The 72,089-nt window shown below is 31.4% G+C and overlaps 4 protein-coding genes across 12 annotated transcripts; 2 read left to right on the plus strand and 2 right to left on the minus strand.

The window, feature by feature from the left end:
• Positions 1-6,194: 6,194 nt before the first annotated feature.
• Positions 6,195-10,692, plus strand: LOC137824245 (protein NRT1/ PTR FAMILY 8.1-like). Of its 4 annotated transcripts, none has more exons than XM_068629790.1 (5): positions 6,195-6,330; positions 7,363-7,533; positions 7,673-7,890; positions 8,537-9,087; positions 9,656-10,692. In XM_068629790.1, exons 2-5 carry the CDS (start codon positions 7,428-7,430, stop codon positions 10,479-10,481), a joined length of 1,701 nt encoding a protein of 566 aa, XP_068485891.1. In that variant the 5' UTR covers positions 6,195-6,330; positions 7,363-7,427; the 3' UTR covers positions 10,482-10,692. The 4 variants fall into 4 exon arrangements, with proteins under 4 accessions (XP_068485891.1, XP_068485892.1, XP_068485894.1 ...); XM_068629791.1 differs by lacking the exon at positions 6,195-6,330 and adding an exon at positions 6,333-7,181; XM_068629793.1 differs by lacking the exon at positions 6,195-6,330 and adding an exon at positions 6,830-7,017.
• An 11,429-nt stretch (positions 10,693-22,121) lies between these two features.
• Positions 22,122-26,400, minus strand: LOC137824169 (pentatricopeptide repeat-containing protein At3g09060). 4 transcript variants are annotated; one of them, XM_068629650.1, is made up of 3 exons: positions 23,983-26,400; positions 23,285-23,403; positions 22,122-23,192 (listed from the first exon to the last, which is right to left on the minus strand). In XM_068629650.1, exon 1 carries the CDS (start codon positions 26,361-26,363, stop codon positions 24,270-24,272), a length of 2,094 nt encoding a protein of 697 aa, XP_068485751.1. In that variant the 5' UTR covers positions 26,364-26,400; the 3' UTR covers positions 22,122-23,192; positions 23,285-23,403; positions 23,983-24,269. The 4 variants fall into 4 exon arrangements, with proteins under 4 accessions (XP_068485751.1, XP_068485752.1, XP_068485749.1 ...); XM_068629651.1 differs by having other exon boundaries at positions 23,308-23,403; positions 23,983-26,398; XM_068629648.1 differs by having other exon boundaries at positions 23,308-23,403; positions 23,917-26,398.
• Positions 22,511-23,751, plus strand: LOC137824170 (uncharacterized). The gene is made up of 2 exons (XM_068629652.1): positions 22,511-22,834; positions 23,030-23,751. The coding sequence occupies exons 1-2, from the start codon at positions 22,511-22,513 to the stop codon at positions 23,471-23,473; spliced, it is 768 nt and encodes a 255-aa protein (XP_068485753.1). The 3' UTR covers positions 23,474-23,751.
• Positions 26,401-41,853: 15,453 nt separating the features above from the next.
• LOC137825702 (AT-rich interactive domain-containing protein 2-like) lies at positions 41,854-51,449 on the minus strand. 3 transcript variants are annotated; one of them, XM_068631440.1, is made up of 5 exons: positions 51,173-51,449; positions 48,113-48,243; positions 45,250-46,234; positions 44,744-44,795; positions 41,854-42,096 (listed from the first exon to the last, which is right to left on the minus strand). In XM_068631440.1, the coding sequence occupies exons 2-4, from the start codon at positions 48,155-48,157 to the stop codon at positions 44,764-44,766; spliced, it is 1,062 nt and encodes a 353-aa protein (XP_068487541.1). In that variant the 5' UTR covers positions 48,158-48,243; positions 51,173-51,449; the 3' UTR covers positions 41,854-42,096; positions 44,744-44,763. The 3 variants fall into 3 exon arrangements, with proteins under 3 accessions (XP_068487541.1, XP_068487540.1, XP_068487542.1); XM_068631439.1 differs by lacking the exon at positions 41,854-42,096 and having other exon boundaries at positions 44,593-44,795; XM_068631441.1 differs by lacking the exons at positions 41,854-42,096; positions 48,113-48,243 and having other exon boundaries at positions 44,593-44,795; positions 51,173-51,448.
• Positions 51,450-72,089: the final 20,640 nt, after the last annotated feature.

Consider the following 72,089-nt stretch of genomic DNA (forward strand, 5'->3'; position numbering starts at 1 on the left):
TATGTGACATAAAATTAGTTTATTAATATAACAAAATATTTTTATAAAGAAACAGTTGAGATAAACCCTTTTACAAAATTGATCGATTTAATGTTTTGGGTTAATATAATTTTTAAATTTACGAGTACATTTCTTAAAAAATTATTAAATAAAAACTAATTTAAAAAAAAAATTAATTATTATATTAAGTAAATTAAATACTAAAAAATAATTGATATCTAAATTACTTGGCTCGTCTCTTATTATTTAAAATATTAATTAAATAATTTTATTATAAAAACAAAAATTATAAGAAAGAAAATATAATATTATGAAGTATTCCATGTCTGAAGGATACACATTTTTTTTCTCTAATATCCAATATCAAGAAATAAATTATAATTATATAAATATAAATATAAAATAAAAGCATCAAAGAACAATTGAATAAAAGTCAAATAATTATAGAAAAAAAGTAAAGATGATTAAATGTACTACCTAAACATAAGTTATGAAACTAATAACCAAATAAAAGTTCATATATATTTTTTAATTTGCTAACAATTTAAATGTGGTTTAGTAATTTAAATAAAGACAAGAACTAGAATGAGTATTGAGACGAGTATGGAGACGGGACAAGACATGACAAATATGTATATACTCATCTCTATCTCGATACTCAATCTAAATAATTATTCATACACATATTTGTGCCTAATCCATATAAACTTTTTCCATCAAAATCAGAACAAGTTCAAACAATATCATAGAAAGTTCATTTGTCATTTGTTATCACTATAGGAATGAATTCACTACAAGAAAATCATTAAATAGAAACTAATTTTAGAGACAAAAAATAATTAGTTACTATATTGACTAAATTAGAAACAATTTTAGAGACTAATTTTTTTTTTGGTTTCTAAATTAGTTTCTATTATTGTTAAATGATTTTTAAATTAGTATCTAATTAGCTACCAAGGTTTTTGCTACCAAATTTAGAATCTAAATAATTGATAGTTAAAACCTTAGTAGCTAATTAGATACCAATTTAGAAACTATTTAACAATAAAAAAAATTTAATCTCTAAAATGGTTTCTAAGTTAGTCACCGTAACAACTAATTATTATTTTTTTCTTTAAACTTGATTTCTATTTCATGATTTTTTTTTTGAAGTTGCTCCATCTTTCTTAATAAAATTTCATATTTAGTAGTATATATATTTAGAGAGAGAGATGATTGTGATCATCGTAGTAACCTTTGCATCTAAAAAGTAATAACTAAAGTTGACAGTATGAGAATAAATAAATTTATAAACAAAACATAAAAAGAAGAATGGGCAACTTTATAATGCGTGGTAAATTTGGGTATTCTTTGTCGATTACTAAACTAAGCATATGGATATGATATTTTTTCTTGGAGTTCATGATGTAGCAATGTTGAAAGTAATTAGACATGCATCTAGATGGTGATTATTAATGGGTAAACATATGATTAAGGCGAAGGAAAAAGAAGATGGTTACTTATGTGGGATGCTTAGATCACAAAATATAGTCTAGTTGAGAAATAGCCTTCAGAAAGCAGATTCTATGAAATGTACACATCATTAATTGTTCAAACCAATAATCTAATAAGTTTTGGGACGTAATAGTTCTGTCACTCCTTTTCCATCTCATTCTCTATCTCTCTTTGGGTATGTAACAGACAAACACAAATGTGACACATTGGTTTTCTGAGTAATTAGTAAAGTTAAAGAAAGATGATAATTATTAATTTAGGTTTATGGTAAACTAGTTAGAAATTAGTCTACCTCGTGCAATTGGTTGCTGACACCAAGATGGTAGAAGCTGCTTTTAATCTTTTAATATCTAAGATTGATTGCAGATAAAGTCTAAACCAAAGAAATGAAAAGATGGAGCATCTCTTCTTCTTCTTTTTCGTAATTTATAATCCATTCTATTTTGTCACTCTGTACTCCATTGTACATGTTGCTTTTCTATAATGGGTTTGTTTCAAAATTAAAAATTGAGGATAGGGGGGATTGCATTTCAGTTCTAGAGAAGGAAATGTTTCTGAACTAAAAGAATTTAGATTTTGTTTGAATACCAAGTTAAAAGAGTTTTTGTTTTAATTCTCTTAAAATATCTATATTTTTAAGCAAAATATATATACTACAACAAAATTATGAAATAGAAATCAATTTTAGAGAAAAAAAAATACTTAATTGTTATAATAACTAAATTAAAAATCATTTTATAAATTAAAAATAATTTTGATTTTTAAATTAGTTTATATTATTATTAAATAGTTTTTAAATTGATATCTAATTAATTACTAAAGTTTTTCTACCAAATTTAAAATCTAAATAATTAGTGATTAATACTATAGTAATTAATTAAATACCAAATTAAAAACTATTTAACAATAATATAAATTAATTTAGAAACCAAAAATTATTTTAGTCAATTTCTATTTCATAATTTTCTATATATAATATTTCTATGTTTTTTCCAAGTTCTCCACCAAAGCAGTACCAGAGGGTGCAAAACTAACATTCTGAATTAAAATAAAAGTTTTACAGGAAGATGTGATAATAAAATTAATATTTCAGTAAAAAAATTTAGTACTTTCTTTTTCATTTATACAGAAGTTATATAATTATTTCTAATAATACCTTTTACTATTAAATAAAGTTTAGTCAATTCTAAGAATTATATAAGAGAATTTTGAATCTTCAGTATTAATTTATTTTTCCGTACCAAACCCCCTTTTTCTTTATAATTTCATTTTATAATTTTTTTTTTTACATTTATGGGTAAATTTTATAAAACAAATTACTAAAACAAAAGATCACTTATGTAAGTCGCGTTTTAAAATACAAATTTGAATAAAAAATTATCTTTTAAAATGTGACTTATAATAAACATAAATAGTCTTTGAAGATATGATTATCTTTTATCTTTTTACAAACTAAGAATAGAAGTAGTGTAAGAAAAAGAATGTCTCTTTGGAGTGGGACTTCACTTGCTAGGTCAAACTTTAAACCCGATTTTAGTATTATTTAAAAGTAAAATAAATGTATTTAAAATATTGATTTGAATTTAAAATATCTTATTTTTTAAAAAGGATATTTATTTTAATAATTCTTAAAATTAGGGGAAAAAAGTCTATTAAAATTGTTTGTTATAATATGTGTAAACAAACTTATTTTTTTAAAGAAATTGTTTTTTTTTATTTTCTTATTTGCATCTCTTTTTCTTTGTCTCTCTCTATCCTCGTAAGATTCATCTGACCTCCTTTTCCAAATTTGATCACTTTTCAATATAGTTTGAGAGTCAAGTATTGTTTTCAGTGCAACAATTTTCAAACGCAACTTTAAAATGTCAAACAATTTCTTACATGAACAAAAATCTTATTAAAAAAGAAGAAAAGTTTAGATAAGGGAAACTAATATAGTCAAGTCTTAGTAGTACATTTAAAGGTATAGTCTTTTGTTGTAAAAAATCCTGTAGTGAGTTTGAAGCTTTAGGGTCGCATACTTCAATAATTTGAAGAATGTATAGGACTTTAGTTGCACTTTGGTAAGTGCTTTAGTTGCTTGTAAAATTGAAAAACTTCTTTTGCATTTGCATCTAATGATCCTTTAATACCAATTATAAAATAATGAATGAAAAAAAAAGACAACCAAGAGAGAAGGTGAATTGGTTTAAAAAATTGACCTAAAGAAATTTTAAAATTTTTTTCTTAAAACTATTGATGAAGGTAGTTAAGTGTAGGAATCAATGACTACCAAGAACTAAAAGAATTCAAGATAATATGAGCAATGTAAAAAAGAAAGATACGAACATTTTATTTTGGTTTGATTTCACCCAATTTACATCTAATTAACCCAACAAACCTTATATGAATTTTTCACTAATAATATTGTATTATCCAATTATAAATACTCTCTTATGTAATTAGAACAATAAATACAAATCACTCTTTTTCAAGAAAATTTACAAAGCTAATGGAAACACTCAATTACCTACAAGCACACCAAACATCAATGCAAAGTTATGAATACAAATTACAAAAAGAAAAGAAAATTATCACTTAAAACTATTAAAAAATATCTAACATGATCATCCTTTTTGATGCATCTTGAGCACTTTTTTTTCAAACAAAATGTAATGACTCTCAGAATATATATATATATATATATATATATATATATATATTAAATGAGTTTTGATGTAACTTTTCAAAAGAATGAATTTTATATATTACAATCAATTATTATCAATCATAATTGATTATTTGTGAAATAAGTGAAAGTAATATTTTACTAACATAATCTATTATATGCTTAACATAATTATGTTCAGAAAGATATAAAAAATAGTTTTTCAATGTAAATACGTTCAATATTATTCTAGAGATTGATTAATACTTTACACTTGATCATACCAAGATATTCATCAATGGAGAGAAAAGCCATCAATGCAAACATGATCAAAATCACCATAAAATCAAACTCTACCATCAAAGTATTTTTAGGATTTATTTTTAAATGAGAGTATTTTTAAGAGTAAACTTATTCACATATTGTTCTAATCATCCACTTTTTTTCTTACAAATACCTTTCCATGTATCTTCACAAGATTTTGCCAATATACTCAGAAACTTAACATAACATTTTACACTAAAATAGGAATTTCAAAATAAATAGGGAGTTTGAAGATGAAAAAGAATGGTGGAAAAATCATGTCTCCCTGATCACCTTAATTTAACATGTAGGTATTAGGAAAACTGCCTAATTTAAGCAGTAGGCCCAAATAAAGAAGTAGAAGGCCCAATTGACCCAAATTCTATGGGGCCAACAAATAGAATTGATAAAAACATCAAATTCACTACATCAATTACTACTACTACTTTTTTTTATAAGCATACAAATCACTACCACTAAACCATTAAACGCAGTTATCAAACTAGAATTGCTAATTGACTAATTCTATTATTATATATGAATTCTTTCCTAATTTAAATCTGAAATTAAAATATATTATTTTGATTTGTAGTGACTGACTTTTGAAATAATATATTTGATTGAATTAGTTTTGTATATTTTTGAAAAAATGTTTATACACTAATGTAAATATGCTGATCACATCAAAAGATGTAATATAAGGTACATTTATTAAAATTTTACGCTGACTAATTTAAAAGTCTTGTTTATTATAATTTCTTATTGCTTTACAGTACTGATAGTGTATAAAAATACAACATTTATATTTACTATGTATTTCAACCTTTTAAATTTATTTACCACTTATTAAAAAGAATAGATAAAAAAAAATCGTCTACCAAATTTAGATTCAATTGTATGAGACCATCTTTAAATTTAAACTAAAGCTAATTAATGTATACAAAAAGAATTTTTTTTTAATGTAGTGAGAAACTAAATCTATATAGATTTTTTAATGTGAAATACGCCTTTTAATAGACATAATCAGTGCGAACTTATAAATAAGTTGTACTTAAAAACATGATTTCATTTTACAGAAAATTGTGTTTATAAATACAATTTCTATTTTTTTAAAATCTAATCTGATGTTCTAGCACAACTTCAATTATTATTATTATTATTATTATTACCAAATTGAATTGGTATGAAACATATTTCAATTTAACTGAACCAGTATTTCTTTAGACGATTTCAGGGTTATTACAATGATAATAATTTTAATATTAGCATTAATAATGTTAATATAATTAAATAAAATAATTTAATTATTTTTATAATGATAATAATAAATAATTTTTAAAAAATTATACAGTAAGGTAAAAGTCCCAAACCTTGATAGTTTTACGAAGAACAAGTTGTTTAAGTAAAATTTTTGTTTGATGCAGTCTATTTCCGCTCGTAATTGACACATATAAATATATATAAAAAAAATTGTATATAAATAATTGTTTGACTTCTTTCTTAAGGCAATTGAATCCAATGACTCAGACACATATAAATATAAATATACGATAAAATAAAAAAAGGAAAAAAAATAAAAGTTAATAAAAGCGTGTAAATGACCTCTTTTTCCAACATGATATCTCTCCCTTTGCTCAATATGCGTCCTTATTCATGCATACGTATAAACGCTTACCTAAATACTGATAAAAATGAAAATGTAGTTAACAATAATGAAGTTTACAAGACACACGAGACCACAAAATTGAACATTATTGGAAAAAGCGTGACGAGTTTTGACGCAAATAATTTCACGATACGTAAACACTTTTGTTTGTGTGATATATATTTAGCACTGGTTTCTAGTGTTGAAGGTATTTTGCAGTACACGGCCACTCTCTACAAAGGTATTTCCAAAGTTCTTAATAACATTCCTTACTTTTTACGCACTTCCATGCATTCTTCCCATCTTCTTCTCTTTCTTTCTTTTGGTTTTCACTTTGATGGGTCTCTTAATTCTCCTAAGTTTTAACTAATATTCATTATTGGTTTCTCTATGGATATTCAAATGTTATTGTATTGTGTAGTAAGAGAAAGCTCACATAGTTTTTTTAGTTGTTTATATTCTTCTATCAGAATTGTAATCTTGCTTTCATAATTTATACTGATCTCTGCAATATAAATTTGTGTTGTATTATGTATTCAAACTCTTTCTGATTGAAGAGTAGTTAGGCCTGTAAGTAACTCCATCTAATGGAGTTTTAATTTTTCAATGGATGTTATTATTTTCGTCTTAAGCATGGTCCACAAATTTACCATTCACGTTACTCAGTTTTATTTTTTTGCTTTAAACTGTGTTATTTGACCTTTTCTGCTTTATAGTCTTCAGTTTTTTCCATCATATCCATTGAATTTTAGTGTCATTTGGTAGTGTGAAACTCTTTCTTCACTCCTGGAAAAAGAGGAGGGGGATAAAATTGTAGCCAAATCTCAATTTTACAAACTTTTGTGCTATTATAGAGATTTCTTTTTTCTGTGAGTGTTTAGCTTTTTCTTATATTGAGAAAGTGGAATATGCATTCCGCTTATAATGGGTGGGTGGTATTTATGGTTTCTGTTTGGTGTTGTTATAATGCGGTAGACTTTTAGGGTGATTGTGATATCATTACGCGCGTGCTGCAAAAAGGACAAAAACAATCAATTTGTGTTCTCCTCAACCAATGTGAAGCTATTTGTTGTGGAAGTTTCAAATTAAGGGGTCGACTTTTATCTATATTATCTATATCAGATTCTAATATTCTGTCAGTGTTCCTGTTTCTATTATTTCCAAATAGCCCAGTTGGCCAATTCAGTTCACAATTTTGTCTTCTTGTTTTTATGGTGATAATTATCTCTTCACTTCTCTCAGGAAGCCAAGAAATTGATTTTATTTTCTGCAGGTTATGAACCTTTGAAGGGATAACAGAGAAAAAAGAACCAGCCAATAGGAAATTGGATTGATACTATGGCAGAAGATGACATATACACACAAGATGGGACAATTACCATCTCCAAGAAACCTGCCAACAAGAAAAAGACTGGAAATTGGAAAGCTTGCTATTTTATTCTTGGTATTGATTTCATTTTGTTAATTTTTATCTTAGAAACTATGTTGTCTTAAGGTGCATAAACTCTGAAATTTAGTTTATGCTTGTACTAAAACTTGAAGATCCTAAGATGCTGAATTTTAATTGAACCATTTTGTGGCAGGAAATGAATGTTGTGAGAGATTAGCATACTATGGTATGAGTACAAACCTGGTGAACTATCTTCAGGAACGTTTCAACCAGGGAAATGTAACTGCTGCAAATAATGTCACAACCTGGTCGGGAACGTGCTACCTCACACCATTGATTGGAGCCTTTCTAGCTGATTCATACTTAGGAAGATATTGGACAATTGCCAGTTTCTCAGTTATCTATGTCATTGTAAGTTCAGAAAATTTGTTTTTCTTGTTTGAGCCCCATAAAAAGTCATTTAGTTTTCACTCTTCTGTGTTCTTGTTTCTTGAATTCCATTTATGTTGCTTTCAAGTTTCAACTCAATTGAGAAAACAATATCTTCACTTTCACTACGATTTGAGAACAATGATATCAAATAATTTTATCTTTAACCTTCATTCTATCTTTAACACATTAATCCTTTGAAATTTGCAAGTGATTTAAACTTTTGTTATGTGCCTTTCAGAACCATATTGTATTATGAATAATAGACATTTTGTTACTTATTCTGGTTCATGCAATTAAACTACAAACCTATTGATTTGACTAATAACTCATCGATCTAGTACTTGACCGAGTTAACAATTGGGCCGGTTTTTAAAACATTGCTTCCAACTCAATTGAGAGAACATGTTCATTTTCACATGATTTGAGAACAACATGATATCAATAGTTTTATCTTTTAACATTCATTCTATCTTTCAGCACATTGCATTCATTCCATCTGAATTTCAACTTTTGTTCTATTTAAACTGCCTTTCAGAGTCCTTTTATGCAGAAAAAAAGAGGATAAAATAGCACAGCAAGCAATGATGAATAAGCTTTTGTTAATGCATGTTTATTTACTATGCAGGGGATGATACTTCTAACACTGTCTGCTTCTGCCCCTGGAATAAAGCCATCGTGTGATGCTAATGGTTGCCATCCAACATCAGCCCAAACTTCAGCTTGCTTCATAGCACTCTATCTGGTTGCTCTTGGAACTGGTGGTATCAAACCATGTGTCTCAGCTTTTGGTGCAGACCAATTTGATGATTCCGACAAGAAAGAGACAATAAGGAAGAGCTCTTTCTTCAACTGGTTTTACTTCTCCATTAACATCGGTGCACTTGTTGCTTCTTCGGTATTAGTTTGGATACAAATAAATGTTGGCTGGGGATGGGGTTTTGGAGTTCCTGCTGTTGCAATGGTTATTGCAATTATATTTTTCTTTGGTGGTAGTAGACTCTACAGACTTCAAATACCTGGAGGCAGTCCCCTTACAAGGATTTGTCAAGTCATAGTTGCAGTCTTGAGGAAAATCAGTCTTCAAGTGCCAGATGATAAGTCTCTTCTTCATGAGACAGTAGATGTGGAATCTGTCATCAAAGGGAGCCGCAAGCTGGATCACACAAACCGCTTCAAGTGAGTTATAAAAGAAACTTCCAAATCTACTTCATATAAATTTTCATTAGTCATGAAATGAAATATTATTTTCTCGGTTTTTTAGGCACAGTCTTTACATACTATTCTAATTTTGAGTGTAGGATAGAGGCATTTATATTATAGCTAATAAAGAGAGTACTTTCCTGATAATTAAGAACTTTAAGTGTAACTTGAGGATAATTTTAGATCTGGTCCAAGAGTAACTATGGTTGTAGAAACTTTATTGAAACCCTTAAATTCAGAATATGGTAAAGTAGCCCGTCAACAACTTGTGTGTGAGACTATATATTATCAGTGGTCCAATAGTGATCCAATAGCGGGTGGCCTGATAAGTCCAACAAATTCTCGTTAGGAAATACTCGAAATGACTTTAGCATAAGAAGTGTACTTTAAGTCTAACTCAATCTTATAAAACCGGTTTATAAGGTTTACTTACCTACTATGAAATGTTCTTATTTTTAGTGAATGTGGGATCTACTGATCTCTTCAAGTTTGATTTATATTCTTGTGTATTTTCTGAAGACAATATGTTGATGATTCCATCTAGGTGTTTGGATAAGGCAGCGGTAGAGACCCAATCTGACCATACCACAAGATTGCCAAATCCTTGGAGGCTTTGCACTGTGACACAAGTTGAGGAAGTAAAATCAATTATCTCTTTACTCCCAGTTTGGGCATCATTGATTGCCTTTTCAACTGTATACGGACAAATGGGCACCATGTTCGTTCTACAAGGCAACACAATGGACCAGCACGTTGGCCCTCACTTCAAAATCCCATCAGCATCCCTCACCATTTTCGACACACTAAGTGTCATCTTCTGGGCTCCGTTTTATGATCGCATCATTGTTCCATATGCAAGCAGGTTCACTGGCCACAAACATGGGTTCACGCAACTCCAAAGAATTGGAATTGGCCTTGTCATCTCCACCATAGCCATGGTTGTTGCTGGCATTCTAGAAGTTGTTCGCCTTGACATAATCAGAAAAAACAACTACTATGATTTTCAGACCATCCCCTTGTCAATCTTCTGGCAAGTGCCCCAGTATTTTCTTGTTGGATGTGCTGAAGTTTTCACCAACATTGGTTCCTTACAGTTCTTCTATAGTGAGGCACCAGATGCCATGAGAAGCTTTGGCATGGCTCTCTCACTTACAACTAATGCCGTGGGAAGTTATGTTAGCACACTGCTTGTCACCATTGTTACTAAGATCACCACAAGACATGGTAGTGTTGGTTGGATCCCTGACAATCTCAATAGAGGCCATCTTGACTACTTTTACTGGCTTTTGACCATTCTTAGCTTTCTCAATTTCATTGTGTTCCTTTGGATTGCAAAGAGATACAGCTACAAGAAGGTGGCTGCAAAATAGCTTGGGGTTCGACAGCTCTCTTTGCTGAACACTCTTTTTACTACTTCTTATCTTTCTTCAACAATTATTGTATACATGTTATTTGGAGTGTTTTGGTATGTTCAACATAGTTCTATTAGTTTTTTGGATTCTAATTTCCTTTTAACTTAAGTGTACATGCTTGTGATTTGATCCAAAATCTTTTGTGCCAATCCATTGGGTTTGTTCTTGATGCTTCTGGGTTACCATTTCTTACAATTAATACCTTATTTTTAAAAAAGTATTAAAAATGATAAAATAAATATTGCATTGATAGGACAAAATATGATTTATTTGACTTATTAACTCATGGATTAAAAAGTTACTTAAATTTTGATTTGGCTATCTTTTCAACTCTCATAAATTACATAATATATAAAATAATGTAATGATGTAAGTTCTAAGCATTAATTTCTTCATATTTATTTCGAATTTTGTGCTGTGTGTTTAGAATTTTGACTTACCTATATATGTTATATATTTTCTCTAACACTTTTTTTTCTATCACATCGTATAATCTTCTACATTACATTCTTCACTTTCCCTCTCTAGATCTAGATGTCTTTTAGAGTATATGAATAAAGTATTATACTATTTAAATATTATATAAATTATATTGTCTTTCTCTAAACTTAATATTTCTTCAATTTATTTTGCTATTTTTCATTAAATCCCCCACAATTTCTTAGTTATAAAATGAAAAATCATTTCAAGATTTCAATTGAAATTAATTAACTGAAGACTTTAGTGAATTTTAGAGAAAAAAAGTAAAATCTAACTTTTTATTCACTTTAAAGTTTTTTCTTTAAAATCGGATTAATCATTAAATCAGTCACGATACTGATTCAATGTTTACTGGTCGAACCAACCATTGAGAAATGATTGACCTATTATTAATAAAGCAATAGAAATAATTAAATAATATAAAAATAACATTAGAAAAATATAACATCACAATTTAATAATACTAAAAATTAAAATAACATGCTTTATAAGTTTTTTTACTTTCAAAATACGCTTAAAAATTTAATATATTTTAATATTTAAGTGTAAGTTTCAACCATATATATTACTAAGTGAACTTTAAGCCTAACTCAACCCCATAAAACCGACTCAATGAGGTGAGGTTTGCACCCACTTATATACTATGAAAGACTCTAATCTCTAGTCGACGTGAGATCTCCAATACACAATAATATTTTTTAAAATAACAAGTTTCTTTATAAAATGAGAAATGTTTTACGTCTTTTGTTTCAAAAAATTGAAATAACTTTAAATTTTTTAAAAAATGGTTGATATTCGGTTTTTCGACTTTTGGATTGCTTCAATTGAAGGTTAGTTTGTAATTTTAATGGATTAAACATTATTCATTGTATTATAAAATAGAACAGATAAGAGAACAAAGATGAACAAAAGAGTAAAAGGAAGACAAAGGATATAAGAGTGGATATATCTTCAATTGTGTATTGAATCAGAACACACAGTCTCAATATATACAAGTTGTACACTCATTCTACGTCTAGCCCAATAAAGAAATAATCAATCAATAAATACTAGAATCATAACAGACAAAAACAAAATAAAGGTTATTCACCTCTATAAAGAGAAACAACTAATAATTAGAAAATACACACAATTAATATTAGGATCCTTTTATAACTCTGGTATCCATATCCTTTAATAATATGGATACCAGAGTTATAGAAAGTTTATCTTGCATCTTAGTAAAACCAATTATTTTCAAGGAGTTTTTGTCTTGAATGTGACAGCCATTAGAGTCAAAGGTAAGAACACAAGATAATTTATCAATCAATTTTGCTACTCAGAGAAGATTAAAATTGAAGTAAGGAATGTACAAAACATTGTCTATGACATGATTTTGATTGAGAAAAACACTTCCAGAATAATTGGCAATGACTTGATTTCCATTTGGTAATTTGACATAAATAGGATTAATTTGATGATATGAAGTGAAATAAGTTAAGGATGAACAAATGTGATCAGTAGCACCACTATCAATAATCCAAGAACTGAAGGAAGAAATAAAATTATTACCAGTTTGATTGGAAGGAATAACAAAGACTTGATTAGAAACATTGTCACTAAATTTGGTATGTTGTAAAAGAGCTAACAATGTTTGATACTACTCAGGAGTAAAACCAGTTTGTTGAGACTCCACTTTTGACTTTGAACCTTCATGATTATGCTCATTATTAATAAAATCTGTATTCTGAAAAACTACATTAGTATGACTTTGATCATGGTTCATATTTTTAAACTTGAAATGAGGTGGAAAGCCATGCTTTTTATAGCATGTATCAATGGTATGCCCTGTCTTTCCACAATGACTGCAATTTTTGGGAGTATATCCTCTTCCATAGCTTCCTCTTCCGTATCCAACACTTCTGCCATAGGTTGTAACATTGTTTTTATAACCTCCTTTGCTAGTAACAATCATTGCCTTGGATTGATTACCAAATATTTGTCTCTCTTGTTGTGTAACAAGAGAGAAACTCTATTCAAGGATGGCAAAGGGTCCATCAATAGAATTTGAGTTCTCACAGTCGAATAATTATCATTTAGCCCCTTAGAAGTTTGATAATTTGGTCTTATGCTTTATATTTAGAAACATTCACAAGAGCATTGCAGGTACATTTAGAGGCACATGAACAAGTAGATAGCGGGCGAAAAAGATCAAGTTCATCCCAAAGAATTTTTAATTGAGTGAAATAGTTTGTAACAGTCAACTCACCTTGTTTAAAAGAAGAAATCATCTCCTGGATATCAGAAATACGCATCATGTCTCCTTGTGAGAACCTTTCCTTTAAATCATTCCATATGTCAAAGGCATTGTCCATACAGATGATGCTCTGTGCAATGCATTGAGAAACAACCTTGAGAATCCAGGAAACAACCAACATATTGGCTCTCTGCCATGTTGGAAACAATGAGTTGGTACTATTGGGAGCTTCTATAGTTCCATCTATGAAACCTATTTTGTTCTTTGAAATTAGGCTCATTTGAAACGAACGAGACCAATAATGATAATTTGGCCCCTCAAGAATAATAAAGACAATAAGAAAGGAATGATTATATGATGAACTAACATGATAAGGTGAACTAAGATCTTGTGAGGGATCAACAACTTAACCCATGCATAAATGTAGCAACCAGAGCTCTGATACCATATTACAAAGTGGACTTCAAGTCTAACTCAACCCCATAAAACCAACTCATGGGGTGAGGTTTGCACCCACTTATATACAATGAAATATTCTCATCTCTAGTCGATGTGGGATCTCCAACACACACCCCTCACGCCGAGAGTGACAGCTCGTGCGTGGGAGAACATATTATGGGTGGTCCGATAACGGACCGATAGCGAGTGACACTATAGGCCAATAAACACTCGCTAGGATAGGCTTTAAATGGCTCTGATACCATATTATAAAATAGAACAGATATAAACAAAAGAGAACAAAGATGAACAAAAGAGTAAAAGGAAGACAAAGGATATGAGAATGAATATATCTTCAATTGTGTATTGAATCAGAACAAATAGTCTGAATATATACAAGCTGCATACTCATTCTAGGTTTAACCAAAGAAAGAAATAATCAATCAATAAATACTAGAATCATAACAAACAAAAACAAAATAAATGTTATTCACCTCTATAAAGATAAACAACTAATAATTAGAAAATACACAATTAATATTAGGATCCTTCTATAACTCTGGTATCCATATCCTTTAATACATTGATTCTTTTTTCCGATTTAAGTGGTCAGTCTGAATCCAGTTTTGACAACATACCTTTAAAGTGGCAAAATTTGAGAAAGAGAGAGTGTGTGGGAGGAGGAAGAGGGATATAAAAAGAGGATGAGTGAGGGAGAATGTTATGGTTGAAAGTTTGGATAGTTTGCAATGGATATTATATTCAAATGCTAATAGTTTCATTGTGAAATGTTAGTATTATGAGTAGGTTGCATAATAAAACTTTTTTCTTTCATAAACATAGGACAATGGTTTTCAAGATTGAATATACTTTAACACCAATAAAAAAAATTAGATTGAGTGGTGTTTGTCTTGAAGTTAAACCATTTCAACAATTCAACCAATGAACTTCACAAATTAATTGAAGAAAAAAAATATACCATGAACCACAATTTTGTTACATATACTTTTGTAAAAAAATTACTAGATCTAAGATATACTTATTGTAACAGCGTGAAATGAAACAATCATAGACCCCCAACACACGGTCCTTTTTTTTCTTTCTTCTTTCTCTCTCTATCTCTCTAACTTTCTCCCTTCTCTCTTCATTTCTCACTTCATACATCATCTATTTTAGAATCTGATTACACCATGTTGTAACTGAGGAGTTAAGGAACATTTCTACCCGATCAGATTTCCGAACAAACTAAGTTCATTTTTACTTTAAAGATCCCTTATTCTTTATTTTTCTCTATGATTTAATCATCAATCTTAGTGAGGTCAGTTGAGAAGAGTGTTCCTATCAACTTATTCTACTATATAGTGAATTTCTATTATGTTTGGATAACTTGCATTAGACCCTTAAATCTTGAAGCTTATCCAGACTGAGATGATAAAATTCTAAAAGTTGTTTGGAAAGCAAGCAATTAAGGTAGGGAAGCTAACTTTATTTTTTAATAGTACCCTAGGCTAGAAGATCTGAATGTGGAGGGGACGTGGTCCCAATATTGTGTTGTTTGTTTATATATTATTTAAACTTGTAGAAATATTAGATTTTGATGGTTTAGTATTTAAGTGGTTTTTTTTTTAATGTTAAATAGACTTTTTAGTGTTATGGATCGTGTTTTGAATGATATTGTATGATGAAAATGGTATGAAATTGAATTCATACATTTGGGATAATGTATGTGATGAGCATATATTTATTCACACTCACTAGCCTTATTCATAGATTATTGGACTATAATAATAAATAAATCCATTGTTTTAATTAATATTCTTATAATTGGGTTTATTTGGGCCTTAACTATTATTATTGTTAATTTTGTGTTTTTAGAGTAAATTATTCGGAGGAAGCTTCCACCTTTGTGAATGGGCCAAATATGCAAAAGTCCAAGTTGCTTCTTGAACCAAAACAGAAAAAATATTCTGAGGAGAAGAAAGAGAAAATAAAAGCTACAAGATTCCAGAAACAGAATTGGAAGCAAATCTTCTGCAAAATAAAAAGAATTATGGAAAGTGGAAACTGTTTACAAAATATAAACTACAATATTCTCTCAAGATCCTTGGAGCAGAAAAGCCTATAAAAGGACACAAGCATAAAGGAGAAAAGAGGGAGCTTCATAGGGTTTTCTTAGTTTATTTTCTTCTTAGTAATTCTTTTGTTTTGCCTCCGCATGGAAGGCTAAACCTTTTTGGTTGATTCTTTTGTAATTCCCCATTGAGTTTTGAGGTTTTGTTCAATAAAAGTTTCGATTTTTAATTCTCTATAGCAGTTGTTTTTATTGTCTAATCTCCTGGAAAACTGGTTTTTGTGAGAGGTTGTACTTGAACGCATGATTGAGAGTCTTCCTTATCTTAAACTTTGGTTTCTTAGTTAGTTCGCATTGTTCTAATTAATTTCTTGGGCGCATGATTCAAGAGAGAGGAGGTAAGCATTCCCATGGAGTATACGCATGGAACAAAGTGGGTATGGATTAAACCAGTAGACGCATGTTTTACTGGTGAGTTTCAGTTGAATCAGATCGACGCATGTTCAATCTGGTTTAGCTCTGTTGGAGGATTGAGAAAAGATTAATCTTTAGAGAACCTGTGAAGAATTCAATGGTGGAAGAACTTGGGATCAACCGTTTTTTATTTGCTATTTTAATCTCTTTTATATTTTTTGCATAACTATCTCAAACCCCCTTTTCATCTTTATTGTTATTGCTAACTTTTATTGCTTGCAGATAGATTTTAAACCTTGATCAATTGATTTTACTATTGGATTCGTTGGGAGACGACTTGGGGTCATCTGGCCACAATTAACTATCATCTTTCTAGTGTTAGACAAGTCTACGCTAGAATCATATTAATTTGACAACAAAACGACAGCTATCAGTATGGACTGATGTTTGTTTGTGTATTAAGTATTGATGTCTATGTGGTAACAAAGATCTCCGAGGTTCACTGATGATCTAAGTCACATAGATTAAAATATCAAGTGGTGAGAAGCTGATGGGGGAGTTCATTCACACCCTCACATATGAGATGCACAACTTGGGTTGTATTGAACTTACCCTGATCCTTTCTTTTGGATTCACTAGTAATCTTTAGATCAGGTGTTGTGCCTTTTGGGATGTTCATGAAAAAGAAAATAACCTGAAAAAAGTATTGATCTCATTATTGCCAAGAAGATAAGTTCAATTCCTATGTTATTATTTTCGTCCTCCGCATCAAAGATTGTCACTTGCAAATGTAAGTAGTCAATCGTAGTATTGATGTCACATAATAAGAAAAATTTAGGAGAAAATTTTTGGAAATGCCCAAATTGAAACGTAAGTAAATAATTTTTTTTAAATTACGTTGTGAGTGAATATATGTTCTTGGTGTGTTTGATCACATGGGGTAAATTAAATCATTATTGTTTGATATTGTGTATGGAGGAACCTAGTTCATGCAAAGTTTTTGCTTGATTAAAATGTTTTGTGGATGGAAACAACACATTTGAAAATATGATAGTTTGAGTGAGGCATACGTGTAGGACTGGGGACTTGAAGCTAAGGGTTGTTGGATTAACGAAGGTAGAAAAAGGAAATTAAGATGAAATTGCAAGTTTAAGAAAAATAAATTGAAAGACTAGAGAAAAAATGTTATGGTTATTCTAATAAAGTTGTGGTGTCAAATTGAAAAATTACAAGAAAAATAATTGTTTTTAAAGAAACAAGGTGAAGGTGTTAGGTTTTGTAATCATAGTTATATAATTATTCATAACTTGTTAGGATATTTTTATTATATTTTTATAATTGTTCATAAATTGTAAGTGTTAAATTGTAAGTGTTGTGTTAATAGAGTAATAAGTGATTTTTATTTTGAAATAGTTGTGTTACAGGTGTGGTAGGTTGAATTGTTTAATATGGAAAGTCTGAAACACATAATTGTATACATTTTTTTTCAATAAAAGAGTTTACATAGTTGTTAATTGTGTAACAACATAAGAGTTAAACAAAGGAGAATTACAGTAAGACATGTGAAATTAAAACAATGTGATCTCCAAAAATAAAATAATAAACAAAATACTTAAGGTTCTCATGCCTTTGAGATAGTCAAAAGGTGCAAACAATTGCACATAACACTAAAAGAGAGTAAACTAAATAATATTCCTCAAAATAAACAAGTGTTTTTTCTAGTCCAACATAAATGTTTTATAAAAATCATAATCAAACAATTCCTATTATTATAAACACTTGCCTTCAAATAGTCATTTTTTTTTCATTGTTTGTTACTATATTTGGTTGAATGATTCCTTTATATTATTAGAGTTTTCTTGTGAAACATTTTTTCACATCATTCATGTCAAAACACTAAAAAAAGTAAACTAAATAATGTTGCTCAAAAATAAATAAAAAAAGTGTTTTTTTCAATTCAACATAAATGTTTTATAAAAATCATAATCAAACAATTTCTATTATTAGAAATACTTGTCTTCAAATTGTCATTTTTTTTTCATTGTTTATTATTATGTTTGTTTGAATGATTCCTTTAATTTATTAGAATTTTCTTGTGAAACATTTCTTCACATCATTCATGTCAAAAAACAAAAATTCTAGTCATAGTACTATTATGAGATTACATAACTAGTCATTGTATCTAGTTGTATGGTTAACAACCTTAAATGACCAAGTATTTTTTATTGGGTTTGCAACTCTTCGAGATCTTAGGTACAAGTTTGTCATGAACATTCTTTATATTTTATGTCTTTTTCATATATGCTATAATTTCTTTTGTAGTTGGTGCCTTTGATGACCTCTTTAGCATTACTTTTTCCTACAAAATAACCAATTAGTATTATTATACAGGAACCATCTTAGTAGTATTTTCAACTTTGGCCTATTTATCCTAGTCAAACAAGAATTTCTTAAACATCTATCTTTAAGTTATGTAGCATATTACCAAAGTTGTGTTTATTGTTTGATGAAATCACCATCAATGACCTCATTCACAATTTGTTAGTCCTCCCATGCCCTCGACAAGGATATTCCAATCGAATAACTAGTCTTGATTTCACTAATGATATCCTTTAACGACATGTCAACTAATGGAGTTCTCATCTTGTTGATTAAGACCTTATCAACTTATGATGATTTGACACTTTTTTTTAAAAAAATCTTTCAATATGTGTTTAGGATTAAAGTCTTAAGTGTGCATCTCTTTGACTAACCAACATTGCTAACACAAACAAAATTATTCACAGAATGTTTACATCTTGCCTTTTCCCACTTTTTTCATTCAAATAAAACTTGATCTCTTTATCATTCAACATCTATCTTTAAGTTATGTAGCATATTACCAAAGTTGTGTTTATTGTTTGATGAAATCACCATCAATGACCTCATTCACAATTTGTTAGTCCTCCCATGCCCTCGACAAGGATATTCCAATCGAATAACTAGTCTTGATTTCACTAATGATATCCTTTAACGACATGTCAACTAATGGAGTTCTCATCTTGTTGATTAAGACCTTATCAACTTATGATGATTTGACACTTTTTTTAAAAAAAATCTTTCAATATGTGTTTAGGATTAAAGTCTTAAGTGTGCATCTCTTTGACTAACCAACATTGCTAACACAAACAAAATTATTCACAGAATGTTTACATCTTGCCTTTTCCCACTTTTTTCATTCAAATAAAACTTGATCTCTTTATCATTCAACATCTATCTTTAAGTTATGTAGCATATTACCAAAGTTGTGTTTATTGTTTGATGAAATCACCATCAATGACCTCATTCACAATTTGTTAGTCCTCCCATGCCCTCGACAAGGATATTCCAATCGAATAACTAGTCTTGATTTCACTAATGATATCCTTTAACGACATGTCAACTAATGGAGTTCTCATCTTGTTGATTAAGACCTTATCAACTTATGATGATTTGACACTTTTTTTAAAAAAAATCTTTCAATATGTGTTTAGGATTAAAGTCTTAAGTGTGCATCTCTTTGACTAACCAACATTGCTAACACAAACAAAATTATTCACAGAATGTTTACATCTTGCCTTTTCCCACTTTTTTCATTCAAATAAAACTTGATCTCTTTATCATTCAACATATTATACTCTAATATAACTTCTTTAAATAATTTGATATAACAAAACTCCAAACCAAATTTCCATTTAAAATATTTAAGTGATTGCTAATTAGATCTTCCGTATCTTTATTGGGAACATATCTTTCATCTAAACCATCACTGGTAAGCATCTCTCTAAGATACTTATCCTTAAGGTCTTCCTCAAGCAAACCCTATGACATAAATTCTACAACATTTTCAACCGTTGTGCTATACCTAGTTAAATGCATTATGTTTCTTCCATGTTGGACCTTTTGGCTACCATTCTTCTTTCTTTTTCTTTATCATCATTGACATTCCAAATATGCCCAAATAGGGATGGCAATGCAGGGCGGACAATGCGGACTGGCCCGCCCACCCCGCAGGCCACTACCAAAAAGCGTGAAACAGACTCATTAATCTAGTCCGCTAATTTGCTTAGGTTTGCCCTGCATAACTTGTAGTCCGTGCAAGCCAACTGTGGATCGTACGGCGTGACGGGACAGGTTGACCCACTGGCCCACATAAATAATAAACAAAAATTGTGAAGAAAGATTATACCTTACTCATTATTACATTTATTTTATTTTATTTAAAAAATTAAATTTAATGTACTAAAAAATGGAATGTTTTACTTTAATCATCTAAATGAGTTAATATTAAGACTGAGAGTGTATCTAATTTTAAGTAAAGTCTTATATTTAAAATTTGTTAATAAAAAATAATATAAGGAAGAGATTTCAATACGATACTCTTTAACAAATTAGTCATCTTCATTAAAATATTTTGTAGCAAGATACTATGATATATTTACATATATAGAGGAAAAATAAATGCAAAACAAAACTTTAATTATTTTTAATCAAACCTTCTAACAACCCTCATACTTGAATTCATATTTTTATCTTAATTAAATAAATTGAAACATGGATAAAAATTTTAATTTTTCAGCCGAAGAAATAATTTTTTTTTATAATTAATGAAATTTTAATTTTTTTGATTTCTTTTTCTTATGTGGGTTGGCCAGTAGGCCACCTCTTATGCAAGACGGGCAGTGAAATGAGTCTGCATTTATTGTAAGGGAGAGGCCAAACACAAGGTAGGCTTATGCAGAACGGAACAGACTGCATTGTCATCCCTCAGTCCAAATTAAGAATTACTCTAAAAAACACTAAATTATTTTTCACCACAAAAGTTAATATCATCTTCATCATCAAATACATAAACAACTTCAACACAAACATATTTGGTGTTAGTAAATTTTTTAATACTATGAGTAACATTGTTGTATCTATCCTCCTCACTAGCCTTATCCGCTTATCCGCTTCCATTGTGTGATCATAACTTTTGGTTGGTATTGTCTTCCTACATTTACATTGCAATCGACAAAATTTTGGAATAAGTAAACCAAAATCCTTATCTAAACCAAATGTTTTGTCTTCCTCAATAATAATTACATCAAACATCTCTAACATAAACATCCCTAACATAATCATTACCACTAACATAATCATTACCAATGTAAATTTTGGAATAAGTAAACGAAAGTCCTTATCTAAACTAATTGTTTTCTCTTCCTCAATAATAGGTACATTAAGCATCCTTAACATAATCATCACTAATGTGGAAGAAATTGCCATCCACAACACCATCATTCTCACCTGCACACTCCACAAACATTTCAGGAAATAGCACACCTTTAGTGTTACATTGTTTTCGATAATCTCCTTATACTCAAAATCAATAATCTTCCACCATAGTCTCATTGTTTGCTCACCATATCCAAAAACTGTTTTTTTTTTATCATTTAAACAACCATCAAACATTTCACATTTGTATCAATAATTAATCACCCACAATTTCATCAAAAGTAACATAAAAACACAAGAATACAAGACAAATTCTTATCTTGAATTCCAAACTCTGTACACAGCACCATTTAAAAAACGAAATGAGAATCACATTTTTGCAAACATATAAGTAATTAGAGGATAATGGGAGCATTTTCCTTCTAAAGTCCCACACACTTCCAACATTGTCGCTGCCTTCATAAATGTCACTTTACTGACATCATTCCATACTTCTAGCAAAATCGTGTAATTGTTATGAAAATTAATATTTTTAGTTCATATATAAAGATTAAATATTTATTATTAAGGATAAAGTGATAAGTTATGCCCAATTTAACAAATTTATAAAATTAACTAATTTACCTATTTTTTGGACCACATAATTCGACAGTGTGCCTTATAATAAAGATCAAAGTAATACAATTTATAACATAAGACTAGAGAGAAAATACTTAAACGAACATTTACTGAAACAAGTGTGAATATTAAGATAGTTGATGAAACCATATGTTCATTCATATTATTTCAATCTAATTTGAAAAATATTGATTTCAAATTTGGATTGAAAATAATGTAACATGAATAAGGATATAAAATAATTCAATATACAATTTGTTGGCTCATAAGTTTGATTTTGGATTGAGCAGGACATCCTTAATTTGAAGCTTGAGATAAAGTAGTAAAATAGTTCTATCTTTCTAATAAAAATGTCTCTGTCCTTGTGAAGATAATGCTCAGAAAACAAGAGGCCCAAAATAGTTGAACCCAGCCGAGAGCCCCTTTCTCCCTTGGTTCCCTTCATTGTTTTCCAACCCATGCAATGCAAATACATGCTTCCACTGCCATGAAAAGATGATTGCCCTCAAATCCATTCATCCTTCCACTCCTACCAATATCAAGTATAACATCCACCGCAGCGGAATCCTCAACACAAAAGGTTATACTGTGTGCCTCTGCAAGTCCAATGAATCTGATTCTCAAGCTCCCCAACCAGGAGATACACGTAAGCAAGAACTGCTAGTACAAATTGCAATGCTTCAAACTCAAAAAGTCCGTCTCACAAATTATATAGATGAGAGATCTGCATATTTAGCCAAGTTCGGTGAAGAAGCCAAGGCTGAGTTTGACAAGATTGGAGAAGATGCCCTCCAAGGATTAGATGAAGCTAGTGCCAGAGTACGCTTCAACTTTTGAGTTAACTTTTTTATTTGTATTTTGTTTTGGTTAGGAAAAGGCTCAAACCACGGTTAGGGAAAACTTTGTCTCTAGTGCCAAACACTAACCAATCAATCATCAAGCACAGCATGAAGGAAAATCTACATGCCAAAGGTATTTTAGTAATAACCTCTTGTGTTCATTTGTGTTTGGCAGATAATAGCAAACATAGAGAGCCAGAAGGAAGAGTTTGAGGAATCTGCAGAACTCTTCAGACAAGAGATTCAGGAGCGCGAAAAGGAACTACATGAGTTTGAAGTTCGAATGGAGGATGGAAGAAACGAAGGGCTATTCTTTAAGAACCTTAGAAAGAAGGCACCTGTTGACAAAGCAAAAGCTAAAGAGGAGGCAGAAAAAATAAAAAATGTAGCTAGAGAAAAAGCTGGTAGCAGAACAAGAAAAGGCATGTACCTCTTCTTTATTGGCCTGCTTACCTTTGCAATAGTTGATTCTACTGCCTCATCATCAACTGATTGGAGGAAAGAAGCAGTTCTTGGAGCTATTCTTCTGGCTTTAGTTTGTCAGCTCATCTACGAACAGTCGATGTCATCAGAAACTGGAAAAACAATAAAGGCCGATACTGAAGAAAAAAAGAACTGAAGTTCAACTTATACTGAGATTAACTACGAATTTCTGGGAAAGAAAGAATTATTTAATGATATTGCATGAGCAATAAACCCAGGTGGAAGCTTATAACTTGGGCCTGATAACATCATGCAGCTTTGCTTTGGCATCAACAACAGCAGATATTGGTTACAATCACCAAAATCTGGGTAACTAGGTTACGTGTGATGCTTTTCCTTCATATATTTTGTTAAAACAGAAAAACATACTCTTATAATTATCCTAGCTTTTAGAAATGTACATTTGTAAGCTAACTTGTATCTCTGTATCTCCTGTCATGAACTAAGAACTACACAATGTTATTAATTTCTGTACTGCTTAACAAGTTGGTTAATCAATTAGAAAAGTATAGTAATTGCTGCCTGAAATTACAATAAGGCCTGAGGCAGATAAATATCCCAAAAATCCAAACTAATTACCCTTTTCTGTTCAGCCAACTCCAAAATTTAGGCACCCCATAAACAAGCTGCATTGCACCCAAGTACCTGATACCGTAATGTGCCTATGAATTAGATGTAGTCCATCGCCAGCAGCTATTTGCCCAGGGCCTTTAAATTTCCTTCAAATCGCTAGCAGGAAGCATAAAAAATGGTGCTTGGACTCATACCTAAACATCTCAGGAATCCCTTTTCCTGTGAAAGACCAGTAAAATCTTGTGTTTTGGTATAATACTTGTAGGCTTGTAGCTGATGTTGTCAACTAGTGGGAAAAATATTGAAAAAATTATTTTACAAAATTAGTGCACATCACAAAAGAATCAAGTCGAAGCACCTTAAAATATCAATGCTCTAACTAATATATTCCAGGTAATGGCAGTTGGCAGAACACCATGCCCCAAAGCATCATTTAGAACCTCAATTGCATCTGTTACTCTACCACAAGAACAGAGTCCCTTAAGAGTAATATTATACGAGATGATGTCGGGTTGTAGCTCATCTGCTGAGATGTGATCCCAAATCATTGATGCCATTTTGCAGTTTCCAACTTTGTAAAAACCCTCCATAATGGTATTGTAAGTCACAAGGCTAACACACTTCCTCTGCCTCATCTTTGAATAAAGCTGCAGAGCATCCTCCACTTTGCCAGAACAACAAAGTCTATGGATGACAATGTTGTACATAGTAATATCAGGCATATGCCCTGTGTTAAGAAACTGATGCCACAACCTAAGGGCTGTCTCCCCCATCCTGTTCCCATAAAGACCATCTATCAACATACTGCATGTGATAATATCTGGTTTCCATCCTTTTTGCAACATTTCATTAACATAATCAGAAGCCTCAGGAAATCTTCCAGCTCTCAGTAATCCATTTATAAGAATATTATAGGACACAACATTTGGTGAGCAACCTTTGCGGCTCATTTCCCTAAAAGCTTTAACAGCACTGTCAAGTTTGGAATGTTTAACAAACCCATCAATCAGCACATTACAAACATAAAGGTTCAATTGACAGCCACGCTTATTCATAAGTTCTACAACTCCACTCACCTCATCTAATCTTCCTTCTTTGCACAAAGCTTTTATCATTGAGGAGTAAGTAAAAGCATCCACATCCACACCACCTTCCTTCTGTTCAGCCTCTTCCAACACCCGCAAAGCCCAACTCACATGTCCATTCGTACACAAACCCTGAATCATCACACAATACGTAGCAGAATCTGCCTTCGACAAACTACCCCACATCGACATGGCCTCCTCAACCTTCCCATTCTTAAACAACCCCTTGAGAAATATGTTATAACTTCTCACGTTTCGCAAACCCCAGTTCCCCATCTCCTCCCACAACTCAACACATTCCTCAACCTTCCCCGCCTTACAAAACCCATTAAGCATTGCATTACCCGTAACAGCATCAGGCCTAACCCCTCTTCTAACCATCTCCTCGTAAACCCTTCTAGCTCCATCCAAATCCCCCGCTTCACTCAACCCATGTACCAAAGTACTATACGTAAACAAATCATGCCTCCTGTCATTCATCTTCATCCGCTCCCATATCTCCAAACCCTCACCAAACCTCCCACACTTACACAAGCCACTAATCATCACATTATAACTCACCACACTGGGAAACATCGACTCCTCCCTCAACAACCTCTCCCACATTTCTCTCGCCTTCACAAAATCCCCCCTTTTGAAAAACCCATCAATGATCATGTTATAACACACCACATCAGGTTCCACCCCTCGCTCACGCATTTCATCAAACACTTCAAGCGCAAATCCCAAATCCCCACTCTTCGCCGTTGCACCAATCAAAGTACCGTAAGTGACCTTATCAGGGATCAACCCCGCATCCGACATCCACGTCAGCAAACCCCTAGCCTTCTCAAACTTACGCTTCTTACACAGAAGCTTCGTGAGAACGTTGTAGGTTTCGACGTTCGGCGACACGCGCGCGGCTTCAAAGTACTTGAAGAAGTCCTCAGCCCGTGCCCATTGGTTCGATTCAACGAACGCGTTGAGGAGGGTGTTGAAGGAGAGTACGGTGGGGGTGCACCCGAACACGTGCGGCATAGTTTGGAACACGTGCAGTGCTTCGTCGGGCATGCGGTTTTTGGCGTAGGCTTTGAGGAGAGTGAGGGGCACCTCCTCGGGGCAGCGGCAGCGAATGGAGGAGACGATGCGGGGCGTGTGGGCGAGGAAGAGGGCGTGGTCGGCGGCCAGGCGGCGGAGGATGTGGTGGAAGATGGCGGAAGAGGGGAGAAAGCCGGGGCGGCGCGCGGCGGCGTCGAAGAGGTGTAGGGCGGAGAGAGGGGACTTCTGGGCTTTGAGCAGCTTGAGGAGATTATGGGAAGAGAAGGACCTGCGAAGCTCCACCATAACACTGGAGAGTGGAGACCGGGGCGGAAACAATTTCCCCTGCATTGCATATTTGCGTTTGATTGTATAGAGAGTTTGGAATACCCTTATTATAATGTCTGTTTGTATTAAAAGATAAATAGAAAGAAAATCATATGTAACTTAAGTATAGGATATAGGAAGAAGAATTTTAGGAGGTTAATTTTGTTTTGTGAAGAATTTTTAATCTTAATAAACAATTTCAAAAGAAATAAAATGGTAGAAAATTATAAGAGTAATTCATTCTTGGTTTAGATTGAATTTTTTTTTACTCAAATGAGTTAAAGATTAGGGTCGAATTTCTCTTTATCAAGGATCTAAGATCTTTGGAGCTTTGTTGGATCTTCGATATTCTTGGTAGGGGTATTTACGATTATACTTTGACGTTCAAGTCAATTTAGGTATTTAGTTTAAGGTTTTCACCTATTTATAGTGGTAGTATTGGTCTTCGGTTGTATGAATGGTTAAATTATACCAAATAGGGCCCAATTGTCCCTCAATAATGATTTATGGATGTTTACTATGTATTGATCTTAATGATGTTGTTATTTTTTTTCCTACTGTGTGGGATGAGATTCGTAAGGAGTGTCGAGATGTCAAGTAGCAGGATAGGTCTTGGCAATCGGCAGTACACTTGCTTCTCAAGCTCGGGTGTAGCGAATAGTCTAAATTTGAAACAAAAGTTCGTTTCTTCGATTAGTCGATGTGTGGTTGCCTGACCGACAATGTTACATGGTCTGACTTATCGACACTCCGTTTGAAATGATCTAATGGTTGAGATTGGTCATGAGACAGTTTGTCTTCGTTTGTTTTTGCGCCTATCAATAATGTGTGTCGTGGGTTCCACATTTTGTCCGAGAGTCTGTTAGTTGAAGAGTCTTCCTAGAGATAACCATATATTCCCTTTTCGCTAATAGTTTGTTTTTGTCCGAATCAAGGGATTTCGATAAGGGGGTGCCAAATTATTTTGTAAATAACAATTATAATTTTAGTGACTCTGGGAACACTAGTAGGTCATCATCGTGGGTCTGTAGGTGGGGCTGACAATGTGTCAAAGTTGTTGCCTCTCATATCTCCAGGTGTGCCTAAGGAGTTAGGTGATAATGGCATTGGGAAGTTCGACTATGTGTGGGTGGATAGTCGAGTTTGGGAGTTCTTCTCGAGATATCGACATGCCTTTGTGCTTCAGTCCTTTGCCGACAAGTGTAGATATCCTTGAAGATGACATCTCGGATGGTATAATTTTCTTGTGCAGGTGTAAGGCCTTAAATGTTGTCTGCCTTGGACGAGAAGAATCATTTGAGGATTTTTTTTAATTTTTATTCTTATCTAATGTTTGATTGCCACTGGACGAGTTCTCTATGAGGGTCATGCTACTTTAAATGTTGCACCCAAATAGTTGGACCTCGTTGCAGACCTTGTGGCTACTTTGCGAGGCCTTGAGTTTGAAGTCTACTTTGAGGTCCTTTATCCACTTTTATAGCACTAGGCGGGGAGACTTAATAGAATGGTTGTCATTGATTGATCAATTGAGAACCAACCTCCTCACCTATTTCATTTTGTCTTATAAGAACTTCAAGGCGAGATTATTTAAAATTGTGGTCGAAAGGGTGTGTCGCTCATATTTTTATGATGGTGAGACTCCTTGATTTCCATTTTATTGGACTAAAAACCCAACATGATATCATGTGTGGCCAAGGTCAATGGTGACCAAGGACGACTTGGAGATGTTGTTGAATTTAGATTGGCTTCCAGACAAGATACCTATTCAGCTTCTACTTTAAGGATACTTGTTCTCTCAAAATTTGTTAATGTTGATGGTATGTTATTTTTGTCTCTAAACATTGCTTAATGTTTATATGTGTTGAATTGTTTTTTATGCTGGTATAATGGCTTGTGTGAATCCAAATGACAAGAATTATTTTAAAGAGTTAAGAATGTGGTGACAAGCGAATGTTGTTGAAAAGGAAAAGGGAAATGGTGCAGTGGAGGTCATGATGCCGGTTATAACCGTTCTGACACCTAAAAATGTTTCTCCCCCATTAATCCAAAAAAAAAGTTAAAGGACAAGGAAAAGGATCACATCAAGTTCCCTAAATGGCACTTAGGTTGCTCGTCCTCAGGGAGGCCCTGAGGTCAGAGTTCGTCTAGCCTGGACTTCCTACGTCATGATCTCCATGTGACCGAGGGGTCACGATCAACTTGAACCCTTATGATCAAGAGGCCCTCGTGTCGGCCACACTGAGCGAACTTCATGATGTCATCATAGAGCTGTGCCTGCGAAGTTTGGTTCTTTGGAAAATGTTCTTGCAGAGTCAGACTTCTCCTTACTATGCTTGCTCTGGGTCCAAGATCTTCGGTCTCCTCAGGTCTTTGGTCTTCTTAACAAGGATATCTACGATTATACTATGAGACTCAAGTTAGTTTGAGTTGAGTAAAATATATTAGTTTAGGATCAAAATTACATTACATTTCATCTTAGGGTGTTTACCTATTTATAGTAATAATGTTCGACCTTCAGTTATACAAATGGTTAAATCCGAAAGTTCAATTATCTATTAATCCAATTTATGAGTGTTTAGTGTATAATAATATTTAATGATATTGCTAGTTTTTTATGCTATGTGAGAGAAGATTCATGAGGAGTACCAAGATGTGAAGTAGCTAGACTAAAATCGAAAACTAAACAGTAAAAAAACATTGTTATTTTAACATAGTTATTTCTTTAAACATACCCGAGAATATATAGACTCTGTTTCTCTTGACCAATGGTAATGAGATTTTTTTTTATTGAGAGCATTATTTCTCAATTATGTGAAGGTTATTTTATCACACCAAATAAAATCATTTGTATAAAATGAGTCCAATTCATACTCAAATAAAACACATTAATTATGATCAGATTACAAATTCCAAGTCAATACCAAATTTGACTTAAAGCTAAGGTTGGGAATTTTATTGAAAATTTTCAGTGGAAAATTCCTAAGATAATATAGCATAAATGTCCTTCTTTGTTTGAGGACATTAATAGAGTGGCTATTCCTTATGATCAAGCTGCTAATATATATAGTTAGATGAAATAATGTTGAAGATGGAATTCTGAGTTGGAAAGAAGCTTATCACTTGAATCACCAAAGTGGTTAATGGCATGGAGTATGTTCAAATGGCATAATTGGATATACCTCTCTCAAGGTCCTGCAGTGCCAATGCTACCATAATTTATAATTAGTTTTAATATAATAAATATAACATGTTTCGTTTGTATGATATAAAATAAAAAAATAATAAAACTTTAATTCTGTTAACAGATGTATTTGTTGAAGAAAAAATTAAGATTAATATGTAATATGACAATTACATCTTAATGCTAATTCTTTTTTAATAATAGGTTACTAAACAACGTAAATACTTCATTAATCATTAAAGAAATTCAACCAAAAATAAAATAAATTAAAGTTTTTATTAAAAAGATTGGATTTTTTATTATACTAATAATATTTATTGTACTTGATCAATTATTTATCTATTTTTTAATTTATTGTTGAGATTGCGGTCAGTAAAAATAAAATCACCTTTAAAAATGACTAACTAAATTACCAAAGACTAAAATAGAATTTTTGCTAATGTGTCGAACTCGCAGCGTGTATGCTAAACTATAGGTTAGTTTGATTTAATCTAAGTTTGGTAACTTTTTATTTATGCCGACAGCATGTATGCTAAATTGTTTTTATATTTAATAATTTAATTTATATTTTAGTTAAATAACTTTTTTTCATATATTCAGGGTTGTTATAAGGATGTAAAAACAAAATAGTGTTGTCAAAAGTTCATTTTCCTATATCCATTTGGGTTTCTGTAATTGATCTCGAGTACAAGAGGAAGAAAGTTAAAACGTTGAATCTAGTTATTTTTGCTTTAAATAAAATTTTAATTTCTGGTGATGAAAAATTGTCACTAAACGTAAATTATAAATTTTAATTTTAAAATTAAGATTGATGGTTAAAAAGTGTGTCTACTCCTAAATCTAAAACCCTTGGAATTTGCAATAATAACCATGATGTCTTAGTTGAAGAGAAAGGATGACATTGAGCTATTTTTAAAATGAAGGATCAAATTGAATTGTTCAATAACAAAACCTAAACTAAACCCATATATAGATAGATAAAAGGATTAAATAAATAATTTAGCATTTAATTTATAATATAAATACTTAATATATTTTTTTAAAAGGAAATATTTGATTAAGAATTGGTAATTATTTCAATACTCATTGTGTAGTTAGGATTTGATTGGGTTTTAATTATTAACTATTAGTTCTTTTTGCAAGTAGTTTATAAAATGCTTTCTTGTTCGTGTTTAAGGTTTACACCATTTTCCGACGTTAGCAGAAGGAAGAGCAATCGATAGTCAAAGTGAGTTTTGTATTTTTTAACTTAATTCTAATATCTCTTAACCTTTTTGAAAATCTTCAACTAATTTCAAATTGTAACCTTAATCATGCCCTTTATAATGTATTCTTTATTTTTGTTCTTCAACATTTTTCGAGCCAGAACACATATGAATGCAAATTTAAGATTGATTTTGGTATTAACACCTCTAACAAGTAGATCATATCGATTTGTTATTCCACTTATTTGATTTTTTTATTTATTTGATGCATAAGATACAATATATAAGTATAATATCAATTAAGATAAACAATCATTTTTTTTAAAATTAATATATATATATATATATTTAAAATATTTCATTGAAGTTAGAGCATGAGACAAAAGATATTGGGTTAAGATTTCAGGTATGAGTTTGAGTTTCATATTGAGTATGAACGAGTAAGATGAATAGTATATAAGAAAGAACACTCACAAATTCATTATCTTAAGATTTTAGGGTAAAGATGGATTTTTGATATTTTATGTGGTTTGCTAATAGTTAATTGGTGTAAAATATTTTCGACCTTTCCCCTTAAGAACCTAACAAATTGTTGTAGTGAGCATGGACCAAACATGTAAACGAGTGAAGAATCTTATATTTGAGGATTTCTTATATCAAAAGCATTTTTGACAAGGCTTTCATATGAGGCCATCATTATTTCTTTTCGTGGAACTATTTACTCCATTTTCTAACATTTCCCTTAGGTTGAAGTCTAGAAAAACTTTTTGCAAGAATTCATGATCTTCCCAAGTTGAATAGTAGAGCTATTGTTGTTCATCCTTGGAGTGTGGTTACCTAGAATATGATCATTATGAAACCCCAAAGGAAATTGGTTTTGTGGAAGCATAATTATTTATCCTTTATGAGTAGGGTCGTTTGATTAACTCAGTTTTATTCACAATATCGTTATTTTATGTGTTTTTCTATAAAATGCTAAGTATAGTGGCAACACAAATTAGAAGTGTATATATCTATTTTTTTTAGTGGAAGAATGAAGAGGATAAGAAGAGTGCTCGGGTAATATGGAAATATGTTTATCGACTTATAAAGCAAAGAGATCAAGAATAAAAGATGTCAAACTATTTAATGAAGCACTCTTAGCAAAATAGACTTGGATAATTTATCACTCTAACAAGTCCCCATGATGCTCTATCTTGGATGCAAAGTATGGAGGTTGAAAGATCACTTTAAACTCTAATAAGTACATGCCAATATGATGGAAGGATTTAAAGTTATGTGTGGAATGGCTAGTCATTCTAATTGGTTTTAATGAATGGTCAATTGGAAAATTGGTGATGGAAGTAACATAAACTTCTAGAAGGATAAGTGGGCGAGTGATAGGATAAGGAGAAAAAGAAAGGAAATTCAATAGGGTAAGAGAAAAGGGTCTATATATGAAGAATTGTGTGTCCACACCTCTAATATCTAAGTTATGATATGGATTTGGTGATGTTGGTAAGGTATAATTACAAGTATGACTGCTAATATGTGTATATAGTCTTGGTGGTAATACCTAAAGAGGTTATTTAGTCTCCTTATGGTAGTTAGAGGCAATTTCAGGATGTAGAAAATTGTTCAATGCAGTTAGGGGGTCGCAAAGGCATTACAAGACAAAAAACATTTTTTTTCCTAGGTGTGAGATGTAGTCTTTTGATAAGATGTTTTTGTTTGCTAAAAGAAAAATTAATGACTTGTTATGATGGTTAGTTGCTATTATGTGTTAGCTACTGTCTTGTGTTTTAGTAGTAGAGTGTGACTTTGTCCCAAATATTGCATATGAAAGCGACTCTTATGTAAGATATTGTTAGCTAAATGATGTTAGGTGCATGTTATTTGTGTTTTGGTTTGCATTGTGAATGACACAATACTCAATAGATTAGAGGGAACCATATGTTGATGGTTTTATATAAAGAAATGTGGTGTCTCGAAGAGTTGTAGTGCATGGTTCATGAACTTGAGTGGTCTAAGAAGGTGGAATTATCTAGTAGTACATTTTGGTAGATAAGGGGAGAGTAACACAAGTTGATAGAGAGGTTGAGATTTAGTAGTAATCATAGCATATATTTGTTATAATGGGTTGTTTTTAGCATTTTCATGCCCATACTCTATATAAAGCTTATAAAGCTTAGAATAACAGAGAGCTCTAGTTTGTTATTTGAATTTACATGACTACATCATACATAATGCAACTTATTCCTAGCTAGAATAACAATGGTCTAAGTGGTTTTTGGCCTGCCATATTTGCATTCACGTTGTATATGTATAATTATAGGCTTGACTTATCCATCTAAGTTTCATTTGAATTTGAAGAGAAGTGGATCATGCTCAATTTTGAAAATGTCGCTTATCTCATAATTGTTGCAAACAATGTGTATGAGTTTACGAACAATTTGAAGGTGACTGATTTGGACTCTTGTATTCATATTAAAACTATTTTTTGTGTTGAGCTTGGTATGGATGAGCTAAAATGAGAATGTGTTTGTATAAGAAGGTGCTCTATATAGGTAGCTTGTTATAACTAACTATAAATATAAGAAGGGTCTATTTTCTTACACTTCAAACAATATGTACCTCCCATTAGTTAGTAAAGAAATTATTTGGAGGATTTTTTCTGTAGATGGTCCTTTTAGTTAACATGATAACTGGATATTAAGTATTTATGTTCCATAAAGATAAATAGTATAATAATTCATTTTATGTAAATGTATATTCTTTTAGTTTTTTTTTCTTTCAAAAGTTTATATAGGGTTGGGATACTCTAGTGCCTTTCTTAATGTTAATTTTTAGTCAATTTTAAAGAAAATATAAGAACAAGCTTTCATAATATTTTAGATAAAAGTGTCAAAATATTTTTTTTATGTCATGTTTTATTGAAGGGTTAAACCCACTCAAACAAGGACACTAAAAAATATTGGAGTCATTGGTCGATGAAGATTTTGACATTTTAAATGAAGATTCACATTTATTATGCTTGAAAAGGGAAGATATGAAACTAAATGAACCACAAAACAACTTATATTTCAATATTAGACAATTATTCCTATAGGACCTCATTTTCAAGTTGTCCGAGGTGGGAAAAAACAACCAAAATAAGAATTCATGACAATGATGATGATTTGAAGTTTTTAGGCATCTAACTGTGGCCAATACCTAAAGTTAGTAAAAACATGGAAAAAGTTATTGAAGAATGTAGATATGATTCATGATCATCTAAATTTTCAAGATCAATTGATTGTGTTAAACTATATTAGTGAAAAAGATAACTATTGAAATTGGAGATAAGAATAACAATTTTTAATTGAAAGTTTGACGATACATGAGAATACGTTTCAAAATTATGGATTTTGGAAGACTGAAAAGAAATAGGTTAACTTTAGAAAGTATCGTAACTATTTATTTTATGTCTTATGGTGTTACAATTTAAGTAACTAATTAGTTTGATGAAGTAAAACAAAATATGAAAAATGGAATAATCTTTTTTTTTAAAATTCTAAACTCTATGACATATATTGTTAGATAAAAAAAAAGTAAAATTGATAGATAAATTATATAATTTTAAATTATTTATTATCAATTTGGGACTTTTATAATCCTAAAATTGTTTAAATATACATTATATTGAATTTGTATCACTACATTACAATAACTACATGGCAAAAAAAAGATATAAGAATATTCACAAGATATTAATGTTGTTATTTTACGAAGAGTTTCATTAATTGGTTAAGTTACATCTTGAAACTCTAGTGTCATTCTTATTTATGGTGGAAATTTATCAATTCTACATTAAATCTTAAACTAAGGCACTTTGAATTAGTATTCATAAAAATTGTTGAATTGTAATACGACATGTAGTAATAACATTTTGATAGTTTAAATAGTATACTAAGTACCACGAATAAATAACACAAGAAGACAATGCAATTTCTTACTTTATAAACATCTATGGTATCTCTATGTATTACTCATTACATATATTTTGTGTGATTAACATGGTTTGATTCTGCATAACAATTGTAAATCATCTTAATTGTGTATGTATTAATAATTTGAAGGAATATAAGTATATGCTTTTCCTTTATATTTTTTATGTACTCATAATACATTATAATCTTTCACAATTACGTTATTTCATTTTGCCTTTTCTATCATCACTTTCATAAGACAATTTATTTTTTCCTCTTTATGTAATTTACTTTGAAATCCTATTAGAAGAAACAAAAATATTTGTGCATATGTAAAATGTATCATATTCAACAAATTTCAATTTTCACCACGTCTTATTTAATTCTTATACCAAAGCACATGGAATAGGACACAATTCCAAGTGTAATGGACATCTATGTTATCGTGTTAGGTCAAGCCATTGATTTTAGATTTTTTGTTGGACTTTTTGTATTATCCTTCATTTGTAGCTTTAAAAATACTTTGATTTTGATGTATTAACAATTTTTAAATATATTTTAAAGTATCAAAATCATCAATAATCAAACAAAGAATTCAAATTATCCCCTTCACGATGTCACATCTTATCATTCATAACACTATCAATGTGATTCTTATGATATTTTTTTCATTAGTCAACATCTTCCCATCTTTATCTCAAAGGAGAAAAATATCACTAAAAAATTCATAAACATGACGATAAATCAAATATCACAATCAACAATATAAGAAAGCCAATTTGAATAGAGCTTTTTTTCGACGAAAAGAGGGAGAAAATACATCAATATAGTGGTTTAGATGATTATTCACATGAAAACAACAGTTTCAATGTGATTAACCAAAATTCCGCACAAAACAAAAAAAGAAAGCTAACTCGTGTACTCTTTCCATTCAAGATACTTAATCAATGTAATTATGTCGATTAAGCATTTATTTTTAACTACCTTCTCTACAATTGTGTCATTGAAAATTAAACTTGTAACATTGTGTTTAATATCAATTGTTGAATTGAAGATTTACTACAAAGTCAAAAGTCATAGCTAATAGTCATAGTGAAACCTTTTTTTTCAGTTGAGAAGAATGTAGCAATTCAAATACCATGATTTTGACTTCGTCCACCTCACTATGTAACTCATAATAACCTTCTTGTGAGTATTTATCCACCGAAAATTAAACTTTTGACCTTTAACTTTAATATCAATAGTTAGATGCAAGTTAAGCCAAAATATTTAGTTAATAGATAATAGTGTAATTAATAATTGGTTATGGTGGCCATGTTGAAAAGTAGTGGCAGATTTTCCGATCACTATCACAATATGGCGGTGGTGATGCGGATTTGTCATGATGGCAACTGCTTTTTGCACCACATGATGCTAACGACTAACAACAATGGTAAAAATGCAGAAAGAATGAGGTTGTCAACGATGATGCAAGGTCTAGTGATCTTGTGCAACGGCTATTATAGTAAATGAAGATGAATATTCCTTGTTTGATGTGATGCTTTAATGTAGCGTATGTAATCGCACGTAATCGTAATGAAGAAATAGAGGTTTTGATGAACCCTAATTGTAGAGAAAAATAAATATAAAAGAAACTTTTATTTACTTGTATATTAGAGAGTAAAATACATGATGTATATATAAGAAAAAGATTAAGACCTAGCTGAAACAGAAAAAGAAAAGTTGGGTCAAACAAACAAAGCCCAATAATTTAAAATAGAAAATTAAATATATTAACACCCCCCTCAAGCTGGGGAGTAGATATTTGTCAGGCCCAGCTTGGATTTGAGAGTAGAGAATTGTGCGGAAGCAAGGGGCTTGGTGAATATGTCAGCAACTTGCATTGCAGAAGTAATGGGTAGTAGTTTGAGGAGACCAGAGTTAAGCTTTTCACGAACTAGGTGGCAATCAATTTCGATATGTTTGGTTCGTTCATGAAAAACTTAATTGGAAGCTATTTGAAGGGCAGATTTGTTGTCACAGTACAGGGTTGCAGGCTGGGAGAGAGGAAGATGTAAATCTTGAAGGAGGTAAGACAACCATTGTAACTCACATGTGGTGGTGGCAAGGGCTCTATACTCGGCTTCAGAGGAGCTGCGGGAGATAGTTGACTGCTTCTTTGATTTCCATGATATTAGGGAGTCTCCTAAGTAGATGGAATATCCAGTGACAGATTTGCGTGTGGTAGGACATGTTGCCCAGTCAGAGTCACTAAAACCACAAAGGTGAAGTGAACTAGTGTGAGAAAAATATAGTCCTTCACCAGGGGTGCCCTTGAGGTAACGCAAAAGACGTGAGACAGCTTGCTGATGATGAGTTGTGGGTGCAGATATGAATTGGCTTAAATTGTGGACAGCGAAGGCGATGTCTGGTCGCGTGTTGGTTAAGTAAATTAGACGTCCAAGGAGTCTTCTGTATTGAGAAGTGGCATCAGCATCGAGAGGTGAGCCTTGGTCGGGAGAGAGACGGGAGGTGTGAGTCATAGGAGTGGCCACAGGTGCAGAGTCAAGCATGCCAGTTTCTTGAAGGAGATCAAGAGTATACTTGCGTTGACTTAAATGAAGACCAGTACTGTTGCGAGCAATTTCCAGTCCCAAAAAGTAAGTGAGATTACCTAAATTTTTTATCTTGAAGTGATGGTGAAGGGATGCAGTAATTGTATTGATTTCCTCCATGTCATCACCAGTTAAGAGCAAGTCATCAACATAAACAAGAATAACAGTGAGTTTATCATTATTATATTTAAGAAAAAGAGAGTGATCAGCAACAGAAATAGAGTAATTATTTGATAAAAGAAAAGTAGAAAGTTTGGCGTACCATTGGCGACCAGCTTGACGAAGGCCATACAAAGACCGTTTAAGCTTGCAAACATGCTGGGGAGAAGGAAGAGAGAGGCCAGGTGGGGGGGTCATGTATATCTCTTCATGGAGATCACCATGAAGAAATGCATTATTGACATCAAGTTGTTTTAAAATCCAATTTTTGGTAGTGGTAATAGCAAGCAGAAGGCGGAGGGTAGTGAGTTTAGCAACAGGTGCAATGTTGGATGCAGGAGCAGAGGCACTATTTGTTGGAAGATAATAGGATAATGAGGCTGGTGGAGGAACAGTATTGGGTGCAGGAGTAGAGGCACATGGCTCGACAGGAGGTGCAGTATCAGAAAAAAAATCAAAAGCAGAATTATATGCATTAGAAATAGGGAGAGATAAAGTGTTAGGGTCCTTAGGCAAGCCACTGTCCAATTTATATGGAAAGTGGTTTTCATGAAAGATTACATGTCTTGATATCTCTATGCTATGAAACTTTAAATTTAAGATAATATAACCTTTTGTATTTTGCGGGAAACCAAGAAAAATACCTTTGATAGATCTATCATCTAATTTTTTCCTATGTGCAGTAATGGTACTAGCATAACAGAGACAACCAAACACTTTTAGAAAGGAAATGTCATATGGTTTTCCAAACAACTTTTCATGAGGAGTGATGTTATCAAGTAATGGAGTAGGAATAGCATTTATTAAGAAAACAGCATGATTTACAGCAAATTCCCAAAAAATAGGAGGAAGATTTGCTTGAAAAAGTAAAGCCCGGGTTACATTTAGTATGTGTTGATGTTTACGTTCTACAATGCCATTTTGTTGTGGTGTTTCAACACAAGATTTTTGATGTATAATTCCATTTGAAGCATAAAAATTTGACATAGCAAACTCAACACCTTTGTCAGTACGAATCGTTTTGATATTAGTTTTGAAATGATTTTGAACGAAAACAGTGAAGTTAATGATGTGTTGACGCACTTCAGATTTGTTATGCAGCAGAATAACCCAAGTATAACGCGAGTAATCATCAACAATAGTCAATAAATAACGAAAACCTTGCATAGAAATTATGGAACATGGTCCCCAAATATCAAAGTGTACAAGATCAAAAATAGCAGAGGTAACAGTATTACTTAAAGGGAAAGGAAGTTTTCTCTGTTTTGCACGACTACAAGTGTCACATACATGATGAGTATCAACAGTAATAAAAGAGTATTGTTTGCTTAAGACATGTAATCTTTCATGTGAAGGGTGTCCTAGTCTATAATGTCATAGTGTTTTGTCTGTGATATTACAATTAATAAAAGGAGCAAAACAATGCGGTTTAGAATGACTAGAAGCAGGCAAGGTAGTGACAAGGTACAAGCCATCGGTGGCTTTAACTGTACCAATCCTCTCTTGAGTGAGATTGTCTTGTATAATGCAGTGGGTTGAAGTGAAAGTTAAAGTGCATTTAAGTTGGTGTGTGAGTTTAGAAACAAATATTAAGTTTAATTGAAAATGAGGCACGTATAACACATCAGACAAATAAAACTGATCAGAAAAACGTACTAAACCAGAATATGTGGCATAAATAGTTTGGCCATTTGGAAGACTAATTAAGACAGGTTTAATTTTAGTATAAGTAGTAAAAACGTTCAAATTGTGACAAACATGATCAGTGGCACCAGAATCAATAATCCAAGATTCTTTTATAGAAGATAGTGAAGAGAGAAACTTACCTGTTGAAGAATGCTCAGTATTGGGGATTTCATCCGTAGAGATGGTGCCGACTTGATTAATTTGAGTGTGAGGGGCAGGATCCTCAAGGTTTTGCTGACGCAAAATGTTGGTAAGGAATTGGCACTGTTGTGATGTAAGTTGAATCCCCTTTACATCCTGTTCTTTAGGAAAAAGCTCAGAAAAAGTGTCAGTAGTAATCATATTATTGGCTTGGGATGTCCAATTGGTGAATTTGTAGCCAGGAGGGAACCCATGCTTTTTATAACAGGTGTCAACAGTGTGGCCAAGACGATTACAAAAAGTGCAGACTTTTCTAGTAAAAGAAAACTTTGAGGTTTTAACATTACCAGAAGAAAAACCCACTTTGCGAAAACAAACAGCCTCAGTATGACCATATTTACCACAAAAATTGCATGTAATAGTGTGACTACTATTAAGACTATGAAGACTAGGGTTTTCATTAAACATTGTCTAAAAGATTTTTAAAACCAATCAAGATTTTGAAAGAGAACAGAAAAAAAAAATAACCAAGAACAGCAAAGAAGGAAATAAAAATCAGAGAGAAGCGCAACAGAACTCTTCATTCGAAGAGCTCTGATACCATATTATAGTAAATGAAGATGAATATTCCTTGTTTGATGTGATGCTTTAATGTAGCGTATGTAATCGCACGTAATCGTAATGAAGAAATAGAGGTTTTGATGAACCCTAATTGTAGAGAAAAATAAATATAAAAGAAACTTTTATTCACTTGTATATTAGAGAGTAAAATACATGATGTATATATAAGAAAAAGATTAAGACCTAGCTGAAACAGAAAAAGGAAAGTTGGGTCAAACAAACAAAGCCCAATAATTTAAAATAGAAAATTAAATATATTAACAACGGCTGCGACACGAGATTTGTGATGGTAGCAGCAGTGCACTTTGATCAAGCTATGACGGTGGCAGAAAATGAAGAAATTAGATGTGATGTTGTGTCGAAAAATGATGGTGGCGGCGTATAAAAGTGATGGAGGTTGCCCATAAATAAAACCTAATTCAAATATTTAGACCTTACTTAGATCATTTTAAATATCCAACTCATTGCAACCCTAATTATTCAAATTAAGTGATTGGAGAAGTGTTATACATAACCATAAGAAGAAATGAGCAACAATATTAATTTAAACCCTAATTAAACAAGGTTTATTTGGAACTTACTTGACCTATTTAAAATATTATAAGTATTGCACTCCAATAATTCTAATTCACACCAAACTTTTAATATTTTCTTATTTCCTGATACTTCACTTGCTTCCTACAACCGTCACTACCCCGCCACCCGCTACCACTGTTTCCTATCAAGTGATTTCCTTTCTTCAAAATTATTTTATATTTTCACTTGTTGTCTTTTTTTTTTCTCTTTTCCACTTCCATCTTCGTCCCACCATAACTAATTTTTTGAAAAATATTCCTATTTTCTAGAACCCATAATGACCAATGAACAAGACACTTCAAGAACATCCCCCACATAAGTGATCCAGGCTGAAAACATTGCCATTCATTGGATGAAACAATTTTAAATACAAATGTTTGTAATTATAGTGGAAAAGTTATGAAATGAAGAGTTACTTGATGGAAAAAAAGGACAATGTGGTTGCTTGCACCAAGGTTCCAAAAAATGTAAGAGAAAAACTATGGAAATTATTTAAAGAGAAAGGGATCACTTCTTTTGTTAATTTTATATATAGAGCAACTTATAATAATATCGAGATTGAAGATAAAGTTAAAATTTTCATTGCCAGTAATGATAAAGGGATAAATATTGGTGCAAAAAAAGACCAATGAATATGTTGTGTAGAAATCCAAATGTTGGAATAGAGAAGGGAAAGAAAAAACAACTAAGGCAAGCTAGTATGAAGGAAGCATGTGACAAAAGTTTGAAGGCATTAGTACAGCAATACATTACTCAATTTTGATATTAAGCAGGCTTATCATTCAACCTTGTAAAATTAAAGAGTTTTCAATATATGATTATCATAGATGCTTATAAACCTAATTTTTTAGTTCCTACATACCATGAAATTAGAGTTGCACTTCTTAAAAAAGAAGTTGAGTACACTAAAATGTTGTTGAAGATCATAAATTGCCGTGGAGCAAGCATGTTTGTTCTATCATGTCAGATGACTAATTGGAAGCAAAGATGTTTGATTAAATTTTTAGTGAGCTTCCTTACAGAGACAATGTTTGTTAAGTCGATATGGTTCTAAATTTGTGAAGACAAGAGAAAAACTATGGGACTCCTAGTGCTGCATTATATAAATTTAATGCTTGAAGAAATCATAAATCTTCCTTTAATAAAGTAGACAATTCAAAGAGGAATTAGTCTTGTTGGATTTATATAAAGCCATTTTAGTTTCCTTAAGTCCATTTATAAATATGAAGAAATTGGTGAGACATGCGGTTACAAGGTTTATTACAAAGGTTGTATCAAAAGAAGGAAAATTTGAGAAAAATGTTTATTTCAGATGAATGAAGCAAGAACAAGATGTCAAAGGAAGTTAAGGGGAATGAAACTACAAAATTTGTTCTTATGCATTTATTTTGGAATTATGTCGTATTTACTCTCAAAGTCATCAATCCTCTTATTTATGAACTTCGTCTAGTGGATGGAGAGAGAAAAGTAGTTATGGATTTTATATACAAAGTAATGCAGAAAGTCAAAGAAACAATAATAAAATCATTTAATAACAATGAAAATAAATATAAGAATGTATTTACAATCATTGATAATAGATGTCAACTTCATCTTCCTTTGCATACAACTAGTCACTTTCTGAATTCAAAGTTATATTATTCCAACCTGAAAATAGAATATGATTTGGAAGTGAAAACTGGATTGTATGCTTGCATCAAAAGGTTGGTGTCAAGTAAAAACGTGCAACAAATATTTTTAACTGGGTTACCTCGTTATAAGGGTGGAATTGAACTCTTTGATGATGACTTTGTCAAAAAATCAAAGAAGACTATAACCCCATGTAACACACTAACGCTTTCCAAATTGCATTAAGTATAAATTATATGATATAATGTTACATTCGAAGTTATTTTATTTTTATAAAAATATGGAAGAATTGTGGATACACAACTTTCAACTTACAAAAACTAATAATCAATATTACTTTGAGCACAATTAGAATATATTTAAACAAATCATAACTATTTTTTATAACATAACTCATTTCATTATTATTTTTAGAATGTAAAAAAAAAAATTAATTTACATTTTACTTATTCATAATTCATATTCATTAAAAGAAAAAGATAGGTTGGAGCACAAAAGGTTGCATGATTTGGTTTACTTAAAGTGTAGCCAACAACTTGCTCAAAGATACAATATTAGAAACAAAATAAATCCTATTGTACTCAATGAAATTGAAGGTTGAAGGGTGTGATATGTAGTGAGACAAGTAAATGATGATAATAATAATGAATAGAGGGAAATGAGTTGGTTTTTGAGGATGATCACCCTCTTAATTGGAAAACTGTTTATGAAGTTTCAAGTGTTTGAGAACCAATAAGAGACAAAAAAAACTAGTAAAAGAAAGAAACCATCAAGTAGTAGTGATATTTTCATTGGATCTTCCCATGTTTCTAAAAAAGCTACAACTTAATCTCCAACAAGGAAGGGCAAAGAGAAGATTCAAATTGGAGTTGAGAATGAATTACATAATAACTCTGATTCTGAGTTCGAAAAATTACTTAACTTTGTCAAGAGTTTCTATGAAGGAAAAGTGGAGAGGAAGGATACGTTCCATTAGATATTGAAGACAATTATGTTGGGATTGAAGAAGGGTTATATAGTTAGAAATATAAGACAATTTCTTTTATATTTAATTTTGAGATTGAAAAATGGTCATATAGTTAGAAACATAAGACAATTTATTTATTTTTATTTAGTTGTTATTTTAAGTTTTAAACATGAAGCTTGTGGTGTTTTGATTTTTGTTATAGTTAGAACAAAAATAATATTACTTAAAAACATCACATATTATCCAACTTCTTGCATGTGATAACAATACCTACAATTAAGTAATATAGATTAACATAATTGATAAACCATTCTCAAAATTTTACACAGTAAATTAAAGAGAACAAATCTTAATTATTTCAATTATAATTGAAAAGTAATTCAAATTATTATCTCAAAGTAAGTAAATTAAAGAGAAATAGGAAAAGAATGAAAAATCATCCAAAATTTTAATAATATATTAAATAAAAAAAAGTGATTATCATCCTCCAAATTGAGTAGTAGTAAGTTCATACAAAGAGGAAACTTACCCTTAAACAAAGTTTACTTAGATAAAACTATATGTAATCTAGTGTAAAGGTTGCTCTTACCTATGTCAAATTCAAAGTCCTCGTTTAGGATAAAGTGATAAGAAGCTCCTACTTGTAAATAAAACATGATGCACCAAAATTATATAATAATTTGACTTCCTCTAATCAGTGTAAATCATAGTTATGTATATAATTTAAATACTACAAACAACATTATATAACATTAAAATAAATTCAAAAATATTCTTATTAACAAACAATATAAAAAAATTTACAACAATTTTTATATAACCACACATGTCTATCATGAAAAAAACAATAAAAAACAATTCATGTGTGAATACAAAGGAATTATTTATATGCATGTAGTGACATATAATAAGGTTAATTTTACAACTTTCAAAATTTAGAAAAACTAAAGAAAATTGAAGGAATAAAATCAAAATGATTATACTTATACATCTCCAACAAGGAAGGGCAAAAAGAAGATTCAAATTGGAGTTGAGAATGAATTGCATGATAACTCTGATTTTGAGTTCGAAAAATTACTTAACTTTGACAAAAGTTATATGAAGGAAAAGCGGAAAGAAGGGATATGCTCCATTGAATATTGATGACAATTATGTTGGGATTGAAGAAGGGTTATATAGCTAGAAACATAAGACAATTTCTTTTATATTTGGTTTTGAAATTGAAGAAGGATCATATAGTTAGAAACATAAGACAATTTTTTTTTTATTTAGTTGTCATTTTAAGTTTTGAACATCAAGCCTATGGTGTTTTGATTTTTGTTAAAGTTAGAACAAAAATAATATTACTTAAAAACATCACATACGTGTTATCCAACTTCTTGCATGTGATAACAATACCTAGAATTAACTAATATAGATTAACATAATTGATAAACCATTCTCAAAATTTTAGACAAATCTTAACTGTTTCAATTATAATTGAAAAGTAATTCAAATTATTATCTCAAAGTGAGTAAATTAAAGAGAAATAGGAAAAAGATGAAAAATCATCCAAAATTTTAATAATATATTAAATAAAAAAGTTATTATCATCCTCAAAATTGAGTAGTAGTAAGTTCATACAAAGAGGAAACTTACCCTTAAATAAGGTTTACTTAGATAAAACTATATGTTCTCTAGTCTAAAGGTTGCTCTCACCTATGTCAAATTCAAAGTCCTCATTTAGGATAAAGTGATAAGAAGCTCCTACCTGTAAATAAGAATGATGCACCAAAATTATATAATAATTTGACTTCCTCTAATCATTGTAAATCATAGTTATGTATATAATTTAAATACTACAAACAACATTATATAACATTAAAATAAATTCAAAAAATATTCATATTAACAAACAATATAAAAAAATTTACAACAATTTTTATATAATCACACATGTCTATCATGAGTTTTATAAAAAAAAAAAAAATTCATGTGTGAATACAAGAAATTATTTATATGCATGTAGTGACATATAATAAGGTTAATTTTACAACTTTCAAAATTTAGAAAAACTAAAAAAATTGAAGGAATAAAATCAAAATGATTATACTCATATATGACATTATAACATCACAAAATTTATTATCTACATATTGTAACATTAACTATTATTATACCTGCCAATGTATCTATACATATTGTAACATTAACTATTATTATACCTGTCAATGAATCCTTTTTATTGAAGTTCTCATCTTGATCATCATCATCACTGTCAACTTCATGCAAGGATCTTCTTGTCTCCATACTCAAACGTCTTGGGATGTGTACATTATAATAGTAATTTAACATGCATTTCAAGGATTTGGATGGAAAGTGTTTCATGGCAAACTTCCAAAATTTTTTGGCATTTGAGGATGTATTTAATTTGTATAGAGATTCAAATTTCTTATGCTCTTCTAAGGTCCATGACCCTGAAACTTCTTCTCCCATTTCATCAAACTTCCAACTTGAAAATGTTGCACCAATCTCCAATTTCAAGAGTTCTCTTGCTTCACTAATATGTAGTCTAACACATTCAACTGATCCTGGTTTTTTACAGGAGCATGAGTGAGGCCTACCTTCCCCAATACTTTTTGTAATGTTTTCACTAATAGTAGGCATTGGCCAAACTTGAACACCCAGCCACTTTAAATCATCATTATTATAACATCTTACACTTGGTGAGCCTTCCCACTTAGGAACATAAGCTTGAAAACGAGGTCCAATGGGAATAACTGGCCTTGGAATTTCATTATCATTTGACAATGAGTTGTTTTGTGTCTGATTGAGTTCCATATCTTCATCTTCTGAGTGTAGAGAAAGTGATTTCTCATCTGAATTGTCAAAATCCCCATTGAGCAATGGTTCTAGTGCTTTTGAAAATTTCATAGTTGATTTCTCCTTCATTGATGTCTCTGTACTACTAATATACTTAGTAGTAGTCAACAAACATTTACTATATTTTTTCAAAGGTTGTTGTTTCATTGGGCTTGACCCTTCAACAAAGGCATCAAAGACACCTAGGTGAGGACAACCTTGACTACAATCACTGCAAGGTTCTACTTTCTCATATAGGATGCCATTTTCATTACAACATCTCTCTCTAGTGATAAGTCCAAGAACAGCAATTTTATGACAGTTCATATATTGGTCAAATTTCCTCTTCTGAAAATAGGAGAACAATTTTTCAATAAGAAGAAAACTATTAAGGGATGAAAGACTTCTAACAAAATTTGTGGTATTTTACATTTCCAAAAAAAAAAAAAAGTATTTATTTTTTTAAAAATTATAAGAAAGAAGTTGTATTTTAAAACACTAACTTTTAATGAGTGGAAGAAATAAATAGATTTAAAATAAGTTATCTAATTTATTTAACGACCAGTGTTTAAAAACACACTTCTAATGTAAAAAACCTAATTTTAAAACAAAATTTTGTTTTCAAAGTAAGAAAAGAAATAATAAAATTGTATTTTAAAATATGATTTTATTTGTTTAAAAATTTGATGTCATAGTTTTCTAATTAAAGTCATAGAAGAGTTAAATTTACTCATTTCTATTGTTTAAAAAGCCTACTTGTTACTAAAGTAAAATTTAAATATTAAGTTAAAACTTAGTACTAAAAGAATTGCACTAAGGTTTTAGTACAATTAAAACTCTTAATAATATTATTTTTCCATAATAATCTTGCCAATTGACTTAAATTCATAATAACACTTTTTTATTTTTATAAAAGTAGACATATAGTTTAACATATCAACAATACATTACTACAGGGTTTAAACAGTGTCAAACTGACACTAATAAAGTAATAATATTAATTAAATAAGTCATATATTACAAATAATAATAAATAGAACTTTATAAAATTAAAAAATTGAAATAAAATATTATTTTATTGATTATTAACATTTATAGTATAAAAGTTAAAATAAGTACATCATAACACCTAATATAATACATCACTGCCAATTTTAGTAAGTTAACATCCAGAATTAAAAAATAATACATGAATGTACAAAAATTTAGGATATAAAAATTCTAAATGAATATAATTGATTAAATTACATGTTTAATAAAAAAAATAATAAATTAATATTAATATTTTGTATTAGTTTTGAAAAGGGATAGAAATAGAACCAAAACTAGATTATTTCTTATTGCAGCTCTATGTTTCTTCCTACACCCATACTTCAAAAAATATATAAATTATTTTTTTGAGATTTGTCATTAAATTTTTTTGTAATTAAAATCCAATTACTTCTCATATTATATAATTTAAAAGTCAAATTTTTCATAATACAAATTTTGAAATATAAAAAAATTGTATTATGAAATATATAATCTAAAATATAAAATTTGTATTACAAATTGCACATTCTAAAACACAAATGTAGTTAAATTATATATTTTTAATTGTAAAATCTAAAATACAAATTTGTATTTTAGATTATATAATTTAAAATACAAAATTTATATTTTAAAATTTGTATTAAAAATTACACATCCTGAATTATAAGTGTATTATAGATTGTACAATTAAAATAACTTTATACTCTACAGGATTGTAGAACTCAAAATATATATTTTCAATATTTGTAAGTATGGGTACAAGAGAAAATGACGGAAGAAATCCTCCAAAAACTACCAGCATGGATACATGACAAAATTACAAAGTCCAAATTAAGTCAGGTTTAGATTTTTATAGAAGTCTAATTCAAAAAAATATGGTAGACAAATAATATATTTTTTATTAATATTACGTTATTATCATGTTCAATTTTTAATAATGTATTAAAATTATATATTATTATTTTTTTATTAAACATTTTGACTAAACAAACCATACTTAAAAGGATACAAAAATTGGTTTATAAATCAATATTTTATGATAAATAATAGGTCAGACTTTTATGTATTTTAGGTCACTTAAAAAAAAGTCAATAATACATTTAACATTTTACAAATATGTATAAAGTATCCTTGAGGTTCTATAAAATAGCTAGTACAAAGCAAAACAGTGTAAAATGATGAAAGACTACATACCACACATTTTGCATTAGGATTCAAAAGTATGTCCATCTTGTCCATTAGAGTTTTAAGTCTTTAATGGAATGATTGCAGGCAAGGTTCCAAATCAAATTCTTTCAACCCCAAATCTTGTTTTTTATATCTGTCTGAAGTCAAAAAAATATATGGATAACTAAAAATGAAAAAAAAAATAGAAACCTCCAAACAAAAATAAACAAATGTCATAAAAAAAAATAGGATAAAAAATGGATTAAAACACATAATATTATATTTTTAAATATTAAAAAGTGATATTCTTTCTCTTAATGTAAAAGAAGAGATATTTGTTTTTTTATATTTGCTTTTTTTTAAAGAATCTAGATCTCGAAACGTGTTTGTTACTGTTTTAGATCAGTGATATTCTTTCTCTTAATGTAAAAGAAGAGATATTTGTTTTTTTATATTTGCTTTTTTTTAAAGAATCTAGATCTCGAAACGTGTTTGTTACTGTTTTAGATCAGATTTGGAAACTATCTAGCAACGCGCTACTCTTCCAGATCATGTATGGAAAAGTGTTACTCTTACAGGTCATGTATGGGAACGAGTTACTCTAACACATCATGTATGGGAACGAGTTACTCTTACAGATCATGTATGGGAACGAGTTACTCTTACAGATCATGTATGGGAACGAGTTACTCTTACAGATCATGTATGGGAACGAGTTACTCTTACAGATCATGTATGGGAACGAGTTACTCTTACAGATCATGTATGGGAACGAGTTACTCTTACAGATCATGTATGGGAACGAGTTACTCTTACAGATCATGTATGGGAACGAGTTACTCTTACAGATCATGTATGGGAACGAGTTACTCTTCCAGATCATGTAAGGGAACGAGTTACTCTTACAGATCATGTAAGGGAACGAGTTACTCTTACAGATCATGTATGGGAACGAGTTACTCTTACAGATCATGTATGGGAACGAGTTACTCTTACAGATCATGTATGGGAACGAGTTACTCTTACAGATCATGTATGGGGACGAGTTACTCTTACAGATCATGTATGGGGACGAGGTACTCTTACAGATCATGTATGGGGACGAGGTACTCTTACAGATCATGTATGGGGACGAGGTACTCTTACAGATCATGTATGGGGACGAGGTACTCTTACAGATCATGTATGGGGACGAGGTACTCCTATCATGTCTAGAAAACTATCATGTCTAGAAACGCGGTACTCCTATCATGCCTGGGAAACGCGGTACTCCTATCATGCCTGGGAAACGCGGTACTCCTATCATGTCTGGGAAACGCGGTACTCCTATCATGTCTGTGAACTACTCTTACGTACGGTTCAGATCTAAGAAAACACTACTCTTACGTAAGGTTCAGATCTAAGAAAACACTACTCTTACGTAAGGTTCAGATCTAGAGAAACACCACCCTTAAGGTTCAGATCTAGAGAGACACCACCCTTAAGGTTCAGATCTAGAGAAACACCACCCTTAAGGTTCAGATCTTAGAGAAACACCACCCTTAAGGTTCAGATCTAGAGAGACACCACCCTTAAGGTTCAGGTCTTAGAGAAACACCACCCTTAAGGTTCAGATCTAGAGAAACACCACCCTTAAGGTTCAGATCTAAGAGACACCATCCTTAAGGTTCAGATCTAAGAGACACCACCCTTAAGGTTCAGATCTAAGAGACACCACCCTTACGGTTCAGATCTAAGAGACACCACCCTTACGGTTTCAGATCTAAGAGACACCACCCTTACGTTTCAGATCTAAGAGACACCACCCTTACGTTTCAGATCTAAGAGACACCACCCTTAAGGTTCAGATCTAAGAGACACCACCCTTACGGTTTCAGATCTAAGAGACACCACCCTTACGTTTCAGATCTAAGAGACACCACCCTTACGTTTCAGATCTAAGAGACACCACCCTTACGTTTCAGATCTAAGAGACACCACCCTTACGTTTCAGATCTAAGAGACACCACCCTTACGTTTCAGATCTAAGAGACACCACCCTTACGTTTCAGATCTTAGAGACACCACCCTTACGTTTCAGATCTAAGAGACACCACCCTTACGTTTCAGATCTAAGAGACACCACCCTTACGTTTCAGATCTAAGAGACACCACCCTTACGTTTCAGATCTAAGAGACACCACCCTTACGTTTCAGATCTTAGAGACAACACCCTTACGTTTCAGATCTTAGAGACAACACCCTTACGTTTCAGATCTTAGAGACAACACCCTTACGTTTCAGATCTTAGAGACAACACCCTTACGTTTCAGATCTTAGAGACAACACCCTTACGTTTCAGATCTTAGAGACAACACCCTTACGTTCCAGATCTTAGAGACAACACCCTTACGTTCCAGATCTAAGAGACAACACCCTTACGTTCCAGATCTAAGAGACAACACCCTTACGTTCCAGATCTAAGAGACAACACCCTTACGTTCCAGATCTAAGAGACAACACCCTTACGTTCCAGATCTAAGAGACAACACCCTTACGTTTCAGATCTAAAAAACACCACTCTTACATTTCAGATCTAAGAAAATACTACTCTTACAAAACAAAATTTAAATCTATGAAGACATAACTCTAAGATATACAAAACAAAATTGTAAATATGCTACATCTTACAAAACAAATTTTAAATCTGTGAAGACATAACTCTAAGATATACAAAACAAAATTGTAAATATGCTACACCTGAGAGTTTAAATCTATGAAGACATTACTCTTAAAGATATTAAAGATATACAAAAAGAAAACACAATTGTTGCATATGTATAAAATAGATCAATAAAATCCTACCATTCTCAAAGGAATAGGTTATAACTGGTTATAACAAATCTGTGAAAATATACTACTGTCATATATTTATGGATAAAGCTAAAAAATGGTATCACCGCCTCAATGAAACAAATATTACTGTAGGAATATCTAAAAACAAATATATACTAAATTCAAACACAGAACCTAATATTCTAGTATAATATACATATTATATATTATGCAAATAAAAATTTAAAACAAAACTAAATGTTATAAACATACTTGGTGATGAACGGCATAATCAAATCATCATCGAAGCTTTTCCGAAGAACAATGGTGGTCGTCGCAGAAATTGAAGAGAGACGGTGAGAAATTATAGTCTTTGAGAATTTGAAGGAGATTTTATAGAGGATTTTATAGAAGTAGGTAAAGTTGAAGGTTTCAAGATTGAATTAAAGCCTAACCGACTCAGTCTGTGGCAATGGGTGACTCTTGCTTTTCCAATGACTAGAGTCCAACAGAGAGTTATTATGGCTGATCCCAATGATGTAGAATCCCTAAAACTCTAAAGCTTTTTTGGGTATTTATAAGGATACTAGTGAGAATTTTAATAATTAACAAATATTCAAAAATCTCAATAATAATTACTGTTTTTCAAAATTATAAAACATTCTTAATATTGATGTTATATCTTACAATTTATTATTTTATCTTATTCTTAAAATTTATTTTAATATCATAAAAAATTATCAATTGTTATAGAAATAGTGATAATGTTTAGCATAAGTACATTAAAAACAGTTATTATTATTTTTAATATAGGCAGTTAAGAACTTTTTAAAAATTATAATTATTATCATAATGATAAAAACAACTAATTAATGAAAATATTAAAAAATATATATATTTATTATTTTTTAAATAAAATAATTAAGATCTTTTAAGATTTAACCTTTGAATAATATTTTACAAAATATTTTAGAGATTTGATGGTTACATTAAATGAGATGATAATCTTCTCATTGATTACATCAACAATATATCATTACTAAAAAATTATTAAATAAAAATCAATTCTAGATATTTAATTATTATAATAATTAAATTAGATATTATTTTAGAAAATAAAAATATTATTAATTTTTAAATTAATTTCTATTATTATAAATAATTTTTAAATTGATATTTAATTTACTAGCAATTACTTGAATTTTAAATTTGATAGCAAAAGCCTAACTAGCTAATTAGATACCAATTTAGAAACAATTTTTTTTTGTCTTTAAAATAATATCTAATTTGGTCACAACTAATTATTTTTTTATCTTTAAAATTGGTTTCTATTCAATGATTTTCTTATAGTGTATTAAAAGAAGTGAAATTTTAAAATACTATAGTTGAGTTATTTTATTTTATAATTTTAATTTTTGTTTGATAAATCTGTTAGTGATTTCATGGTTACTTTAATTTGAAATTTAAGAAATATATGTTTTTTTTTGAAGTAGTATTTGTTAGTTTTGATTTCTGATATATTTTCATTATAATATAATGCAATATCAAAATGACTTACTATACTCTCTTTTTTAATACACTACTACAAGAAAATTATTGAATAGAAATCAATTTTAGAAATAAAAAATAATTAGGTTCTATAACGACTAAATTAGATACTATTTTAGAGGTTAAAAAAATTATTGATTTCTAAATTAGTTTCTATTATTATAAATAATTTCTAAATTGATATTCAATTAGTTACCAAAGTTTTAACTACCAATTATTTAAATTCTAAATTTAGTAGCAAAATAGTACCAATAATACCCTAGATGAATTTCTAGGGTTAAACAACGCTGTAAACGTGAGAGAGAATAACGAAAAAGATGAAGATGAGTAAAGTTAGTGTGAAAAAAAGTGAGAGAGAATAAAAAAAAGTTGAAGATGGACAAAGTTAGGGTGTAAAAAACATGAGAGAGAAGAACGAACAAAATGAAGATGATTTTCTAGGATTGAGAAATGTTAGTATGTAAAATATTGTGAGAAAGAAAATAAAGAATTTAAAAAATAAAGTCTAAAATGATATAGATTTATCACAATTTCTTTTTACTTTTTATAGATGAAGTTATAACTTAGTTTAAAATAATAATAAAACAAAAACTTTTAAAATGTATTTTTTTATTATTAAATGAGTTCTCATAAATCTACATCACCCCTAAACAATACTTTTATCATCTCACCCAAGTTAAGAAATTCTAGAATATACTTATGGACAACTTATTTGATTCATAACATATTCACAAAATTAGTATGATCCAAGTATTTTAGTTAACTATTTATCTAATATTCTAAAAATTTATTATTTTCATCTTGTATAAAAGTTGCAAGTTAATTTTATTAGTCTATCTCATATAATTGGTTTATGGTCTATCGATAAATCTACATAAACAAAATTAAAAAAAAAAATATTTGTGAATGTTGAAAAGATTATTTTATTTTAATGTTTTACTTCTTTATGTTACATCAATTTATTATTGATAATAAATTTAAATAAAATAAATAAATATAAAACCAATATTTACATCAATTAATTATGTAAAAGTTAAATATTTTATAAACAAATAAATGTATAAAAAATAAAAATATTATTGTTTGAGCTACTAAAAAATCTATAGTAATTGATTATAATTGTGTCTTGACTCAATACTAAATCATTAAATATAAACTAATGTAGAGACAAAAAATAATTAGTCACTATATTGACAAAATTAGATATTATTTTAGAGACTAAATTCTTTTTGTATATAAAGTATTTTCTAAATTTATAAATTAGTTTCTAAATTGGTATCTAATTAACTACCAAGTTTTTAGTTACCAACTACTTTAGATTCTAAAATTGATAACCCAAACCTTGGTAGTTAATTAGATACTAATTAGTTAATTATATACCAATTTAGAAACTAGTTTATAAATTTAGAACCTACTTTAGATACAAATAACTTTTTTAGTCTCTAAAATAGTATCAAATTTAGTCAATATAGTGACTAGTTATTTTTAACCTCTAAAATTGGTTTTTATGTAGTGATTTTCTTGTAGTGACTTTAAGAGAATCATTGTTGTTGTTCCATTTCAATAACATTGAATTATACTAAATTTTTTTATGGTGGATTATGCGAACCAACTCGCATGTCTCATCATTGATCATGTGCTTCAATGTTTTGTGAATGAAAAACACTTTCCATAATGATTATAATTTTTTTAATATAACTCTACAATTAGAATTAAGTTTAAGATTGTATTAGAAAGTTTTATATGAACATGGTATATGGTATTAAATGGGAACTTTCAAAAAAATAGGGCATGTGCATTTTTTATATAAAAGAGTTTTTCAAAATATATTTTTGTGGATGCATATCCAAGTTAAATTGTAATTATGCTTCAACGTTTTAATATTGTGTTACCTTGAAAAGGATTTGAAAAAGAATTTACTATGAAATATTTGAGAATAGAAGGTCTCGATGATTCAAAGATATTATGAGATATTGTTTCATTGATACCTATGAATTATTATGTTGATTATAATGTTCACTAATATTGATATTATTACCAAACATTATCAAAGGATTGTAAAGACGCATATAAAGTTGGTAACCAAAGTTTCCATATCAAGTGTTTAACTCTAACGGAAAACCAATGAAATTAAAGAGTGTGATTCACACAGATGAGGATTAAAGATATATCAAGCTACTGCAAACAAAGATATACAAAGAGAAAGAAGATTCGAAGTACAATCTGTTGAAACAAGGGGAAGCTAAGTTTAAGAGAGGGAGAAATTGTACTTAGAAGATATTCGCAAATAATGTGTTTATAACAATTCAGAAATAATTTTAACAGATTGTTATACCAAACATATTGATTTTTTGTAGTTAAAATACACTGATATAGGAAATGAATATGTTTTATTTAAAAAAATTGATTAAATTCTTCAGTACATTGATCTTATAACACAATCTTATAAGTCAAATATATAGTTGGAAAGATTTAAATTTGTTTTAAAAGAAACAAATATCTAGATTAATTTCAATAGGTTATTTTTGGAATTAACAAAATCTTTTTATGATCAAGAAATACTAGAAAAATATTTTTACAGTTTATATGATAGGTACAAAATTCAGAAGTATTAATCAACGCTTTAAGAAAACCTGAGTATATTAGTATTAATGAAAACTTCTTAAACTATGAATTGTTTCAATTGATATTTAATCAGTAACTAATCCAAATTGATACAAAACATATCAATATTAAATGTAACAACCAATATCAATTATCATAATAGTTTCAGTTATTACATATTATCAAACAAGTGTGGAGTGAACAAAAATAACAAATTGATTTTTTAAAACAACCGATTGATTATATCAGTACAAGTTATTATGCAGACAAATTATAAAACAAGGATAAAGAACACATAAAAGACACCAAGATTTTATACTGGTTCACTGACAATAGAGCTACATTTAGTCCCATCTCACACCGAGGTGAATTTCACTAAAAACAACACAATTTATTGAAAAGAAATACAAAACAATTATTGAACACTACCAAAACCTACACCGCTCACTGTAACACCTTGTCATAGCAGTGAAACACACCAAGAAACACTATCTAAAATAGAAATAAAATGTAGTATAGAAAGAACGAATTAACATGAAAAGTGAATCAAGAAATACAAAAGGATTCCTCAAATCCACAACAACAATGAAATATCTTTGACCTTAATCTAAATGATGAAAGTTTTGCAACAAGAAACCTAAAAAATCTTTCAAAGACTAATTTTTTTTCAAAAACTTGAATCATAAAGGTCCTCACAAATGTAAAATTGTAAATTGTATGAGTAACCTTTTTCCAAAATAATGCTGACCCTTTTATAGAGATTTAACAAAAATGGTTTTTATAAAAATGATGCACTTAAGTAAAATCAACTTGTTAAAAAATCAAAACAATATGTTGATTTCACTTAAAAAATGTAATATGCATGAAAACTAATTTTTCTCAGATAGAAAGTACTCAAACTGAAAACATTCCTAATGTTACATGGTTTTCAGTATATAAAACATATTTCAGGAAAATCTAATTTTTTTTAAGTATTTTTAATCAATTGATTTAAAAGATAACATATTGAAAATTGTAACTTTCCAGAAAACAATTTAAAATAAGTTGAAAGATGTTTTAACCAGTTAAAAAATATTTGTTATTGGATTATCATAATTTCTTAAGGCAAAAGATAAATCAAAACACACAAAATAAAAACTAAACTACTAAGACACTTAAGGCAGCTAGTCTTTAACATGACTTCATCAAACAACAAAGTTGGATCCTTGAGATGTCCAACACAAATAAGTGATACGACACCCAAAGCTCAAATATGAACATTCCATATAGAGCGTCGTATGAGAAGAAGAAAGTGAAAAGTAAAGACAAGGGAAGATTAAAGTCCAAAATTGCCAAATCTTCAATGTTTTACTTTAGTCAAATAAAGAAAGTATTTGAAAGCGCAAATACATGTTAAACACATGCAAATTACATTAGAGCAGATATCTCCTATTCAAGTCTCTATCATGAAAATGTTTATGAATAGAACAACAAAGAGAAGATTTGAGTACATACACAAATCAAGTTTCAATGTTTGAATCTTTATAGATAAAGACACTATTTGAAGAGCAAGCAATTGTTTAAAGAAGCAAGTAAAGCATCAGAGCTAAAGTTTCCATTTCGAGTTTCTACTACATCGAAGATGAAAATCAACACGGTAGATTGATCAAGATGTTACAACCACATCGAGCCGAGTCGATTCGGGCCAATGACGAGCCGAGTTGGTATGGGCACATTTTGAGCTAAATCAACCCGGGCCCATGTGGAGCCGAGTCAGTCCGGGCCCATGTCGAACCGAGTCGACTTGGGCCATGTCGAGCCTCATCGACCTAGGACCATGTTGAGCCTCATCGACCCAGGCCCATTTTGAGATGAATTGATCTGGGCCCATGTCAACCTAATGCTGCCTGGCCCATGTTGAGTCATTTCATACCCATATCGAGCCGATTCGGCTTGGGCGCATGTCAGCCGAGTCGACCCAAGCCCATGTCGAATTGGGTCGGCTCGGTCCATTCGAGAAGATTTAGCGTGGGTCCATATCGAGTTAGGTGGGTTCGGGTCTTATCTGATGTGCCTCTGTCATAGCCTTGTGAGGTGAGAAAATCACTCAGCCTCTCATACCATTGCCTAGGAGCTTGCTTGAGTCCATAGAGAGCCTTTTGGAGTTTGAACACATATTCTGGATGTTGATGGTCTTCAAAACCTGGTGGTTGTGAAACAAATACTTCTTCATTTATATAACCATTTAGAAAGGCACTTTTCACATCCATTTGAAATAGCTTGAACCCTTTGATGCAGGAGAAGGCAAGCAGCAGTCTAACAACTTCTAACCGAGCCACTGGTGCATATGTCTCATCATAGTCTATTCCTTCTTCTTGATTGTACCCTTTAGCTACAAGCCTAACCTTGTTTCTGGTGATCACTCCATGCTCATCCATCTTGTTTCTAAATACCCATTTTGTTCCAATTACATTCATCTCAGGTATTCTAGGAACAAGAGTCCAGACCTCATTAAGAGCAAACTGATTCAGTTCCTCTTGCATAGCTAAAATCCAGTTGCTGTCCTTGAGAGCTTCATTCAAATTCTTGGGTTCAACTTGAGATACAAAGGCCATTGCTTCACAGAAATTGTTCAAGGATTTTCTAGTTGACACTCCTTTCTCAATGTTTCCAATGACATTATCAAGGGTTAAGTCTCTTGGGGTTTTCCACTCTTTTGGCAAACCTGCAGCTGCAGTAGATTCTTGTCTAGCATGTATATCAGCAGTATCAAAATGAATCGATTCATTTTGATTTAAAACAGATTTAAATTCATTACTGTCAGGTTCATCAGCAGTTTTAGATAGGCTATGATCAGTTTCATCAAAAACAACATGCATTGATTCTTCTACTATAAGCAGCCTTTTATTGAAGACTCTATATGCATGACCATTCAAAGCATAACCAATGTGCACACCTTCATCAGATTTAGCATCAAACTTACCAAGATTTTCTTTGCCATTATTCAATACAAAACATTTACACCCAAATACTCTAAGGTGACTCACACTAGGTTTTCTGCCCTTATATAATTCATATGGGGTTTTCTTAAGAATTGGTCTTATTAAGGTCCTATTTAAGACATAACCTGCAGTATAAACAGCATCAGCCCAAAAATACTTAGGAAGCTTAGATTCATTTAACATAGTTCTAGCAAGTTCCTCTAGTGATCTATTTTTCCTTTCAACTACACCATTTTGTTGGGGTGTCCTAGGGGCTGAAAAGGTATGAGCTATCCCATGCTTCTCACAGAACCTCTCAAACTTAGCATTTTGAAACTCTCCCCCATGATCACTTCGAATTGATTTAATGCAGCAACCATTTTCATTTTCCAAAATTTTTGCTAATCTCTTAAAGGCAGAATAAGCATCATGTTTATGTGCAAGAAATAGAGTCCATGTAAATCTAGAGTAATCATCCACAATAACCAAAGCATACAAATTTCTAGCCAAGCTAGCAACTCTAGATGGACCAAATAAGTCCATATGTAGCACATCCAATGGATTTTTTGTAGAGACAATATATTTTAACTTGAAAGAGGATTTGATTTGTTTACCTTTCACACAAGCATCACAAAGCCTGTTATCCTGAAATTTAATGTTAGGTAAACCAGAAACTAAATCTTTAGATTTCAATTTATTCAAGTGATTTGTGTGTATGTGAGCTAACCTCCTGTGCCACAACCAAGACTCATCACTTCTGGACAGCAAGCACTCATTTGAAGAGTTAGTTTCCATGATATTCAACAAGTAAATGTTATTCACTCTCTTACCAGTAAACAGTGCCTTACTAGATGAATTACTTGAGATTGTGCAGCCACTTTACTCAAAATTCACTTTGTATCCTTTGTCACAAAGTTGACTTATGCTGAGAAGACTATGCTTGAGTCCTTCTACATACAACACATTCTCAATGGTTGTTGAATTCTCTGTTCCAACAGTTCCTCTGCCCAAAATCCTCCCTCGGTTATTATCACCATAGGTTACATGTCCTTCTGCTTTGAGCTTTAAGCTGATGAACTTTGTAAGATCTCCAGTCATATGCTTGGAACAACCACTGTCCAAGTACCACTGGTTTTTCTTGCTTCCAATCTGCGAAATAGAATAAAAAATATACAAATGGTACCCTTTTCAGTATAGGGTCCAGCACAGATTAAAACCTTCTCTTTGGTAGCCATTTTGCTAAGTTCTTAGGAACAAGATGCTTTCTAGCAATGCAAGACCTAGATGTATGACCAGATTTCATGCAGTAAAAACAGGTTACATGAGATGCCTTTTTGCCACTGTTAAAAGCTGAAAAAACTGATTTTGCTGGAACAAAAAAACTTGAAAGCTTTTTGACATTGGTTGTATTTCCAGGGGTATAACCAAGTCCATTCTTATTGAAAACAGCATTCTGTGATCCAAGGAGAGACTCAAGGTTTTCTCTTCCCTTGGTGAAATTAGAAAGGGTTTTCAGCAAATATTCCACTTGTTTTTCCAATCTTTTGCAGTTTTCACAGTTTTTAATAGAGGCATGCAAGCAAGTCAGTTCAAGGCTTACCAAATCTGTTTTGGCCTTATGCAATTCTTCCTCAAGTGTTTTTACTTTAGGTGCAAGCACATTATTTACCTTTTGCAGCTTATTACATATTACAGCTAGCCTATTGGCTTCATCATGTGTTTCCTTGAAGGCAGCAAGCAAATCATCATAGTTATCAGAATTAGCAGAAAAATTACTTACTGATTCAGAGCTTGACTCCTCATCCTTCATCATGAAGCACAAATTATTCTCCTCATCTTCTGTTGAAGAGCTGCTAGTTGAGGATACTTCATTTTCCTCCCATGAGATGTAGGCTCTTCTTCCTTTGTTCCTTTCAAATTTCTTGCTGGCAGATTTGTCCTTAGTTTGATTGTCTGGACAATCTGTTTTGATATGCCCTGTTTTGCCACATCCAAAGCAAGTATATTTAGAGGAATTTAAATCATTGGGTTTAGGATACCTTCTTTTCTGCTGATTCCTATTTTTGCTTTTCTTCCTCAGGAATTTGCTGAATCTTTTTGTAAGAAGGCTGATTGTGTCATCATCTTCAGCATCTTCTTTTTCTTCCTTGATCTCATCCAATTCAGTTGCTTTCAGTACAAGCCCTTTGGGTTTTCTCTCTGTTGTTTCCTGCTCTTTAAGTCTTTTAAGCTCTAGCTCATGCTCCATCAGCTTTCCAAACAGTGCAACAGTTCCCAATTTTGACAGATCACGGCTTTCAGAGATAGCTGTCACCTTTGGTTGCCAGCTTCTGTCGAGGCACTTCAATATCTTTATGTTGAGCTCCTCTCTGTCAAATTCTTTTCCCAAGCCAGTGAGGTGATTCACAATGTGGGTGAATCTCTTCTGCACATCAGCAATGCTCTCCTCGGGTTGCATTCTGAACAGCTCATATTCTTGGATGAGTGCATGTTTCCTTGACCTTTTCACATCTTCAGTACCTTCATGAGTCACTTCTAAGACTTCCCACATCTCCTTAGCTGACTTACATTGGGATATCCTGAAGAACTCATCCATTGTTAATGCAGAGGTTATGATGTTCTTGGCCACAAGATCATGTTGAGCCTTCCTCCTTTCGGTCTCATTCCATTCTGATCTTGGCTTTTCCACTTGTTCATCCTTGACAACCTGCATTGGCACATAAGGTCCATTGACCACAGCTTCCCAAATTAATGCATCAATGGATTCCATAAAAATTCTCATTCTAACTTTCTAAAATGCATAATTCATTCCATTAAACATAGGTGGTCTATTAACAGCAGAACCTTCAGCAAAAAGCACATTGAACTCAGACATTATTACAAACAAACTTGATTAAAATACAAGTCCTAGCTCTTGATACCAATTGTTGGGTTTAATAGTGCCAAAGTTCAAGAGGGGGGGTGAATTGACCTTTTAAAACTTTCTCGCAGAAACAGAGTTTAACACAGTTTTACAGAAAATAAATCGATTTATGTGAAAATGAACAGATTTATTTCAGCACTGTTTTTGTTTGAAAAACTTTTAATTCAGCAAGGTTAATCACAAGATTATGCAGTGAGAATTTCCAGCAGCACACACACAAATATTAGATTTGAAAAACAGTGAAACACAAAACAACAAGCTTCAATTTCAAGCACGTGATTAAGGTTCAATTGATAGCATGCTAATTGATTAAGTGACCTTTGCAAACAAGCTGTTCCAGTGGCTTTTAACAGACTATGAGTGTTCTTCTTGATGTCAAGCAATTTTCCAGAAATTAAGAACAATGAATCACAGAACAACAAGCTTCAACTTTAAGCAATTTGTTTAAGGTTCAATTAATAGCATTTACAGTTTCTTGAGCAGCCTATCACACTCAATCTGTTCCAATGGTTTTTAGCAGATTATATATGTTCTTATCAGATTCAAACACCTTTTTCAGAAATCAAGAACAGTATGCACAGTGCCCAGAAAGAACAGATTTATTTTCAATTGAACAGATTTATTTCTTTGCTGTTTTATCAATTATGCAGAAACGAAATTGCAGAGAGAGAGAGAGAATGGACACAAGCAATTATACTGGTTCACTCAACCTGAGCTACATCCAGTCTTCACCAACAACAGGTGGAAATCACTAACACACAGTACAACCAAGTACAATTCCCACTGTTCTTGAAACCTACAAGAACTTAGGTACTCTTGCTGAAAAAACCTATTTCAGCATACACACACACCCACTCTTCAAGAACACCTATCAAGAAGAGTGTTCAACCAAACTATTACAAGAAAGAGATGTGAAACGACTACACCTGATTGAGGATACACAGATCTGCCTTAAACCAGTAGGCAAGATTGCTAGAACAGTAGCTGCACCTCACACCAAGCTTTTGGAACCAAACCAAGAACAAGCACTTTGTGATTTTTGAAATCTTTGAAGAACAAATGCTAATCCTTTGAAAACACTTAACTCTCTGCTGTCAAAACTTGTTTTTTGCAAATGTATGAACCGTTTGAATTGTTATTAAACTCAGAAACAAGTTTGCATTTTATAGAAAGCCAGCTTATAACAGAATTTTGAAAAACAGTTAAAGCTGTTATAAAATGAACAGATTGAAAATAAAATGAACTGATTTATTTTCAAAAGCAGTTAGAGAATTTGTTAAGTGAGGAGACTTAGTCAACCATTCTGGTGCTGAGATAAAACAGAAAAACGTTTAAGCTTGACATGGCACCAGAGGCAAAAAGAATCTATTCATTTACAGATGAACAGATTTATTTTTCAAAACGAAAACAGAGAAAGTTTAACAATTTAAAACTCAGTCGTTTTGAAAAGAAGAAGACTTAGTCAAAATACCTGATGCACAAAATCAAATTTTCACAAGACTTTAGCCAAGGCATCAGTGAAGAAAATGAATCTGTTTATTTAGAAAAGAACAGATTTATTTTTATGCAGTAAACGTGTTTTTGTGTAAAACATGTGAAAAACAGTTTAAGAAAACTTATGCTTGTTCTTAACACATGGCCAGTGGTTATGAGGTGAGTTACTCAGCAAAAAGCCCACTCTTAGACAACCTCTAAGCACTAACTAAGATATACTTAAAGCAAAGCAAAAATACATGAGAATTACATACAAGTCTTCATCAAACACTACATATAAGTCTTCATCAAACACAATCTTGAAGGGGGCAGCAACCATCTTCAACAGAGCCGAATGGCCTAGGCCCATGTCGAGCTAAGTCGGCCTAGTACTAGGTCAAGTTGAGTCGACCTGGCCCAAGATAGAGGCAAATCCGCTCGGACACAGGTTAAGCCTAGTCGGCTGGGCCCAAATCGAGTCGAGTCACCTCGGGCCGGTATCGAGTCGAGTCAAGCCTAGCCCATAACGAGTTGAGTCGACTCGGGCCCATGTCAAGTTGAGTCGCATAGTACCACGTCGAGCATAGTCGACTCGAGTCCAGGTCGAGCGCAGTCGACCGGAGTCCAGGTCGAGCGTAGTCGGCTTGAGTCCAGGTCGAGCGTAGTCGGGTCGAGTCCAGGTTGAGCATAGTCGGCCCGAGTCCAGGTCGACCCGAGTCGGTTCGGGTCCAAGTCTAGCCAAGTCGCTCTAGGTCCAGATCAAGCCAAGTCAACCCATGTCCAGATCAAAATGGATTTAATCTAATTGGCAAGTGGATTTAATATAGATTTAATCTACTTTAAATGGATTTGAAAGAATCCAAAAATAATTGATCTAGTTAAAATGGATATGGATTTTAAATCCAATCGATTTATTTGGATATGGAAAAATCCAATTCATGACCACCCCTACTTAAAATCTCCAAATGAGAGTGTGACAAGTGTCACCACCTTATTGGTGTAAATCTTCTCAATTAAGGAGAGAACATGTGGAGTCTCATGCCTTCCTTGCCTACATCTCTATTTGCACCCCTCTTTTACTATTTTACACTTAACTTTCTTTTCTATTTACATCCTTCTCTACTTTGGCCCAAAATACAAAGTCCAAAACTTTCCAATTACTCTATACAATTTTTACAAGGCTTAAGAAGAAGAAAAAGACTTTACATTCTCTTCATTAAGGCTCGATCTTCGTCTACCTTCTTAGCCAAAAGTTTTTAAGGATGGATGGTTTTTATCAGGTTTGCTTGAAGGGACTATACGTACCCCTAGTTGGTGAGGAACCAATATAAATATATGTTTACTTCTCTCACTCTACTCCTTTTTAGACGCTATTTTTAATTGTTTGATAATCCTTGAATTCAGTTCAGAGTTCATTCAACTCCCTTCTAGAGCCACTTGCACCTTCAACCCCCTTCTAGAGCCAATTGCACCTTAAAAAATACATACTTATTTATTATATTTTTATGCCCATATATGAAGAAAAAAACGAATATTGTCCTTAGAATAAATGACCAAAAGTATCTTGTGAGGGTTATATAATTTAAAGCTTGATCAAAATAATGATTTAAGACAATAGTATGACACTAACTTATGATTATTGACTTATTGATGTAAATAAGTATCAATATAAATATCTCTCCTTTAATCTAGGAGCTTATTTTGAATGTATATATTCTCTCTTTTTTCAAATTTTCGTATGGATTTAGGGCTTAAGGAATATATTCACATTAATATTCCCTACTCATTAGATAATTCATTTTAAATCCTAAACCTTTTAGCGAGGATATTATTTTGAATGTATATATGAGTTTTTTCTTCCCTTTTTTCCTAATTTTCGTATGGATGAGGACTTAAGGAATCTATATAAGTTGTTTGATTGTTTTAAAATCAAGTTCATAATATTTTCACAAATGACTAACACAATGACAAAGAGCAATCAACTTGTGTAATAGAAAATAACAACGAACACCTTAGTTTATATTGATTTACCCTCACTTGGATTATGTCAAGTTCCATTTTTCCAACCACAAAAGGCTTTATTAAGGCATATATAATCCATTTAAGACTAGATGCAAGTTTAAATATGAACATTTCCCCCAAACTAACCCAAGGTTTTGGTGGTAACAAAATAAATATAAAATTTTAATTACTTAACGATTTTTCTTAATGTGAAATAGTTGAAGCTTATCAAGCTTCCATAATTAGGCGTGGTCTAATTAGTCCTTAGATGTATAAGAGAAGATCGAAGAAAAAACAAATGCATATGCTTAAAAGTGTTAGTTGATAACTTGTGTGAACAAATTAGTGGAATATAATGAGTTTGAACTTATTAAATATGAAGAACAATCTAAAGAAATCAAGAACAGTTTAAAAAAAAATGAAAGAAGGTGAATGAAACTCATGGAAAACTTAAGAAAATATTCGACAATGTAAAAATAATTAATCATTTAAGCTCATAGAATATCTTTACTAAATATGAGATTAATCAAATGATTATTCAAATGTGAATATTTGATTTTAAGAACAAACAAAGAAATAAAAAAGATGAAAAAGATAGTAGATGAATAACATGCCACATTCAAAAGAGAAATATAAGTGAGAGATGGAAAATCACCAGTAGAGTAGGAAAACTAAAAATAGCATTCTAGAAATTGGAAACTAACTTCTTGAACTCATAATGAAGAGATAAACTCATGAATACTTCATTCAGATTCATAAGTTATGTTACAAATGAGAATTTAGGCTTATATAACTTTACTTAAGGATAGAAAATGTTAATGACTTGTTTGCTTGGTGCTTCTACTTTCCAAACAAAGCCCTTACATGGAATATGAAGAGACCATGCCTTGTTTGGTTGGTACACATATCTATCCAATCAGACACTTTTTAGTCTTATGCACAAACTAAGTGTCTTGAAATTTTATGCTAGAGAAAGAAAATATATTTTTTATATTTTATTTACAAAGAAATTATAAGAAATATTTTAAATATTTTCTTATAATATCTTATGCATTTCTCTTATAAATCTTCCTCCATAGACTTTGAATTTCTTTGTAAGCTCTTTCTCTTTATCTTTTCTTTCTTGAGCTTTTGCAATAACTTCATTTATTTGTGACAAATTCTTCTTGAATGGGGTCTTATTGAATTGGGATCAAATCAAACATGATAAGCTAAAAGCCGATCAAATGATATAAGAGTGACAATGCTAAGACAACGATGTTAAGAGGATTGTCTATCTGTTTATTGTCTCTTTGTTGTTTAGCTCTTTTCATTGATTTTTCACTCTTGCACATCAAAAGCACAATAAATCTAAATATCTTAGTTTAATTTCCCCAACAATTCATTAAATCCATCTGATTTTTATTGTTGTTCGTGAAATGAAATCAAATATTTTAAGTTTTCTCTAAAATTTACAATATAAAACACAACCTAGGTCGATTCTCAACTGACATTCAATCTTTGATATTCTTCCAGTATAAATTAATTGGTGGTTTAATAACTGAAGAAAATGTAAAGCATAAATTGAAATTGCAAAACTAAAATAGAAGATGATATATTCATGACGATCTTGCACTGATATATTCTCAATGACTTGAATGAATTCAGAACGAGAAGTTTGTTTATGTTTGCCAACGAGAAATTTTGACAAAATTTGGAAACCAAAACGCGAAAACGAAAATGAAAATGACCTCGTTTTGTTTGTTGTCTCTCTGTTTTTTTGTATGCGTCATTGAGTTTGATTTTATTAGTTGAATGAAATGCAATTTTCATGCGTGCCAAATTTTATGTGATACGATAGTAAGTTTGATGTTTAGGTTATTATTTTTCATTTTTTTTGTGAATTTAACTAGTTCGTTATCCCATACATTAGAATCACTTCATAGATAGAATGATATGTTCGAATGAAACGTAAACTCTTCGATTAGTGGTGGTCCAAACGCGTGGATAGTATAAGCCTGCGTATTGTTTACCCAAGCCAATCATCTTCCCCATAGCCAAGTCCTGCAAAACGCAATCATGTGGAAAAATAGCGACTAAATAATTTAGTGAACTGGTTATATATTTAAATTAAAAGAAGGAATGCAAAGAACATCTTTGAGAGTCATATTGTCATTGAATTTAATCGTGCCTATAGATGGTCGCAATTGAGCATGTGGCTAGATTAACATTTGGAATGATTGATGATGAAGTGTGTGTGTGTGAAAAATTGTGAATCAAATGCAATGTAATCGGTTGCTCCGCTTTCCAAAATCCATGATTTCGTAGAAGCAGAACCAATAAATGAGTTATGGGCAAACATACCTGCAACATTTATTGTTGAGCGAGTAAACAACATTTGCTAATTGCTGAATTTGCTTGGCAGTGAAGCATTGTACCATGTTTCCATCAGACTGGTTACTGGTGCATTCTTTGCCAGACATGATATCTTATTTAGGGAATAAAAATGGAGAGGCTTGTTAGAGCACCAAGATCGATGCTTTGATACCATATAAGAAAATGGTATATAAGAAGATGGTAAGAAAAATGGTAATATATAAGAAAATGATATATAAGAAGATGGTAAGAAAAATGGTAATATGTAAGAAAATGGTATATAAGAAGATGATAAGAAAAATGGTAATTCTTTAAAACAAATCAATTAATAGAGAATCGTTTGTAGTTGCTTTCCTCTCAACCCCACCAAAGCATTTGGATAAGACATCACAAGGGAAGCGGGGAGACCCATCTTTTGGAAGGTTGACTAGTACAAAATGTTAATTAAGCTTCCCTGATGGACAAGGATCCTTCTAAATTGATAGTTGGCTATTGTGGCAGTGACCACCATTAAGTAGTTCTCGTTGTGCTCATTTGTGCTAAAATATGCAAATGTGAATGTGAGGGTAGGAAGGGAACGCAGAGGAAACAACTTCTATTAGGGAAATAATGATTTATCAAATTATACGCAATTATTGTACGCAATTATACAGAACTAATTTGATAATTATAGAATTCCATGATTAGTGAATCACTACATAATTAGCTTGTAATTTGGAAAAATAAAGTCTCCATACACTCTATTCATAGGTCAAATTTATCTCTCTCTACTACATGTATCTCTCTCTATGATATGATTGCTAGGTGTTTGAATCGGAGAGTTAGATCCGACAAGGCACCTAAGATTGTTGCGTTTCTTAATTTTTGCGTTCTAATTTATTTATGACGATATATTCTCGATGACTTGAACGAATTCAGAATGAGAAGTTTGTTTATGTTTGCTAACGAGAAATTTTGACAAAATTTGGAAACCAAAACACGAAAATGACCTCATTTTGTTTGTTGTCTCTCTGTTTTTTTTTTTTTTGCATGCGTCATTGAGTTTGATTTTATTAGTTGAATGAAGTGCAATTTTCATGCGTGCTAAATTTTATGCGATACGATAGTAAGTTTGATGTTTAGGTTATTATTTTTAATTTTTTTTGAATTTAACTAGTCCGTTATCCTGTACATTAGAATCACTTCATAGATAGAATGATATGTTCGAATGAAACGTAAACTCTTCGATTAGTGATGGTCCAAACGCGTGGATAGTATAAACTTGCATATTGTTTACCCAAGCCAATCATCCTCCCCATAGCCAAGTCCTGCAAAACGCAATCATGTGGAAAAATAACGACTCAACAATTTAGTGAACGAATTTTAGATTTAAATTAAAAGAAGGAACGTAAAGAACATCTTTGAGAGTGATATTGTCATTGAATTTAATCGTGTCTGTAGATGGCCGCAATTGAGCATGTGGCTAGATTAACATTTAGACTAAATAATAATGAAGTGTGTGTGTGAAATTTTTTGAATCAGATGCAATGTGATCGGTTGCTCCGCTATCCAAAATCCATGGTTTCATAGAAGCAAAACCAATAGACGAGTTATGGGCAAACATACCTGCAACATTTATTGTTGAGTGAGTAAACGACCTTTGTCAATTGCTGAATTTGCTCGGCAGTGAAGCATTGTACTAGGTTTTCATCAGACTCGTTACTGATGTATTCTTTGCCAGACATGATCTCTTATTTAGCGGATAAAAATGGAAAGGTTGTCAGAGCACCAAGATCAATGCTCTAATACCATATAAGAAAATGATATATAAGAAGATGGTAAGAAAAATGGTAATATGTAAGAAAATGGTATATAAAAAGATGATAAGAAATATATGTAAGAAAGTGGTATATAAGAAGATGATAAGAAAAATGGTAATTCTTTATTATCTTATATTTTAGATCACTCCATGTATAAGAAATATATACAAGTGTATGTATGTATGAAGATTTTCTTAAATTAATTGCATATAATAATTGCGTATAATAATTGCATATATTATTATTTTCTTAATAGAAACACACTATTCTTATCGATCATATCTGGGTACACGCTACTCTTAGCGATCAGATTTGGATACACGCTACTCTTAGTAATCAGAATACACGCTACTCTTACATATTAGATATGGGTGCACGCTACTCTTACATATCATATATGGGTAAGTATTACTCTCACCTATTTACTCTGGGTACACATTATTCTTAAAAACACTACTCTTACGTCTCAGTTCGTAGTAAAACACTACTCTTAAGTCAGTCACAGCAAAACACTGCTCTTACATCTCAGTCATAGCAAAACATTGCTCTCATACCTCAGTCGTAGCAAAACACTACTTTTACCACTCAGTTGTAAGAAAACACTACTCTTACATCTCTGTTGTAGGAAAACAATACTCTTACATCTCATTTGTAGGAAAACACTACTCTTACATCTCATTTGTAGGAAAACACTACTTTTACATTGCAGCTGTAGGAAACATTACTATTACATCGCAGAGTTGTAGGAAACATTACTATTACATCGCAGAGTTGTAGGAAACATTACTCTTGCATCTCATTTATAGGAAACATTACTCTTGCATCTCATTTGTAGGAAGACACTACTCTTACATCTTAATTATAGGAAACACTACTCTTACATCGCGCGATGGTGTGTATTTAAATCACTCCATCATCTCATTTGTAGGAAAACACTACTCTTACATCTTATTTATAGAAAATACTACTCTTACATCGCAGTTGTGTGTATTTACATCACTCCATGTATAAGAAATATATACAAGTGTATGTATGGAGACTTTCTCTCCAAATTACAAGCTAATTATGTGATCAACTAATCATGTGATTCTATCATTATCAAATTAATTGCATATAATTGCGTATAATAATTGTGTATAATTTAATAATTATTATTTTCTTAATAGGAACACACTATTCTTACTGATCAGATCTGGGTCCATGCTACTCTTAGCAATCAAATTTGGATACACGCTACTCTTAGCAGCAATCAGAATACATGCTACTCTTACATATTAGATTTTTTTTAAGATTTTTTTTTAAAATCCCAGTACAAGATATAGAAACCGAACAAATACAATTACATCAACCCCCAAAGAGGTCACACCCTTAATCAAGGACATACATCCAACAACTAAACAAGGTCTTTGCCATCATGAAGTACCATAATCAAGTGCCAAACTCGACAAACCAATACAAGACACAACATCCAACAACTAAGTCATATCTTTGTAACAGGCTGAATTGTACTAAATAATCAAGTGTTAACATCAACAAACCGATCTTACGAGGAGGGTACATAAACCAGAGATGACCTGCAAAAGGCACATAACAGCTTCCCAAACTGGACACAACAGTAACCAAAAATGATACATATCCATTTGCCACAGCTCAAACACCATAAAGATTCCAACACCAAACCGATAAGCATACATCAAAAACACTTCCTTTACCGCAGTCCAGAACAAAACCATTAGTTCGACCCTGTCAAATAGAAATGACCAAGACAACCTGCACAAACACACAATACCTTCCAAACCTAGATAAGAATACATAAGAAACACCAAATATTAATCTTTCAAATACCTCATACAACATTGAGGTTCCAAGCACCAGTCCGAGTAGGAAAAATTAACCACACTTTCCTTTGTCGTGACCCAGAACCAAGTCTTCCTTTGTGTCACAGAGAAAACCTCCACTAGATCTATGCGCCCGTTCTAAAAAACAACCATATTCCTATCGTTCCAAATTTCACTTACTATGTCTACCCAAATACCCCCCCCCCCCCCCAACACCTACAATAGCATGTTTCACACCTATAGGTTTAAACATCTTAAAGTGCAATTGTTCATCACAATGTAGGACCGAAGAATACCCCAACCACTCGAGACACATTCCCCAAATTCTCCAAGAGACCCTACACTCAAAAAATAGATGCCTTACCGTCTCTTCCTCCACACCACATAAGGGACATCGAGCACACACCATAGGTATACCACGTCTCAAGAGATTGTCCTTAGTAGCTATCACATTACATAACACTCTCCAAGCCGTAACTTGTGACGATGGTAAAATCTTTAACTTCCAGAACTCCACAAATGGGTCCCCAACCACGGTAGACTCCTCCCCCAAGAGAATATTATAGGCAACCTTCACAGAAAATTTTGTATAACCTATATCCCTCCAAAGCCATTTATCAGTCGTACTTTCACCTTCTCTTGTTAACCTCTTGTTCTCCAATTCCTGCAATAAAAGATCAGCCAGACTAGATTCCCACACAAAAAGATTTCTTCTTTAGCTCAACTTCCACAACCAATTATTATTGTTCCAAATCCCAACTTGTGATACGGTGCGACCAGTATCCAAAGATAACGAGAAAAGTCTTACATATTAGATATGGGTACACACTACTATTACATATCAGATATATGGGTAAGTATTACTCTCACCTATTTACTTTGGGTACGCTTTATTCTTAAAAACACTACTCTTACGTCTCAGTTCCTAGCATAACACCGCTCTTATGTCTCAATTCGTAGCAAAACACTACTCTTAGATCATAATCATAGAAAAACACTGCTCTTACCTCTCAATCGTAGCAAAACACTACTCTTATGCCTCAGTCGTAGCAAAACACTAGTCTTACCACTCAGTTGTAGGAAAACACTAGTCTTACCACTTAGTTGTAGAAAAACACTACTCTTACATCTCAGTTGTAGGAAAAAAAATACTCTTACATCTCATTTGTAGGAAAACAGTACTCTTACATCTCATTTATAGGAAAACACTACTTTTACATTGTAGGAAACATTACTCTTACATCGCAATTGTAGGAAACATTACTCTTACATCGCAATTGTAGGAAACATTACTCTTACATCTCATTTGTAGAAAAACACTCCTCTTACATCTTAATTATAGGAAACACTACTCTTACATTAGAAGACACGATCTAAGAATTTGGATTTAAGAAAACACTACTCTAACGTTTCAGATCTAAGAAAACATTACTCTTACGTTTCAAACACTCCTCTTACATCTCAGTCGTAGGAAAACACTCCTTTTACATCTCAGTCGTAGGGAAACACACTGTTTTTACATCTTAGTTGTAAGAAAACACTGCTCTTACATCTCAATCGTAGAAAAACACGACTCTTACATCTTAATCGTAGAAAAACACTACTTTTACATTAGAAAACACGATTTAAGAATTCACAAGAACAAGAATACTCTTAAGTAAAAAAAACACTACTCTTACATATAAGAAA

Source organism: Phaseolus vulgaris, chromosome 8, assembly GCF_000499845.2.
Source record: "Phaseolus vulgaris cultivar G19833 chromosome 8, P. vulgaris v2.0, whole genome shotgun sequence".
Taxonomy (NCBI): Eukaryota; Viridiplantae; Streptophyta; class Magnoliopsida; order Fabales; family Fabaceae; genus Phaseolus; species Phaseolus vulgaris.

Excerpts from the sequence above, each read along its gene's own strand:
- LOC137824169 (XM_068629650.1), bottom strand. The coding sequence starts at position 26,363 with ATGCAGGGGAAATTGTTTCCGCCCCGGTCTCCACTCTCCAGTGTTATG.
- LOC137824245 (XM_068629790.1), top strand. The coding sequence starts at position 7,428 with ATGGCAGAAGATGACATATACACACAAGATGGGACAATTACCATCTCC. Across the intron at positions 7,534-7,672 it reads AGCTTGCTATTTTATTCTTG|GAAATGAATGTTGTGAGAGA; the intron begins GTATTGATTTCA and ends ATTTTGTGGCAG. Across the intron at positions 7,891-8,536 it reads TCTCAGTTATCTATGTCATT|GGGATGATACTTCTAACACT; the intron begins GTAAGTTCAGAA and ends TTTACTATGCAG.
- LOC137824170 (XM_068629652.1), top strand. The coding sequence starts at position 22,511 with ATGATTGCCCTCAAATCCATTCATCCTTCCACTCCTACCAATATCAAG. Across the intron at positions 22,835-23,029 it reads TAGATGAAGCTAGTGCCAGA|ATAATAGCAAACATAGAGAG; the intron begins GTACGCTTCAAC and ends TGTGTTTGGCAG.
- LOC137825702 (XM_068631440.1), bottom strand. The coding sequence starts at position 48,157 with ATGGACAAGATGGACATACTTTTGAATCCTAATGCAAAATGTGTG. Across the intron at positions 46,235-48,112 it reads ATCCTAATGCAAAATGTGTG|AAGAGGAAATTTGACCAATA; the intron begins GTATGTAGTCTT and ends TCCTATTTTCAG. Across the intron at positions 44,796-45,249 it reads TAAAAAGGATTCATTGACAG|GTAGGAGCTTCTTATCACTT; the intron begins GTATAATAATAG and ends TCTTATTTACAG.